Below are 61,442 nucleotides of genomic sequence, written 5' to 3'. Positions count from 1 at the left end.
TGCAAGGAAAAATGAGAAAGAAAATATAAACATAACTCAACGGCCAGTATCGGACTTGTGGTCCTTCAGGGCGGCGGGGAACTATTGACCCGACGTCTATATTTAGTTGGGGGAGGGGGAGCGATAACCCCGAGAAAACCCACTTTTACTGGCTGGCGTCGAATAATTTCTAGACCAGTGTCCCAATATACTTGACTGACATTGAAGCCGGCTGTTGAGGAAGAAGGAAGGAGTGGTGTTAAACAAGCACTTGTTGGGTTGTATTCGAGATGGTCTGTTGTGAGGTGTATCTTCGTCTTTGCTGGTCGAGGGACTGCGGAAAAAAAAAGAAGTGGGTGCAAGAATCGTTTGTTTCGTCCTTTGGCAATGATTGAAAATCGACAGGAATGTCTATAAAGAGGGCGTTTGTAGAACTGGGTGATGGGTGTTCGAAGGAGCGGGACGGACTGGAAGGGCGGTGCCATTGAAGAAGGCTTGACGGCTTAGTTATGTCTATGGTGGTTTCAGTAGGCGGCATGGCTTTCTTTCTACTGTAGGGCTCGCTTTATACAGACTGGGTGGCTGTATCAGTTATGGTAGATGCATCACATGTTTTGGTCGAAGTGGACTCCGGATTTGAGGGGATAGCGGCGCTCCATCAAATAAACCTTACTCACCCCTCTCCAGTTTGAACTTGCCTTCTACACCTCTATTTTCATTAAATTTATAGGTTATTATTAGGCGTGAACATACTGTTGGTTCGATAGACAGAGGAACCACATCTGTTAGTCGTATTATTACATCGTTGCTAGTACAAATAATAAAAGTTGACTAACATATTAAGAAATTGTTTCACAACATTGTAAGGAGTTTACCTAGAGAAGCTTTATATCTCAATGTTCGTTGTAATAATTTCGCTTTCTCTTGTTAAGTGCAACTGATTTTTGTTGAACAGACAACAGTAAATGTTTGCCCTCACATCACAGGAAATAATTTTGTAACTTTGTAAAATGTAATAATACCTTTAGCTGACTAGATGAAGCTTTTAACGTAATGGGAAATAGACCTAGGAAGGCATTCGGTTTCCATGGAAACATCATTTGTGATAAAACGGGTGTGTACATTATGCGATTTTCACTTCTAGTAATGACATTTTCTCCCTTTAGTCACGGAACGTTAAAAGAACGTTGGGAAGAGTGCACGATATGAAATGTGTTACCTTTGAAGTATTAAAGTTAAACACTGAAAGAAACAGTTATAACTGTTTTCGTAGAATGTCGGGTGTATAGATTTAGTAGTTGGAGACTTGTAACAAAATAGTCTTAAAAAGACACCTTTAATAAACGTCGATTCTTTTAAAACTTGAAACCGATGTTGGTACTTTACTTTAATATCAAACTTTCAATATACTCCTAAGCGGATTGTCCCCCAGTGGCTCAGCGGTATGTTTGCGGACGTACAACGCTAAAAACCGGGTTTCAATACCCGTGCTGAGCAGAGCACAGATAGCCCATTGTGTAGCTTTGTGCTTAATTCAAAACAACAACAACCTAAGCGGATCTGTGAAAAAACAACATTTTATGACTTTTTTGTTATCTGCCATAGTTATTGGATCTTATTCAAGCGAAGTATTGAAAATAAATAGTATAGTGGTCATTGTTTTTGCCTACTGTCTAACACTAGTGTTTACATTAACCTTCGCAATACAAAAAGTGATGGAAATAAGTGTTTTTAGTGTCCTTAACCAGGGGCTGATTAGGAACTGATAACAGCCACGAAAGAGTATGAAAGTGAGGTTAAGAGAGGGAAAGAAGATTTCTGGTGAACTAAGTGTTATGATTAATGTAACATAATTTATAATATATATTAGTACTACTTTTACAGTTCACAAGTGAAGCCAAAATACTTTGAGCACATTTCTTTTAATTTATAATTCATCATTTATTACATTTTTACCCGTCTTTCTTAAGTAGATTTACATGGCCGTAAAATTATATAAGCAGAAACGAATTCACATAAATAAATTAAAAGGGTTGTGTTTATCTTTCCTCCAATTAAACAAGATTTAAAGTGTTTATAAAAAAATACAATTTTTCTTTTGATGGATCGACGGCCCTATCTGCCCCTGATTTTATTTAACCTTTGAACTTTTACTGCATATCAATAAGATTATCTTCAACTGACCCCTGAGCCACTAGAGGAGGGAGGTGATATCGTTTAACTTTTCCATTTCATAGTTCATTGGAAACGTTTTGAAAGTATGCTTAGATTTTGTAGACAACACGTGTAAAAACTTATTATATATGGATTCAAATCTTTGTTGTAATATTACTAAAAACCTACCAACCCTCGTCAGTCTTACATTGGAATTTTAAGGACTTTTACCGCTAGAAATCGGGTACATCTCCAGTGGCACAGTGGTATGTCTGCGGACTTACAACGCTAGAAACCGGGTTTCGATACTCGAGATAGCACAGATAGCCCATTGTATAACTTTGTGCTTAATTGCAAACAAACTAGAAACCGTATTACCATACTTTTGGTGTGCAGAGAACAGTTAGACCGTTCTGTAGTTTTGCACTTGACCATAACCAAGCAAACAAACAATTCAAAACCTAGCGGGAAAAGATGTAACTACTTTGTGTAAAACAGTTATTTTTCTTTTACATCTCAAGGCTCAGAATGATATGGAACTGGACTGTTGTACTTAGTGTTTATAATATTTTGTGCGTGTTTCCAATAAACAATAAAAATTACAAGTGAGATAATTTCCACACAGAATGCTAGCTTGTATTTATGAAACTTGGAACAAGCGATCATAAACTTACATTTCAGTTAAAATCAAGGTAGCTTAATCAACAAGGTGTAAATACTTGTACGATATTTGTGAATTTTAGTTTATTGTAATATTAACTATATATCTTATTATGTTTTATTTTAGCGACTTCGTGTTTAACAAATGTAATTTTTCAGACAAAATACTTGTATGAAAACTTGCATTGTTAAACACACAGTCGCAAAAAAACATATTAAGTGTTTGTATAAAGTAATTACTCGGAGAATTGTACAGAATAAAGTAAAAAATAACCCTACAATTAATTATTATTTTTATTCGGAGATAAAACACACTTAGCTTTCAAATTTTTGATATATATATATATACATATATATACAAATAAACTTTTTATTGATGTCTCGATTTATCTTACAGCGAATGTAGAGAATGATGTACCTCATTAACTATAGTCTTGAAATAAGAGTATCAAATAGAAATATGTTAGCTCAGTGGACCTTTCTTCAGCAGAACTAAAGTGGACACTTGAGGTTCGTTATTCTGTCGTTATTAACGTTTGGGAGCGTTAGTCTCACGCCAAAGAACCATTATCTGCTTTAGAACTTTCCTTAGTTCGTCTTGCCTCCGTTGTTTAATCGATTTGTAAAGGTAATAAAGGCCTAAGAAAATAGACATTTATACCGTTAAGAAAATAAACAAGTCCACGACGACGTTATTGTATGGTGCAGAGAAATAGATGACTTTGCTATGATATTAATTTCCTAGGCCTGGCATGGCCTAGTGCGTTAAGGCGTGCGCTTTGTAATCTGAGGGTCGCGGGTTCGCGCCCGAATCGCGCCAAACATGCTCGCCCTCCCAGCCGTGGGAGCGTTATAATGTGACGGTCAATCCCACTTTTCGTTGGTAAAGAATAGCCAAAGAGTTGGCGGCGGGTGGTGATGACTAGCTGCCTTCCCTCTAGTCTTACACTGCTAAATTAGGGACGGCTAGCACAGATAGCCCTCGAGTAGCTTTGTGCGAAATTCCAAAACAAACAAACAATTAATTTCCTACGCAATTTTGTGCCTAAAACGCTCACTAGTGCAAGTAATAATTCATTTTTGTTCGTACCATGCTGAACTGCAAAATTTTATGGTAATGTTTATAAATGGATATTTTGAAGGAAGTGTAGGATTTTACTAAAATTAATCCATAATTACGATAGCTTTCTGGTATTCTCGCTTTTCTTGAACCGTAAGCTTTATGAGTATAAATTTGAATTTTTTATTGATTCATTGATAATATTCTTGTGATATTGGTTAGAAAAAGTTCTCTTCACAGATATATGTCGAAATACTGAGGTTTTGTTTAAACTCACTATTTTTATTTACGACATTACATCAGCATAAGAAAGAACATGGGTTAACGAATGGCGCGTCATCTGCCAATAAAACAGTTTCTTTTCTGCTGAAAGCCTTGTATTAGCGTTTTATTTATGTGAACCTCGTTTGGAGTTATGTTGTTCATGCGTTGAAATATAAGTTAATCTCTTTAGGATACGCAAGTTTTATTCTTGGTGGATTAAAATTGTCATATATTAGTGAGTTGTAAAATTTTAAAAAAGAGCTAGTCGTTTGTAAGCGGCTGAATAAATACACGAAAATCATCATCTCTTCAGTTACGTTTTATGAAGAATTGATCTTGTCGAAAGTAAACAAAATAAATAAAACGTAGATAGATTATAATCTTCCACAAATGATCGATGTTTAAAAGATATGTTGAACATAAAAGCTTTTAGTGTGGTTGACCTATCGTTATAATTGCAAGTAGGCTACAGTTTTGATATCAAGCTTTTTGATAAACATGAATCAGCGCGTTCTGCACATTCAGACTTGGTACTTTCCATTTAATCAAGTAATTAATGTTTGTACTTTTATTTTTTCACAAATTAGTTTTTCTCCCATTACTACTACTTTTTATGTACAATGTAAACAAATATGATAATTATTTTTGTAAAAACTGATACTTCTTTCTTATCTTTACATTGACAACGCTATCTGATGAAGTCTGAGTTCACAAGGCAGAGTTGTACAATTATAGAAGTTGAGTACATTATATTAAAACGATTTTGAAGCCTCAACACGTCATTATCGTTACGGTCTATGTCGCCATGTCCGGTCTTGCACTACTAACGGCTGTGCACTTTGGCAGTAGTCCTACAAATAATATTTTGTTGTAGTAAGAATTTGTTCACAGAATACCATGTCAAAAGTGCACTAATGCTCCTTCGTACTTTCCATAATCCATGTAGTGTACGAGTATGACGGTTTTCGAGCGATCGTTTTAATAGGTTGATCGCACAAAAATTTATAGGTGTTGCTTCTAGTGACTCGACCAGTATATTTCGTAAGAAATTGCATGAACACCTATTTCATACTCTAGTTGCTCAATTGAAGAATATGATGGTTAATCGAACAGATATATTGTGGAAGCAACTTTTGTAAATGATACTTGTGTCGCTTTTCCAGATGTAGGTCCTTCATGAATGTATTACATATGGTTGTCTGGGTCACGTGGATGGCTTTAGCCACTGATCTTTCTGTTCGTAGATTCTAACTTGTTACAAGAACGCCGCACTTTGCTTACCACGACTAGTATATGGTATCTTGTATGTCTTTTTCTACATTGTCTTGGTGCGCAAAGTTGATTCATGTTTTTCTGTTGTTTTCTCCAACAGTATTAATTACAAATGATATCCTCATTTCAAAAATTTTAAATCTCCGATATGAGCATATCGTTATGATAAGTGTATGAATACTTTGCTTCGGATAAAGCTGTTGTATTCATATCCTAAAAGTTCTCAATTTTAAGTGAATCATTTCCTTATCCAAAATCGGTTTAACATTACGTACTCAACCATTTATATTCTTTTACTATTTTACATGTTTATATTTTATATTTTCATTGTAAGAGGTGAGAGAATGTGAATGAGAATGAGAGAATTCTGAACCTCGGTTGCATTTTTGAAAAGAAAAGAAAATAGGGTAATGTTTATTTTGTATATATGTTTATAATCATTGATTTACTGAACAGAAAGGATTGAACAGTCAATGTTAATGACATAAAACTTCATAGTTTTATTCTAATTTATTTGTAGTTTAAGCCCAAAGTTACACAATGGGCTATCTGCGCTTTGCCTACCACGGGTATCCAAACCTCGTTTTTAGTGTTGCAGCTCCACAAACATACTGTACCACTGTATATTTTTTATTGCTAGAACTCACTCATTATTTATTTTTTTTTTGATATTTGGAAGTGTCATTTATACTTAACAGTGCGCTAAACCTGTGGAGTTTTTTTATATATCTAGAAACTTTTTATATGCACTATTCATATAGAAACGCCTCATCCTCAAAACATTTGATGTCTATATTCTGTTCGTTTTTGTTTCTTTAGTACTGAATGTAATCCTTATCTTCCACAGGAAATAATCAATCATTCTGTGGTAGAAAACAAAGGAAAGTTTTAGTCTTTCATGGTGTGGGCGTGGCCCAGTAGCCCACAAACCCATCTGTCTGGCTAATAATTTGCTTACCACATAACCTGTACTTGTTCTTTACTAATTGTTTACCTGAATATCTGTGTTTACCTCAGTATCTACTTGTACTTGCCCGTTTACTTATTTCGTAACATAAATATTAACAAGCTTACTTCAAAATCTACTTCTTTCTCTGATGTCTCCTGCTGGTACAGCGGTAATTATACGGATTTACAAAGCTAAAATCAGCGGTTCGTTTCCTTTTAGTGGACTCAGCTGATAGCTCGATGTGGCTTTGCTATAAGAAAAACACACATGCACGCACATACTTTGTCTGACTGTCTAGATACTTTCTTCATGGGTTTGTCAGAAGTGTTAGGGTTTCATCTTTCTTTTAAAATTTGTTTTACTTTTACGCTTGTTTACGCACTTTTTTTCTGTTTAAATAAATAGTCCAATACTTATATTTTGAATAAAGAGCCATGGAATAAAAAAAACGATTTTTGGTTGCATTGTCTGTGCAATTCTATACGTGTTGTATTATGAATTAAATCAAAATGTATATTGTTTTACCTTTTCTCTATATTTTGTTTCAACTAACAGTTCCTTCTTATTTTCGCTCTCTCGCTCAGACGCGCTCGAACACATACATGAATCTTTCACGAATACAACAAACAACGTAAAACACGACTGTAGATATTCACACGATATATTTTTCGGTGGGATGAACTTAGAACCTTAGTAGTAAACCAGTTCTCTCTCACTCTTTTTCTGTAATGCATACCATCTCTCTTTCTAGGACACATGAATATAGACTGATATCGTATGTGTTCTTTCGTGAATTCATCTTATAGACTAGCGTAAGGATGATTAAATTATTAGGAAAGCTGTACACGATGTCATTATTAATATATATTTATATGTGTACGTGTTGGGCACGTGCGCGACGCACCCTTAAAGTGCATTCATGTATGTATAAAATATTCAAAAGGTAGTAGCGAATCAAAGAATATATTAGGCCTCTAAGCCATCTTTTTCTCTTTCGAAATTCACGTTTTGGTGACGAAATACAATCACAACTAAATATTCAAACAGTTTAAAAAGAGCTTCAGATACCAACAAAATGTGCCATTTGCAATGAACGTTTGATATATTGTAAAAGTGGACATGCTCTCTGATCCTCTCACGCCCTGCACTATAGCTTCGCCATTCATATAATTTTTACTCCAAAAGTAGAACTCCTATATAGATATCTACTTCCCTTATATACGCTCTGTTTGTTTGTTTTTGAATTTCGCGCAAAGCTACACGAGAGCTATCTGCGCTAGCCGTCCCTAATTTTGCAGTGTAAGACGAGAGGGAAGCAGCTAGTAATCACCACCCACCGCCAACTCTTGGGCTATTCTTTTACCAGCGAATAATGAGATTGACCGTCACATTATAACGCCCCTACGACTGAAAGGGCGAATATGTTTGGTGTGAAGGGGATTCGAACCAGCGAGCCTCAGATTACTATTCTAGCGCCTTAATAACTTGACCACGTCGGGCCATATACGCTCTGCCCATTGTATGTTAACGTCGTAAAGTCTCAGTCTTACCTCTGAGCCCTTTAGAAAGGGAGGCTTTTAATATGAATTTAATCCTGCCCTTTAATAAGAACGCTTTAATACATCAACCTTATCCAGTCAGGTATGTGGGTAATGGTGTTACGCACTGGGGCATTCAAACATCGAAACCCCAACTCTATTTTAGGAGGGCAGGAGGGGAAGCGTTTACCTGGAAAAGAAATTAAAAGAAAGAGAACAAGATTATGTAATATGGTGCATCATGAAAATAAAATTACTATCATAATTTGTTCATGAATCGTTGTTTTCTTTAATAACCAGCTTAAATTGGCAATGATCCTTCGTGACCGTTCTCAAATGTAGCCACAGATAATTAATGTCAAACTCAGCATCGTGAATTTTTCTAGCCATATTATTGGTTGAAATCACTCGATACTTACTGAATATAGTCTGTTTTCAATAAATAATAATAATAATAATAAATAATACGATAAATTTTACAAAAATATTCAATAAGTAAAGACTTTTGAGTCATCGGAATATTTTGCTGTCGTTTACTGTACTCGCTAAACCTAACTAATCTTACCTGACCTCATGTCATAGGAGAAACCTTCTGTAGCTTTCCTTATAGACATAAGTTATTGTGATATGTTTATAAATATACTGTGGGCTGTATTTTTCATTTTTCTCTTTCAGCCGTAGGGGCGTTATGACGTTCGGTCAATCCCACTATTCGTTGTTAAAAAAAGTGTTCCAAGAGTTGGCAGTGGTGGTGACTAGCTGTCTTACCTGTAGCCTTTAACTACAGAATTAGGGACAGTCGGCAGAGATAGCTCTCGTATAGCTTTACGCGAAATTAAAACCAAACGAAACTTTTTTATTACAAGGACATTTCAAAGCTTACAGTTTTACACCAAACGTTATCGTCTAGAAATAAAACTCAAATTGAAAAAAAAACAACTAGAGGTAAGGATTGGGGGGGGGGAAATCCCCGTATCCTATAGAAAGAGAACCCCTACCAGTGAAATGTTTCTCGGGTTACATATAATGAAGAACATCATTAACCAAGGCGCTAGAATGATGAAATTGTATCTCTAAATGTATTTGGTTTATATCACAACACGTGTTTTTATCAAACTTATTCTCAATGTTACGACTAGTCTTTCACACAATACTGTATTCACTTCTTAATTTTCAGTAACATGTGTCTTGGTAATTTACCATAGTCACTGTTACGGTGTCGTTTAATGGACTTGTTCTCAGTCACAAGAGTTAGGAGTGTTGTACAAAGTTTTAAGTATACTATTATTATGTTTTTTCAAGGAACATTGAACCTTCAATAGCGCATGTAGAAAAACACCGGTATTTATGTCAGTTATACTCTACTGTTTCGGTAATGTACTTTTATTACAAATAGTGGTTGGAGTGTTTAAAATATATATATATTCATTTATTTATTAGTTTTAATTTATTATTATTATATATGTTTATCGTAATGATTATTTTGCATTGTTTGATTGGTTTATTTGTAGATCAAAGTCACATTGGGTTATCTGTTGTGTTCACCGCGAGGAAACGAGCCCCGGATTTTAGCGTTGAAGTTACGTAAACATACTTTAATTGCTAGCTTAGTGCATGAATTTGAGGCTAAACTGAACCTAAGCTGGTCGAATCTCGTGAGATATTAATAGTAAGACCAAAAACATCGTTAGTGAAAGTACCTAAATGATGAAATTATGCATCCTAACCTGTATGAGAAAGAATATAGATCAATATATTTAGTTAGCTATACCCATCAATAGGTTGATTTTCAGTTCTGCTCTATATAAAATGCATGTCTTGATCAGAAAATGATATTAATTTGGTGTTATTCAGAAATGGTTAAAGTTTTTCCAAACGGTAGTTGTTATATATCTGATCAGTCATAACAGTAAGTTAAAATTAAATACTTTTCGAATTTTCCTTTAAGTTAAAATTAGAAAGAAATGAGAAATTAACTTTGAATGTTATTTTGTTGATTAGCAACTGTTAAGTGGTTCAAACAACTGAACTGTTCTTCATCAGTTAAACTCATTTATTCATTCTACAACTGCTTTACAGTTTTTGGATATTCACTAATGACTTACTTTAAAAGCATTACGTGGTTTCGTTAAAGTTTCGGTGCAAGTTAATTAGGTCTACTTGAGTGTTAAGTATGCTTCGTTACATTTCAGAAAGTATTCTATCATGTTTTATTCGGTACCCCGTGTATCTTTTCAACAGTTTTAATGCGCTTTTAATGAAATAAAAATAAATGATGTAAAAATTTGTCACTTATTGGCCACAGTTTGTAAGTTAATCTTTCCTTTGTCAAGATACAAAATGAAAATAAAAAATACTATGACATGCGGCTGTTAACAACCACTTGGTAGAAGAGTGTGTATAATAAAGTGGTGTTTAACAATGAAATTGAAATGCCTGTTATTAAGCGTAAAGTTCCACATTGGGCACAACGTTAACCGCAGGAATCGAACTCCGTATTTTAGTGTAATAATCCGCACATACTTGCAATTAAGCCACCGGGGTATGAAATGTAGTTTAATCACTAAGTGATCAAAAAAGTGATTGTTGATATTATAAAGACAAAGGGTTGAAGATCTTATTCCAACAAAAGTAAAATAATACATTGGTTTAAATTTCGCAAAGCAACACGAGATCTAACTGCGCTGGTCCTCCCTAACGTAGCAGTGTAAGACTAGAGGAAAGGCAACTATAGTGCAACTAGTCATCACCACCAACTGTTGAGCTACTCTTTTACCAACGAAAAATGGGATTGACTGTGACATTATAACGTCCTCATGGCTGAAAGGGTGAGCATGTTTGGTGTGACGGGGATTACAACAAGCGAGTACCTTAACCGTCGGGCCAATAAAATGTTGAGTTTAGTTTAAATAGAAGTGCTTTGATATTTAAGTTAACATGGTTATTTGGTAGTATGCGTACATAGTTTTTAATCATTTTGATTCCTTTGACGATTTTTGCTTATAGTCTTTATAAACCATTCAGTTCAATATTTAGTTTCTAACTTGATTTGTTTTGGAGCTGCAACATTCGCGACTTTCGGGCTTGGATTATGTATTCATCTTTATTAAGTTTCTGCCTTGGACGATATTACCAGGCTTGTTATATCATACTCAGGTACCCGTTGTTCATGTTCCCTTTTTGGACTGATTGGTTAACAATTCAGCGTCTTTGGCTGATCAATAACTATTTCATTTTCAATAACCTAAATTTGCTTTTATCAACTATCGGCTGAAAAATCTGAAAATATTTGGAACGTGAAGTTTTGTACTTTCCTTTGTACAGACTAGTAGCACAAGGGAACACTTCGTGTACTGCTTTCTAATGGAAAGTTACTGATTCTACAAAAAACAAAAACAAAAAACATCCAGAAGCTTAAATTATCAAAGTTTTAGCGTCTACAGTTCTTAGTGTTATATCTTGTTTTTAAATTACTGTAGCTTTAACAAAATGTTGTACTTTCAGGGTACATTTAAATAGATACACAGTGTAGTAAACTAGCAAGTTTATTGTATTTATGACAAAGTGAAATGATATTTTAGGAGTTCATTTTGGCCCTGCAGTAGCCATCATAACAATGGATCGTACAGAAATTGTTTTTGGTTTTACTAGGTCTGAGATTCATAGAGTTCTCGTAAGTTTCACTTATTTGAAAAAGTTGTAGTTAATTGGTCATAAATCTTTATCTCAGGTGATGAATCGTAACTTTACATTTGTAACTTTTAGTCTAATAATACACTTTTTGGGCCACCTTTTGAATATCATGTAATGAAGGTAAATTTTTTTGCAACATAATATAAAAGGTTTTTAAAAAAATACAAAAAAAAAAGACTTCACTAATCTAAGTTTAGATTTAGAATCTTTGACATAATCGGTTTACTTTCACTTCTACATCAGTGTTGTAGTCAGTGAACACATAGAATTATTAGCTTCTAATTACCGCAGAAACTTTCATTTTTCTACTTAAAATTTGTTATTAATATTGTCATGTAACTTGTAGACATCATTCTAATGGTAAGTTTCATAAGAAAGGATATTCATTGATATTGTCATGTAGATTGTAGTCACTATCCTAACGGAAAGTTTCATAAGAAAGAATATTCATTAATATTGTCATGTAGCTTGTAAACACCATCCTAATGGAACGTTTCATAAGAAAGGATATTCTTTGATATTGTCATGTAGATTGTAGTCACTATCCTAACGGAAAGTTTCATAAGAAAGAATATTCATTAATATTGTCATGTAGCTTGTAAACACCATCCTAATGGAACGTTTCATAAGAAAGGATATTCTTTGATATTGTCATGTAGATTGTAGTCACTATCCTAACGGAAAGTTTCATAAGAAAGAATATTCATTAATATTGTCATGTAACTTGTAGACACTATTCTGACGGAAAGTTTCATAATGAAGGATATTTATGTAGTTTGTAGACACTATCATAATGGAAAGTTTCATAAGAAAGGATATTCATTGATATTGTCATGTAGATTGTAGTCACTATCCTAACGGAAAGTTTCATAAGAAAGAATATTCATTAATATTGTCATGTAGCTTGTAAACACCATCCTAATGGAACGTTTCATAAGAAAGGATATTCTTTGATATTGTCATGTAGATTGTAGTCACTATCCTAACGGAAAGTTTCATAAGAAAGAATATTCATTAATATTGTCATGTAGCTTGTAGACACCATCCTAATGGAACGTTTCATAAGAAAGGATATTCTTTGATATTGTCATGTAGATTGTAGTCACTATCCTAACGGAAAGTTTCATAAGAAAGAATATTCATTAATATTGTCATGTAACTTGTAGACACTATTCTGACGGAAAGTTTCATAATGAAGGATATTTATGTAGTTTGTAGACACTATCATAATGGAAAGTTTCATAAGAAAGGATATTCATTGATGTTGTTATGTAGATTGTAGACACTATCCTTACGGAAGGTTTCATAAGAAAGAATATTCATTAATATTGTTATGTAATTTGTAGGCACCGTAGTAACGGAAAGTTTTATAAGAAAGGATATTCATTAATATTGTCATGTAGCTTGTAGACACCGTCCTAATGGAAAGTTTCATAAGAAAGGATATTTATAAATATTGTCTTGTAGCTTGTAGACACCATTATAATGGAAAGTTTCATAAGAAAGCATATTCATTGATGTTGTCATGTAGAGTGTAGACACTATCCTTACGGAAGGTTTCATAAGAAAAGATATTCATTAATATTGTCATGTAGCCTGTAGACACCATCATGATGAAAAGTTTCATAAGAAAGCATATTCATTAATATTGTCATGTAGCTTGTAGACACCATCAGAATGGAAAGTTTCATAAGAAAAGATATTCATTAATATTGTCATGTAGCTTGTAGACACCATCATAATGGAAAGTTTCATAAGAAAGCATATTCATTAATATTTTCATATAGCTTGTAGATACCATCGTAATGTAAAGTTTCATAAGAAAAGATATTCATTAATGTTGTCATGTAGCTTGTAGACACCATCATGATGAAAAGTTTTATAAGAAAAGATATTCATTAATATTGTCATGTAGCTTGTAGACACCATCATAATGGAAAGTTTCATAAGAAAGCATATTCATTAATATTGTCATGTAGCTTGTAGACACCATCATAATGGAAAGTTTCATAAGAAAAGATATTCATTAATATTGTCATGTAGCTTGTAGACACCATCATAATGGAAAGTTTCATAAGAAAAGATATTCATTAATATTGTCATGTAGCTTGTAGACACCATCATAATGGAAAGTTTCATAAGAAAAGATATTCATTAATATTGTCATGTAGCTTGTAGACACCATCATAATGGAAAGTTTCATAATAAAAGATATTCTTAAGGCTAATAAGTAACTGTTTGTGCTCCATTCTCACCCCGAGTGTCCAGACATGGAACAGAATACTCGGCCAATTTTGTGAGTTATTTGCGTATTTAAAGCTGAAAAATGAATTTTATTATATATTCGTGAAATTGAATGTTCATTTTTACAGGTTACAGTTGATTAAAGTGGAATAAATGAATGGAAGAGAAAGGAATAGTATGAAATATATGTGACATATTTCTTTTTAACAACTGATCACAAATCCTTTCGTATTTTATCATTTCTACAAAGTTATCGAATATTATTAACATTATGTATTTAAAATCGGCTTTGATCAACATAAGAAAATACGTTTTAATGAATTTAATTTCTTGAAGTTTGTGAACAATGCGCATGTCTAAATTTTAAAGCAAAACAAGAATACATATTTGATAAAATGGGTTTTAAATAATTTGTTCATGAGAAACAACTCGGAAATAAATATTGTTTACAGTGACAACTGTATTATTATTTCAGTTCTGTAATACTGTTCCTGTTTAAAGTTAGTAAAATGTGAAGCACAGACATATTGTCACAGATTAAATCTCAGAGTAGAAAAAAATACATGGATATGGATATTCATATTATTAGTAGTATTCCTAACCAGAAATTAATATAAAAATGCATGTGATCCGAAATCAACCACTACGTACTCTATAACTGCATAGGGTGCTTTTGCTGTTGTATGGATGAGTGATGTAGGGTTAATTCTTGTCTCTATAAAGTCATGTATAAACTGCATTGAGACAGTCGTAAAGTAAAAGCTTGGATCTCTGTGTGTAATACTGTTATTTATTTTTACTTTGGGTAATATGATTGTTTATTTTCATCCTAAAAACTGAGATTTGGATGTAACTTTCCATTATATTCAAAGCTTTCACAAAGGACCACCAGATCGGCAAGATTAACTCGCTTACGGTTATAATATTATTAGTTTACGATCCATGACTTAGCTTACTTCACAAACTATATAGTATCTCTGTTAATTCACTTATATTTTATTTTAATAGATACTATTAGTGTCTCAGAATGAGAATTGTCTTTGGATTTAATCGTAATAAAGTGAAAGTTTCTGGCTCAAAAAAACGTAAAAATTATTTTACTGTTGAGCATTCATGAACTTTCACTGTACACACGTTTTAAAGTTGATCATTCCAAACTGTAGACAGAGTTTGTTGTTGGATGTTTAACACCTGATACAAAATGAAATATTAACGTTTAGTATTGAACTAACTTGTCAGAGAAAGTGTTGGAATTATAATCCTCGCATGTGCATTATTAACAGTTATAATAAATAGTGTTATGACAATATTATTTAAATGTTATTTGTATTTACTGGGTTTGCTGTTGGCATCAAGTTAATTTCTTCTCATATTCAAATACATGTACAGTCATGTGAAAAAGTTAGGACACCCTATGAAAGTCTGTGCATTTTTGTATCATTTTTGGATGTATAGATATTTAGTCTCAATTTTAATAATACTGAGAGATTATAGGAAAATAACTAAACAATTAAAACTGAAGAAAAGACTTTTCAAGATCTTTTCTAAATGTAATTCTACAAAAATGCATATTCTAACCGAGGAAAAAAGTGAGGACATTCCCACATTTATTCCCACTTAAAATGGCTCAACTCACACACAGGTTATCACACCAGGTGCACATGATTAGAAGATCATTACTCAGCATTCTGAATGAGGCTTGCCCTATTTAAACCTCAGACATTTAGTTTGGTGTACTCCTGACTGTTGAAGTGAGAGTGAGCACCATGGTGAGAGCAAAAGAGCTGTCTGAGGCCTTCAGAAAGAAAATTGTAGCAGCTTATGAGTCTGGTAAGGGATTTAAAAAAGATCCCAATAGATTTTGAAATCAGCCATTCCACTGTCTGGAAAATAGTCAACAAGTGGAGGGCTTTCAAAACAACTGCCAACATGCCCAGGTCTGGTCGTCCAAGCAAGTTCATCCTGAGAGCATACCGCAAGATGCTAAAAGAGGTCTCCAAACACCCTAACATGTCATCACGTGACCTACAGCAGGCTCTGGCTACTGTTGATGTGAAAGTGCATGCTCTACAATCATAAAGAGACTGCACAAGTTTAACTTGCATGTGGGGTGTGCAAGAAGGAAACCTTTGCTCTCTAAGAGAAACATCAAGGCCAGACTGAAGTTTGCCAGAGAGAATGTAGACAAAGACCAGGACTTCTAGAATAATCTTCTTTGAACAGATGAGTCCAAAATTGAATTATTCAGACATCAGAACAGAGGACATACTTGGCGTAAACCAAATATAGCATTCCAGGAAAAGAACATCATACCAACTGTGAAGCATGGAGGCGGAAGTGTCATGGTTTGGGGATGCTTTGCTGCAGCAGGACCTGGACAGCTGACAATCATAAAATCCACCATGAATTCTACTATGTACCAGAGAGTGCTTGAGGATCATGTGAGACCATCTGTACGAAAATTAAAGCTGAAGCGGAACTGGACCCTGCAACACGACAGTGACCCAAAACATACCAGTAAATCTACCAAGAACTGGCTGAAAACTAAGAAATGAAGAGTCCTGGAATGGCCGAGTCAAAGCCCAGATCTTAATCCTATTGAGATGCTGTGGGGTGACTTGAAACAGGCTGTACATGCAAGAAACCCCTCAAACACCTGACAGCTGAAAGAATCCTGCATTGAGGAGTGGAGCAAACTTTCTTCAGACTGATGTCAGAGACTTGTAGATGGCTACAAGAAGTGTCTCACTGCAGTTATTTCAGCCAAAGGTGGTAATACTAGCTTTTAAGGGGTAGGGTGTCCTTACTTTTTCCTCAGTTAGAATATGCATTTGTGTTGAATTACATTTACAGAAGATCTTGAAAAGTCTTTTCTTCAGTTTTAATTGCTTAGTTATATTCGTATAATCTCTCACTATTGTTGAAATTGAGATTAAATATCTATATATCCAAAAATGTTACAAAAATACACAGGCTTTCATAGGGGTCCCTAACTTTTTCACATGACTGTATATGATGCATAACCCGTGGACATTTGTTCGTAGCTATATTGAATAGCCGCGCTTAAAGCCTAGCTAAGTGTTATTGTTGTTTGAAATAAGCACAAAGCTTCACAATGGGCTATTTGTACTCTGCCCACCAAGGGTATCGAAACCCGGTTTCCAGCATTCTAAGTCCATAGACGTACCGCTGCGCCACGGAGGGACACTTGGATGACCGAGATGACTTTATATAATCAAGAAGGCTCCATAGATGGAAACAGCTACTTTCTTCCTGATGAGGAATTTGTCAATAACAGATCGGACGAAAAAATAATTTTGTGTAGTAAGTAACTATTTCGGTCTTGTTCCTTTCTTTGTTTTATTCAGTCGAAATATTGAATTTTAATGATAAAATTGTGCAGAAGGAAATGATAAAACAAAAATATGTTTTTATCGAAATATCGCTTTTTATAACTTAACTACAAACAGTATTTGACAGCTGGAATAAGATTTGTTTTTTTATATGCTTACAAAAAACTTGAAACATCACGTTATGGTTGAGCTAAACATTTATAACAACAAAGCCCTAGTTTAGATGTATTAAAAGGTAACGCGGTCTACAAATGTTTATTTTTAATAGGTTTTAGGTAATAAAAGCAGCAAAATAACTTTAAAAAATAACACGTTAGGGTCAGCTAGTTAAAACTGATTTGTTATAGATGTAAAAATATTTTTCGAGAGTTATTAAAATATGAAATACAGATTAAAATTAAAATTCCTACCGCAAGAACATCTTCCGAACTTGTAAGATGTAAAAAATTTGTTCTCTTAATTTCATACCTGATATCATATGTTTGAAGTCAATGTAGAAATAGTTAAAAATTGATGGATTTTTCTAGAAAAAGAAGTGACTGCAATATCCACTCTTATTAGTCATTAGTTTAAATTTTTTCCAGAAATAAGGGCAGATAATTTTCGTAACAATTAGTCAAGGGTTAATTGGTCATTAGAACCAGAATTGTTAAGAGCAACAGTGGAGACGCCAGGCTAAGAGCAAGAGGAACGCTATTACACGCATCGTCGAAGCAGCTCTGAAGACAACCACTGACGTAACGCTCATCGAAGTAGAAGCCCCCACAGTGACTCATCCTCACTATTTCGGTATCAATTGTCAGAGTTCCACTATCCAGTGCACACCCACGCACGATCATCGAGTTTCCCGTGTCTTCTGTGAAAGAAAAACAACAACTTTTCAATTGTATTTTACTCGCTACAAGAAACCTATATTTATAGAGCATATGAATATTACGTAATATTTATAGTACTAACTTGTTCATTAGAACTATTTCATTTGTTTAGTTTTTTAAGTACACAGCTACACTGCTCTGCCCACCACAGGTATCGAAACTTGGGTTTTTAGTGTTATATGGCCACACCTTACCTTTGAGCCACCAGACCGGAAAGAGGAACGGGCACATCTGAATTATTCAGTTCACAAGCTGTTTCAACACACTAAAAATAAATAAGGATCGCAGTCTACCTACAACAAGCGAGATCGTATGTTTCGATTTGGCCATGCTCAGCTTAACTGATGAGGGATCGAATTACGGTAAAATTAAGTGACAAATGGTAAATATAAATGAAAGATTGAGCTTCATGTTTAGCTTCTTTTCTGAGTAACTCAGGAGAATAAGTTCGTCGCATCATTTCAATGCTACTTATTCGTCAAACCCGATATAAAAATAGGTCCACTGTGGTGATTAAAAAAACTAAAAACATCGTACTATGTAACACACAGTTCATCACAAGAAAACCTATAGTATTGTTTTTTTTTTATTATTTGCTTTTGTTCAAAATTACTAATGAGGAATGAAATATCCTGAAACCGGCGTAATTCAGTGAGAAGGGGTACATCGAATGATAAACTGGGATTCATATTTGTTTTTGATAAATAATATACAGATCATTAGGACAAAATTGTTGAAAGGGACCGTGGAAGAAAAGGTCGACATGTAAGTTAACCTTTCAAAACAGCTCTAAGTAAGATAATAGCGGAAAGCAATTTATTTGGATTAAATGAATAAACAAAAAACGACCTTTACGCTCCAGGTAAATATAAAATAATATATTTTTATTTAGACCAACGTTTCGCCTTTGCAGCTTCTTCAAACATAACTGTTTTATGTTAAATATTTGTTAAGTTATTTATCTGGAGTGTAAAGGTCGTTTTTTCTTAACTTTTATCAAAATGTGTAAATCCTTCCAGTATGCACTACGATTTTGGAAAGACATCAAAAACCACGATTTTCACCACTTTCATTGTTCTGTTGGTAATGGCCCCCATGAAGGTCCGGCTTTGCCAGGTGGGTTAAGGCGTTCGACTGGTAATCTGAGGGTCGCAGGTTCGAATCCCCCGTCGCACCAAATATGCTCGCCCTTTCAGCCGTGGGGACGTTATAATGTTCTGGTAAATCCCACTATTCGTTGGTAAAAGAGTAGCCCAAGAGTTGGCGGTGGGTGGTGATGACTAGCTGCCTTCCCTCTAGTCTTACACTGCTAAATTAGGGACAACTAGCGCAGATGGCTCACTTGTATCTTTGCGCGAAATTGAAAAAACAAACAAACAATGGTCCCCTAGTGAGACAGCTGTAAATCTTTTGATTTGCAACGCTAAAATTAGAGGTCAGTTCCCCTCATTGGACACAGTACATAGCCTGATGTGTCTTTGCGAAAGGAAAATGCTATAAATGGTCACAAATGCAACCGTTTAATGTTATGTAGAATAGCAGGGAATTCATTCCTGAAGAAGAAGGTCCACCATCCGTTAGCATTGTTGGGCTTATTATTTAGCTTTAGTTGTCTTAAACTGTTTTATGAAATAAATACATAAACAGTATCAGAATGTCTAACGTTTTAACGAAATTTGTTTTCTTTTTTTACATCTTACAGTTATGATAGGTACGTGATAATTTTATCGATCAGTTAGTAACAATACTTTTAATTTTTGTTTTTTGTTTTTGAATTTCACGCAAAGCTATCGGTGGCTACATGCAATATTCGTTACTTAATTAGTAGCGATAGACTACAAGAATGTACCCTCCTTCAACTCTAGGTCTACTCTATTTCACTAACAAATAGCGAGATTAACCGTGCATTATATCTCCATTGGCTGAAAGGGCGTACATGTTTGGTGAAGAGAATTCGAACTCACGACCCGCAGATTGCGAGCCAAGTGCTTTAATTACCAGGCCAACGCTATTCTTAACTAATTGTTCTGAACACGTTATCCTGTTTAGAACAGCCATGTTAATACAATAGTAGCGCTTTCGTCTAATCTTGTGATGTCTCACAGCTGCCATCGAGCTTTTGTTGATTTCAGTAAAATATATTAACATTAATAAGAGTTACAAGACATGGAGTTGGTAGTTGTGTGTGTGATTCAATGTGTATTTGACCGAACGAAACAAGGAAATGTGAACAACAGATGCACCCATTATGGCCGAGGTCCTGCCTCTCCACCACACTTTCGCTTTATATGTCCCTGATTTTATTGTAATTTGGTCTATATTGTATTACAATTACTAGCGCATTTACCCATGCGATATATTGTGAAAAGTTCAAGAAATTGTTTTCTCTCTAAATACGCTAGTGACAATACAAAGATTAAAAGCACATAAGAATAAAATTACTCAAGCCAACTGCGCTTGACCATTTAAGTAACATATTATTCGCTATTTTAAGTGTTTTCTTTATTAAAAAAACAACAAAAACAATAAGTCGCATGGCTTCCAAAATAAAATCCTTCATATAGTTGATGGTATTTGGAAACGAAATGCAATTTTAGGATTAATGTTTTATCAGTTATAAATACAGATAATGTTTCTGTTTTTGTCCTAAGTATGCCAGTAATGACAGAAAGTATGTAGGAGTATGCATATCTCATATTATGAAAGAGGAAACTGGGAGAAAAAGCCACTTTTGTAGTTTTGGGTATAACAAACAAATAGTTCCCTAGTGGCTACCTTACTGACTGATCCTATATATAGTCTCCTCCATTGGGACATAAGTATGTCTGCGGACTTACGCTGCTGGTTTATACTCGTAGTGGGCAGAGCAAAGATAGCCCACTGAGTAGCTTAGCTTTGTGCTTAATTCCAAATTATTAATTAATCAAATAATTAACTATATGTAGTCAGCTATAACAACTTTTTCAATTAAATGTATAAATTTTTCTTGACACATCTCGAATCATTCTTAGTTGATTAAAACACATTCGACAGATGTGGCATGACTTCTCTAAAGTTATACTAGCAGTTTCTGAAAGTTTTACAGCCGTCCCTAATTTTGAACTAATGAATTAGAGAAGAAGCAACCGTTTGACAACATCTGCTCTTGAGCGAACTAATTTTTGCTTAACCGCAAAATTGAATTTAACTGTTACCGTTATGTGGACCGAAGTGTCAAAAGTGTTTTAGCGACAACGGGATGTGTATCATAAGCCTTCAATCTACAACCTTTATGCGTTAATCACTAGGCTAGGTCTTGGTTAAAACTTTTAAAATAATGTTTATAAGTTCAAACCGAACGATCCCCAGTGGGTGAGCGGCAAGTTTGAGGATTTACAACGCTTAAATCCGGGATTCGAGTTCAAGTGGTTGGCAAAGCATAGAAAGTTCGTTATGTAGACGATGCGCTAAGAACAACATACGAATTCAACCGAACAAATATAGGTAATTCAATTTGTCATTTTTGTAAAACTGTGTTTTACTTCCATCATATTAATGATATATTGTGCAAATTATGGCTGTGTTTGACTTCCCGTTATATTAATAATCTTTTAGGCAATTTATAGCATACTCACCATATTTTCCAGATAGTTTGATGCAGGCTGTGGCAGGGAAAAGCCCATTTCTATGTTTCCGACCTGCCCAGCAAGGGGACTCGAGCACGTCTGTTGTATAATTATTATGGAAGGGATCTTCACAGGCCGGATTGTCGCCCTCTATTGATACACACTTGAAACAGTCCAAGGCTTTAACCCCTGTAATTTCAAAAAATCCTGAATTATAAGATTATATGATTTCTATATACTTTTATGCAAATACAAATGGTAAATTTCCATGACCTAATTAATAATTGGTAACAATAAATGATGCGATCACCCACATTTTAAAGATATGTGTACGATACAGTACGAGTTATTAACAATTCTAAAATTTACCCGTGGCATTAACTGTATTCTTCAAGAGTTTTTATGGCCCTCCCGAATTCTATTGCATTAGAGGATATTGCGTAAACGATGCTTATTAAGATAAAGATACAATGCATTCGATCATATTATTGTAATTACAATTAGCAAGGTTTAAAACAGTTGGGTGTCCGAGTATAGAATTTATTATTGACTTCAAAGTTACCTGGATGCACGCTTATAGTGTACCATATAGTCTCTGAATAATGATTATATAAACCAAATAAGAGTAACCTGCCTGTAGTCTCCTTCTACTACTTATCTGATCACTGAGAGACGCCACATAAGCCCCATGATAGTCATAAACGAAACTGTTTAAAAGATCATCCGAGAAGCATTATCGGGTGTTTGGTCAGAATAAATTAATACATTAGTTATACTGCAGAAGAAACAAATTCAAAACTCATAGTATTGTAAACAAACAACTAAAATTGATTAAATATTAAAGTAAGTGCTTGTTACTTTCAAACTAGAATTCCAGGATGAGTTAGATATAAAAGGGGCATTTTAAATTAATTGCTGTATTCCAAATTGCGTGCTGGAATTGAAATTGTTTACAGCAGTTTCTTGGCTTTTCGCGAATTTTTCCTTTTCTTTTTCCAGTTCAGCATTTCATATTCGATGGATTATTTTCGCAGAATCTTGTCTTATAAGATATACCCTTGGCGAGTGTAGTAGCTTCTCCCAAAACTCGACCTTGCTTGAAATGACATTATCACTGAAATTAGCTTATTTCCATTGTCACGTCTTATTAAAGACGTCGGAAGAAAGGGCAGCTTAGTAAAACCATGAAATATACGCCTGTCATTCTCAAACTCTTCCATGGACCTTCCCAAACTTTTTTGATTTTCGTTTTGTTAAAGGTAATCTGCACTATATCTGCACTATAAAAGGTGGAATGTATACCCTTAAGTCTTATCTTCTGATGATTATAAATCTATTGTATTTCTACGATGCTTAAACGAAGTGAAAATATGATGGAAAATAAAGTTAACTTATGCAGTATTTATGGAATAAAAAAGCCAGAAAATTTTTATATTTACTTCGGTGGAACCAATGAAATGTAGAAAAAATTTTTTAGACTAGCAGGTGCCCACTGAAACAATTCAACAGTATTTTGTTTTTATAAAAATAGTGACGAATAAATATGAATGTGCAGTTAACCAAATCCCCTGGATCAGAGCGTATATGAAATATGATTATCCAGTGGGTCATTTACAACTGTCTTTTGTTATTCCATGTGTTATTTCAGTTAGGATAATTCAATTGCATTTGTTTTTTAAGCAAAGGAAACGGTTAGGAAAAATGTTTGGGTATTGATGCAATGGATGTATCGATCAGAATAGAACGTTTAAGTTCACTAAGTAGCTGCAGGGATTTTATCTGTTGGGTGCTACTGTTCTTTGTCGTATTACTGAGTACAAGAAAAGACCGCTACCAAAGTGAGCACTTTTGACAGTTTTCATTTTCATAAGAAGTGTTAAAGGTGAAATGTTCAGCTCAATTCAATTCCAAACAATTTATTCGATATGGTACAACAAAACTATGCAATTATATAATACCAACATAAAAATAATATATGTATACAACATCGTATATGCACTCAAACATAACCCTCTTATAAATTTTTTTCTGTTCATGCTCCTATCTTCGAAATATTTCTTCCAATCAATCGATGGAGAAATTTCTTTTTTTCATGAAATTCCCTCACAAAAATACATTGATAAGTGTAAGCATGAGAAATAAAAAGTGAAGTGTTATTATACAATGGTTTAACTTAATCATAGAGTAATATTTAAAATTATTATGTTCACGTTATTCAGGCATCTCAAATACAGCCTTTTATTCAACGTGTAATTCAATAAGGAGCACAGGTGTTTGTTAAACAAATAATATTGGCATTCTTTCTAGGTCACAGGCGCTGTCAACGTTATCAAGGGCCACTCTCTCTTCAGTCTAAGCCTATTATAAGAAACTAGCCGATTACTGATGGCGCCGGTGCTCACTTGGAAATCCAGCAATTGGTATGGATGATATTAAATCGTGGCTCTGTTGAATTCATTTTTTTCTTCTCCAAAGACAAAAGACATTTACTTAGCTAATTAATGGTAATACTTGCCTAGAGCCTCAAGAGTTTGCACCTTACCTTATCATACATCATTCATTTGGTGTTCACTTTTTCTTTTCTTTTTTTGAAGTTCTGAAAAATACATTTTTCCGGAATACGATTTTTCTCAAGGAAGGATATAAGTTGGAAGGGTACAATATATATCACATAAAAATGAAAACAACATAAACTCAATAAATAAATTAAAGAATACCCAAAATGCTAATTATTTCATATTGTTTGTTTTACCTCTCACTTAATGTTACTTAACAATGATTTGATTGGCAGGAAGGGAGTTGCTTATCCTTCATACCAATATATTAATGACATTATCTGGCCTTGTAACCAGCTGTCGCGAATTTCCCTTCTGCTCTGCCACACATGTCGGTAAATTAACTTTTATGTTTCACCAACAATGACATTCATCATGTATTTTATAATCACCAACAATGACACTGATACAATACAATTTTATCAGTTACCGTATCATTAGAATACTTTCAATATTTTTTTTCAAATTCCCAAAAGCGATGCGTATATAAAATATAGCAATACTACACAAATAAAAGCAAACTACACAATATATAAACGAAATTACAAACTACTAATTCCGTCTACGAACTAAATACATGTGAATAAATATATCGGGTTGAGTGTTTGAGAAAAATCGTATTCATTAGAATGTAAAATTCATCCATTTTCTTCAAATCTCAAAATGCACCACCAAAGAACCGGAAATTACATTTATGATGTCATACACGTTTGTAAACTCCAAGAGCATTTATCCACTTTTTTCTCAATTTTTGGTCGCGAATAACAGTTTTTCACTTGAAAAATGGGTAGATACTTGAAAAATTGATAGTACAAAACTGTTTCTGACACTGTTCATCTCTCTTTAACTCTGTAATTCGAGAAAAACAATTAGATCAGCTTGTGACGTATTCATAACGTCATATCTACACACTGCGCGTTTGTAAACAAATATCACCGCTTTGAGAACATTTTTTCCAAGCTTTTCTCAATTTGTGACCACAAATGATAGTTTTTCGCTTGAATACTCTGTATATACGTGAAAAACTGATAATAAAGAACTGTTTCTGACGATATTCATCACTTTATAACACAGTAAACGTGGAAACTGCGCGTGACCTCTTCACCTTCGTTTTGTTTTAAAACGTGCAGCAAATTCAACTGTCCAATTTTTTTCTGTACATTCAAATAGAGAAAGATAAAGATTTCCGTGACGGAAAACGGAGGCGAAACGGAAAAATCGTGACTCCTATTGCAAATCTACATGCACACAGAATAAAAATTTTGCGTATCATACATATAAGCAAAAGTTTCATTATTGTATGATGTTATATCTTTGTGATTCATCCGCCTGTAAGTGGAAAAGATCACTGTCAGTTTGTATACCGTGTGGTAGGCGTTACACCTACCTCTCTCTTGAGAATGTACATGTGACACCTTTGTCGGCTGACCTAGTTCTTTCAGTAACTAGGGTGAGAGGAATTTGATGACTCCTCTGACCAAAGTCTGTATTATTAAAAACAAAATACTCAGTATAAACTAAAACTTTAAAAAATACATACGTATGTCAGTTACAAGGCTAAAAACACATGTTAAGCCTGCATACCAAACATCTTATCTTCCTTTTACCTCAGCCATTCCATATATTTTTACAGACGTTTCAGCACATCTGCTCTAGGGGAGTGAGACCATACATCGCTTCCACAGGAAGAAATATTTCCTGATTAAACATGAGTGAGTTCAGCAAACATTCAGCTGATTTTTGTTCTCTGGCATGATATGCAAAACATACAAATGATAATTTGTACTTACCATTATGCTATACTATCAGGTTGGAGTTGATAAAGTGGAATGTATATATTCACTACACCCAACATTTTGCACAGTTCAGAAAATGTCTGGCTACTGAAATGGAGAAAAACGTTTTAATTAATGTGAATATCTTTAGATATACAGGAGAGAAATAGTCTGCTTCATTACCAACTCATCAACTATCTGTTGAAGTATTGGCTAATTTATAAGCCTCTGTTCTCTTAGGCAAGTAATAGATAATAATAAGCATAATGATTACCTTGTTCAGTTTATAGAAGAGGACCTTCAATACCCAGGGCTATTCTCTCTGAATATTTACCCTGTGTACTCCAGGTCTTTTCTCCGAACAGTACACATTACAAACCATGGATTACCACAGCTCCACTTAATGTCTTGACCAGTATATGAAGCCAATAAAACTGCCTTTGCACTTTAGCACAAGTATGTGTAATAAGTGCATTGTGGCAACTCTAAAGAGTTTAACCATTTCAGAATTATGGGGATTACTAGCTGCAACATAGGTTGAGAATCACGTCACAGTGGTTGATAACAATGGCATAGCAAGCCTTCCCTCATTTGTAGCTGTTTGTTCAAGTACCAGAAATTACTTGTTTTCATGTGATATTCTCCAGTCTCCACTGGTCATGTTTAATATTGATGCATAACAAGTATCCATGCTAGTTCATTATCCTCTAGTTTCTCTTCGCAGAGCTCCTGGGATACAACCATTGTAGTATACAACCATATATGAAATTGCCTACCATATGGACTGACTTCAGGCAGAAATAGCTTTAACTTCCACATGATTTCCATGGTCAGGGCATTCAAAGAAAAGACAGAGCCTTGCCTTACACTTTGACTATCTGTTAGTGTTTCCATGTAGTGAGCATAGATAAAACCATATGCTCAAATCAGATTCCTCTAATAATGTGAATTAATGTGTTGTCATCCATTCCAAAATTTTCTAGTTCATAAACCACTTAGAGTGAACTTTCTGTCACACTGGTAGTGTCAGTAGTGTTTGACAAAAAATAAAGATGCAAGCAGTTCTCTTTTTATCATGCAGTATCAACATTTAGGAGCTGTGAGCTTACAAGTAACATATGCTCTTACATGTTGTGCTCTATCTTGTGATGCTATAACACTGCCTCATTTCCATTATCAGTATCCCACAAAAACTCACAATACTCTCGTATACATATCAGGAGTTTCTAATAAAGGGCTGTACAGAGCAGATGGGCAAGATATCTATGGTAACCTACTATTCTGTGAATTAAGGGCAGAAACCTAACACGCATTTGAGTTTAGGGATCCCAGCACCTGTCTACTACTGGGTATTTATGATGTTTCAACCTGGTGTTGGTCGAGAGTCCATAGGTGAAAGGCTTATGTCAAAACCACAGGTAACTGTAATATAGTCAAACTAGATCTCCCATGTTTAATGGTGCAGCAAAAGGACTTGGACCATTTATTGAAATGGCTGTATTTGGGAACAGTTTGGATAATCCACGGAAACTTGAACGAGGTAAAGCTCTAAGACTGTAATACAATTATAACAAAGTCTTTATGATGTTTTTACTCACTGGAGAACCAAGCTGTCCACCTAGTCAAGTTCAAAACTGCAAAGAGAGATCACCTCGAGAACTTGGATAACTATGCCAATGAGCTGCGTCAGTTGCATGGGAAGACATACCATGTAACAACGTTTTTTATAGCAAAACTACTTCTTTTTGTACAACTTCCTTTCACTAGAGCTTGATTTTCATTTCAGCCTTTGTTTTAAAAATCATAAATAATATAGAATTCAAACTCTTAATTTTTGAGAAGTTAACATTACATTCTCCAGTAAAAGCGTGACATTTTAAACTCGTTTTTAACGTTGATTGATGTTAAAATATTTGATTGTGTGCAACTCTTGTCCAATCTGTTTCTTTGTGCCAAATTCTATCGAATTAAAATAATATCAGATTTCTGCTCTACAATACATTTTATGGCTAGCCTTCAGTTATCCTTAGGTTCATACTTAGTTACTGGATGGAAATTCATTGAAACTGAGAATGCCACAACGTATGCCATAAACACGGATTTTTTATTTGATTTTTTTGTTATTGAAAGTAAAACAAGTTTTGTCAAGACTGTTATTAAATAAGAGCCACGATCTTTAGCTTGTTATTAGGTTAAAACGTGCATTGCTGTTGTCAAGACTATTATTAAATATATATTATATGTTGTATTTATAATGTGTGTGTTTAAACGATGTTTTTCTGTACTATTTTTTATGCTAATGAAACAGTAACTCGATTCGACTGCTTGACATTACGTTTAAAGCTTATGAACTACAATCAGAAGTTCGTTGAAATATTGTGGTGAGTATCGTTCTGTTCGTAATATCGCTTCAAGAATTAGATTATCTGCATATAAGTTCAGCATTAGAGCTTTTATCAAGGGTTCTATCAACAAAAATAACATTTTCTCGTACCATTCTAGAAGACCACTCATTACGCGTTATTGATTCACTTTTAAAATATTTTACTTTATTTCTATAGCTCCTTCACGACGTAAAACGCCCCATGAAATATGAAAGACAAAAGTTAAAAGCTATTTATTATTATTTTGCTGTGGTAATGGATTTAGAAAAAAAAATGCAGATCCAGTAAATTGACTTTCGAATGATAATGAGGCGATTTAAACGGAAAAAGAGAGAACACTTAAAAAAAAGAAAAATATATTTTACTATAGACTATAAGGACGATTGTCTCAGCTCTATGAAAGCCAGTGTGTGTCGCTTCACGCCATGCTTGACTTCTCTTGATTTCTCGTAATTGTGAAAGTAAAAAAAAGCCAAAGTACATTTATCCAGATAGAATGGTTCTATTACTGTCTGTCAAGTACAATTTTAGTGACGGGAGTCAAGGGGCCGTAAAGGGGGATGCTGTGAAACTTAGCCTAAAGCCTAGTGCATAAAATTTATCATGAAAGTGAAAATATATCGATTTTATTTTAAACTTTAGTTTTTTTCTGTTATATCACCAACGTTTTAAATAAAAATAAAACTTATTTAATCAACGGAGACTCTAACTGAATAAATCAACAAATAGTTTTACATTTTTGTCGTCTATACATCAGGACTCACAGTAGTGTATCGTGTAGCCAAACAACTTCGTGCAGGACATACGGTGTTATTTATTAACAGGAGTGATAGTTTAACAGTTTTCTAATTTGTATATCTAGAGCTGTGATAATGCAAACTAATATATATTATCAGTGGATATAACATCTCCAATTTTGATTGAGTTTCTCCTTTCTTTTTTTCTCAACAAAAGTACAAAAATGTTATTTGATAGAAAAACATGCTTAAATTTTATGGATTTTTTCAAGTTTGGTACACTGATAGATCTTTTCAACTTACAATTAAGAGTTTCATTTAGTGATTCGAGTTATTAAAAAAAAATCTCTCAAATTTGAACAAACTCTTTGCGAACACCAACGCAAAAAGTCATATAAGCTTTTGATCTAACATATTTACTCTAGCTTCACCTGAGAGTAAAAGTGAAGAGTTTTTAGTTTCTGTCAGACGACTGACTTAGAGCACCAAAACTATACGGTGAAAGGATCTGCAGATACATAAGTACTGGTTAGGCTAAGCAAACTAGATTAACACTTTCTAACTCAGGTTTTCAAAATAATCTTACAGGTGAACAGCTATTATTGTTATTATTGACTATTCATTGCCAACTTTTAGCACACATTTGCTAAATTTTATGAAATTATTCTAATTAAAAGGCGTTTAACATCATGTGATATTAGCTTAAGCAATTAGTATAGATAATGATGATCGATACTGATATACCGATTGCATGGAGAAAGGGTGATTACAAGAAACTGTTAACATAAATTCCATGGCGTTATAATAACGAAAGCTATTAACACTGTTTTAGAGAGGAAAACTACTACTAAATATTTTAAAGAATCTGGTAGGTTCTATAAACGGCTGTTTCGAATAACAGAGTTGCTATCCTCAACTTAATGTGGGTTACTATTGGGTGTCACTTTCTTACTGGTTTGTTGGTGTGTATTGACAAAAAGTCATGAAGTCTAATCAAAAGCACCTTAAGTGTGAAAAAAGTTCTGCCAAAGAAGGAGTGAGTGTGTGACTTAAGGATATGAAATAAAAATTGGTCATTTACTTGTTAGCTACACTTGTAGCATTGATTAGAATTTTACAGCAAACATTCATTCATTAATTAACCAGTTCGTGTATTTTGTTTAACTTGGGGCATGTTAGTGGGTAAAATGGATGGACTGTACTACAACACGTATATTTATATGATATGTCCATCAGTCTCCAGATGAGGTTTAGGTCGTAACAGTGTGGATGGATTGTACTACAATACGTTTATTTATATGATTGGTCATTATTCCATTTGAGGGCAACAATTGATGATTAAAACAGTTTTTTGTTTTTTTTTGTGGTAAAGCTATTAAGACTATTTGCTGCCGTCCCTAATTTTAAACTGCTGGCCCAAGTGAAGGCAGCACCCATCACCAACTGTTGGGCTACTCTTTTACCAAGAGTAGTGAGACTTGCTGACGCATAATAACGCCTGTGTGGCTTGATTGTTATTGTATTTCGTTCCTGTGATGAGAGTGTGAGACATGATTAGAACATCAGTAAGGGCACTGTTTAAAATTAATATTTTTCTTAATTTAAACGCGCGGTAGCTTTCAAGCAACTTTATGGTTTGTTTGTTTGAATTTCACGCAAAGCTACTCGAGGGCTATCTGCGCTAGCCGTCCCTAATTTGGCAGTGTAAGACTAGAGGGAAGGCAACTAGTCATCACCACCCACCGCCAACTCTTGAGGTAATCTTTTACCAACGAATAGTGGGATTGACTGTCACATTATAATGCCCCCACGGCTGAAAGGGGCGACAATGTTTGGTGTGACGAGGATTCAAATCCTCGACCCTCATATTACGAGTAAAACGCCTTAACCCATCTGGACATGTCAGACTATGAAGTGGTCATACTCATTGTTACTGTCATTTGTCAAGTTAACGTACACATATTCCTTTTCTTACAGAGTAATATGTACTTATTCTATTACCCCTATTCTCTGTCTTCAACCTGCTGCGGAAACAAAGTTTATCAATATGTTCTGAGACGTGGAGAACCTACTGATTTGTCTGCTTAACTCTTAATTGAAACCTTTTTTGAGATGGCGTTTCCACTTTGTATAGGTTTTTGCAGAGTCTGGGCAACTATAAAACTATTTAATTTATATTCAAAGGGAGTATTGGTTTATTTTGAATTTCGCGCAAAGCTACACGAGAGCTATCTACGCTAGCCGTCCCTAATTTAGTAGTGTACGACTAGAGGAAAGGCAACTAGTCATCACCGTCCATCGCCAATCTTTGGGCCACTCTTTTACCGACGAATTGTGGGATTGACCGTCAGGTTATAACACCCCCATGGCTGAAAGGGCGAGCATGTTTGGTGCGACGGAGATTCGAACCCGCAACTCTCGGATTATAGTCGAATGCCTTAACCACCTGGTCATGCCGGGCCTTATTGGGAGTAGAAACTTGTATCAAAAGTACTGCTGGGGATTTTAGGTTAATTGAAAAGTTTCCCATGCTGTGCGGCATTCTGTTATAAACATTTAGCTCACGTGAAACTTATAAAAGAAAAAAGCTGTTTATAGAAATCAACTCAAGGTTATTTGACAGCATTTTTTTATTTTTAAGTAAACTCAGACTAAATCTTCTCTTAAAGTAAATTTTCAGTTATCTGCTCTAGTATTGTGGTTCCAAATTTTAAAATTGCATTCGATTTTAATTTTTTTTATGCGCAATGGGCTTTCAGCGACTTTCTCAGTGTAGGACTCGAATTCTGAACTTTAGTGTTTAATCCTTCAAACTTACTGCTGTATAGGGGATGGGTGAGCTAGATGTCATGCTTTTACAAGCAAATAGTTGGAAGAAAATTATTTTATTTCCACTTATCATAATTTTCTAATATGTTAAAACATAATGCTTTAACATTAAAATTGTTCACAATATTAATGTACATCAGTACCAATATCGTAACTGAAAGGCCGAACTGATCGTTTGCTAGTTTTGCAAAAAGGTCTGTCTATGCTCTGCCCACCGCAGGTATCGCAACCCAGTTTCTAACAGTATAAGTCCGCAGATATACCACTGTGCAACGTGGAGTTAGGCCAAACTCATCTAACAAATTTAAAAGTAAAGCGATACAGAAATAAAGATATTTTCTATTTCGGTTTCACACTTCATAAAGCAAACACAATAACTAAGTAGTTGTCAGGAAGGAAAGAGTTTGCAATCCAGGAACTAACGTTATTACTTCAGTTTTAATTTTCAATCCAGTTGCGTGTCATTACCATAGAAACAAGAAAGCCAGAAGAGACGGTATAATGAACCAGTACCCTAGTAGTAATTATGTTGGTACAAGTTTTATAAAGAAACGGGTTTTGTTTCAGACACTAGAAAAATAAACAAAGTCCATGCAAATATCATTGTTTTTCGCGTTGTTCCATGCATTGTATTCGAATCCCTCGAGATTATGTTCCTTGAATTCTGAATTTCCAATTTATATTTATTCTTTAGGTATTATAAGGTTAGTTGAAAAGTATAATGCAAATTACAGACCTTAATTTGAATAACTTTTCGTAATCATGTGTATAAATAGAATGCAATCGACTTTTCGTATTTACATTAGTACCATTTATCTGAGAGATAACAATAGTAACCGCAGTAGCTAGAAGAATAGTGCAAGATATTATACAGAGTTAAATATGAATGTTTGACTTTATTCAGTTGAAACAAAAATTAAAATTAAAAGAAAAGTAATATTTATTCACTTACAACTCAAGTTCAATCTGATAGCACGAGGCACACTCGATAGTTCTACTATGGAAATGTCACTGGGAGGAATTCTGAATATGAGAATAATAAGGTTAACCACTATAAAGAAACTACGTTAGGGTAAACTTTCCCAGAATGCAATGATCACCCACGACACTCGGTCAACACAAAAGCAAAAAATAGTTAGAACTTTTAACTCCAGGTATTTCTAAATGTACGCAGAGTGATGAGTTTCAGATCACAAATACAAGTTCAAAATATTTCTCTAGTGAGAAAGTCTAAAATTACCAGAGTAAGGCATACATCTCGAGCGTGTATAATTAGCACAGGCAGTGACGTCCAAACAAACAGTAAACGATTTGACTTTATTTTACATATTTTGTATTATTTTAAAGTACTAAAATATTGTAAAAATAAATATATCTTTAGAACGGAATTATTTTGCAATAGCTTGATTGTTTTCAGAACAGTATTTCATGTTGATTTTTAGTTTTAACAAACTGGAAAGGCGTCAAATCACAATAGTTTGAGAACTACTAGTCTAAAACATTTAGACTTCTTCAAAACATGATATAACATTTTTTGGATGTTAAAAGTCTCGTATTTTGCCTGCTAAAAACGTTTCTGTTTAGCTGAAAATGACGACTATTCTTCAGAACAAAAAACAAGTTACAAAGTAAATGTAACTGATACACAGTATGTGCAATACGAACATCTATGTTAGAGATCCCTATAATGCAGGTATAACATTCTATAATTTTGATCAACTAATCAGAGGGAGGGTAGCCAATCAGCAGTACCCGCCGCCGCAAGGATCTTATAGGATTCTTTGATCGACTCTCATTTTTATAACTTGTCTACATCTGAAAGTGGATAGTGGTAATACGTTCCGAGCCAACACGCCAACCATTAAACAATGACCAGCCGGACGAAGACCAATTCAAACCGCATCAGCATTTTATTAATTCATTAGAATATAAACGTAATTACAATACGCGTTAAACAAACAAACAAAAAAACAACAACTTGAGGTTCGAATATCAGTGATAAACTCGTGGATCATTTTCTGGAACCACTTACTAAAGAAAAATTTATTCAGAACTTATCGAGAAGTTAATCATGTTTTTTAAAAGGAAAGTGTTCTGTTGAAATATGGCGATTGACTAATGCACAAAAATAAATTAGGAACGAGCTTTAGGTCGTCACAGCGTGAATGTTTATTTATATGATTTGTCAGACAGTCTCCAGAACGAGCTTTTCGACAGTTCATACAAGAACAAACTGATAAGAAAATGAAAAGAAAAGCTTCAGTCGAGTAAATTACAACAGATAAGAAGATCATTTCTGGAGAAAATTTCACAAAGATATCTCTGAACTAGACATGAGAACACGTCATATGATAACCTTCCTACTTTTGCAGGACTGGTGCTTACTGCACATGGCCACTGTGACAGGCAGCTTATCGTCCTCACCGTTCATCAAATGAACTCTCACGGGAGTAGTGTATATGTATCTATACCCATATCAAACACATACTGAGCTTCAAGGGCTATGCGCTCTGTCGATTCAAACTTTTCTGAGTACCAGAGAACAATTTGAAAACGTTCTTGTACTGTCAATGTTTTAGACTCAAGGTGGTTTGTATTCTTTATGCATAATACATTTTAACATATTACATTTGATTAATGTTGTTACGTCTCTGTCTTAACGCAGTGCCATGAGCAATTGTAAATGATTTTTAACTTGTTATTAACGCTTAGTTACCCTTTAAAGAGCATTTATGAAAGTAAAAAGAAATAAATAAATTTAATCTACATATGAAATGGCTGCTTCACCCCAGCCTCGATCCCTTCTTCGAATCACACCTGCACCTACTCAAGACCGTCTAGCTGATCTAGCAAGAAAAACACCTGCACCTCTTTCGTGTCTCTTCGAGCCTTCCGTAAAAACATTTGTACAGACAATTTTGTTTAGCAATTCGTTTTAACAAATATGTTATTTAAAGGATTATTTGGGAAACAGACGCCATTTAGAAAATCATTAAAACCAGCGCTGAGTCCATTCCTTTCCACCTGGTGTGTGAAACTAAGGAAAATGAATTAAAATTCAACAAAATAAAAAAATAATTTGGGATTTTTCGCACAGGGGTAATTCCGTCTTTACACCCCTTGAATTCAACATCAGTTAAAACAGATAAGGTACTGCAGTAACTCACTGGGACAGAACAATTATATGTAACCTGTCGTTATGTCGTTTTAAAATTCATGCTCAAGTATTTAGGAAATTATTAGAATACAAAAGTGCTTGTTTCTGGCATACACCAACATTCTCCAAACTTTTGTCATCCTCTTTAATAAATGTAGTTTCTTGCGCGCTCCTGTCTCTCTTTTTTTTTTTTTAGCCCGGCATGGCCAGGTGGTTAAGGCACTCGACTCGTAATCCGAGGGTCGTGGGTTCGAATCCCCATCCCACCAAACATGCTAGCCCTTTCAACCGTGGGGGCGTTATAATGTGACGGTCAGCCCCACTATTCGTTGATAATAGAGTAGCCCAAGAGTTGGCGGTGGGTGGTGATGACTAGCAAAATTAAGGACGGCTAGTGCAGATATTCCTCGTTTAACTTCGCGTGAAATTCGAAAAAATTGTTTGTTTGTTTTTTATTTTCGCGCAAATCCGTCCCTAATTCAGCAGTGTAAAACTAGAGGGGCTAATATTTTACCAATGAATAGTAGGACTGACCGTACCATTATAACGCTCCCACGGATAAAAGGGTGAGCATGTTTGGTGGGACGGGGAGTTGAACCCGCGACCCTCAGATTACGAGTAGAGTGCCTTAACCACCTGGCTATGCAATAATTAATTGTAACAAACGTTAGTGTAATAATCTGTTGTAATATAAACGTTACTGTAGTAAATCGTCGTGATACAACTGTCATTTCAAAACCCTCTGTGAAACAGGAGTATTGAAGAGATGATTTCTCATGTCGCAGACATTATGTTAATGTAATAATTTAAAATCAGATATAAAATTGTAATCAGTTGACAAGTAAATTACTAAAACGCACACAGAGCCTGAGATTATTTCTGTTTTACAGTGACTACAGTATGTCTTGTTCTTATTCTCGCACTAGTTACGCATTATCATAGATACTTTTACTGTGGTGTCACTGAACTTTCCCGTGGAAGATGTCTATGGAGTGTTCGCTGCTTTCATATTAGTGTATTATCTGGTAATATAGGGGAATGTAGGAATCAGGAATACCAAAAGGAGTACGGATTCTGGAATATTTTGAGGCAGTGTTCTCCCTTTTTTAACTTATTGGACGACTGTTTGACATGAGTGGCCAGTGTACTCTGGAAAACTTGACCCTACAGAAAAAGTATAGAATGGTGGGCTCACTCAAGTTTATCGAGATCTTTCTCTCATATAAAAGTTTTTTTCATTTAAAGTTCAGTGCCATTTGGTATTTTTGTACACTTGTTCTGCAGTGAATTGTATATATTTGTCTATAGATAAATATTGATTTTACACTTTCTCTTATACTGTGTTTTACTTCTTTCTTTATCAGGTTAGAAGCTCACAATAACTTCTCTTTACATTTTTTCTGCATCTCTGTACTAATGAGAAATCAATAAACCTGAGTATACAACATATACAGCCTTACAAAAACCTTGTGATAATAAATGGAAATTTCAAATCAAACAGGTAAAATTTAAGAGATAGTTCTTTTTGTAAATAACCAGGTCACCTGAAAACACATCCGAATTTATATAAGAGACTTTTGTTTAATATAATTATAATTAGAGCATTGACTTCAAAATAAAATGTTATATTAGAAGCTAATGAAGTCAAGTGCATCGAATTGTGATCCGCAAGGAACCAAAATAGTATTTTCTCAGTCACTAAATGAATAAAAACATCAAAGTTTATATTTTTAAGTATTTAGTTTCCAAACAAAATTCCCAAACACATTCCTATCGTGCGTGTGTTTTTAATGGAGCTATGATAGAAACTATAGCGTTATCTCCAAAGTCATGTCAAGAAAAGCTATTATTATTGCAGGCCGTATCTATTGATGTGCTATATGAGAACTAGAATGGTATTAAAGCTATAACAGGAAGAGCCGAGTTATTAAATGTCTCCACACGGGAACTCTATATCGCATGAAGCAATCTTCTTTTTTAGATTATTAATGCGATCCCTAGAGTAAAGTGTTAAAAGACTGGTGGTACATGAGTGGAATTTTCATCAGGGACTGTGTAAGCAGGAAACAAGAACTGTCTTTCAAAGAACTGGGGACGGTCTGATAACTTGTTTTTTTTTTTTTACTAGCGTGCCTACGTATGAAAATGATCATCCATGGTTTGCGTCCCGTTGTTACAGAATCGCGTTCGGTGCTTTTGGCTGTGAGAGTGTTATATGAGTGGCTACCAATTTCCGAAAAGTATCCAAAGGTTTCATGCCAGTTGTATTTCCTATATCGGTTCAAAAGTAGGAACTGCTAGTACAGATAGCTCTCATATAGCTTCGTAATTTACTAAATGAAATATAAAAAAAAAAACTATTTTGAATATGTTCTCATTTTATCTCTAATACCCGTAATCGTAATAACGTTTCTATGATGTTTTATTTGAGAGAGCAAAAGAGAGGCAAGAGTTAGTTGGGGCAGAAGGGGTTCAGATGTTATTAAATACAAAATACATAAGCTTTGTTTACCTTTAAGAAGTGTCTTTTTGTCGTTTTTAATTATCAAAAAACCCGAAATTACCTCAGGTTTTCTTTGCACAGTTTATGATGGTCTGATGCTGTTTTAAACTGCCGTTAACTTCCCAAGTTTCATCTCATTGAAGACACTTCTTCTGATTCAAATTATATAAAATGACTACCCCGCTCGTCCTCCCCTGGGCAGCTGCTGAAGAAGTAACGTTTTATTGTTTGTTTGTTTTTGAATTTCTTGCAAAACTACACGGGGGCTATCTGTGCTAGCGGTCCCTAATTTAGCACTGTAAGACTACAGAGAAGACAGCTAGTCATCACCACCCACCGCCAACTCTTGGGCTATTCTTTTATTAACGAATAGTGAGATTGATCGTAAATTATAACGCCCCCATGGGTGAAAGGGCGAGCATGTTTGGTGTGACAGGAATTCGAACACGCGACCTTCGGATTACGAGTCGAATGCTCTAACCACCCGGCCATGCTGGGCCGTAACGTTTTCTAATGGTAGATTCCGCCACCCTCTCACGTTACTCCGATGGACACACCACTGTATACCCTTTACGTATATACAATCCTATAATACGTCCAGAAACTGGAAGTTGTCCGAGTTGGATCCGCGAATGTTTGTAGTAAATCTGCGGTCATCTGTTTGTCTTGTAGAGTTCGAACGTTAATACTGAAAGAATAAACATGAGTAACATAATGCGGCTGCACTTTAAAGATGTTGAAAGTATAAAAAGAAAATATTTTATTCACGACCTTATTGAATGTTCCGATTATTGAAACGTGTATGTACTAGATTATTATGTCTTGTCTGTCTTAGATTATCACGATGTATGTGTATACTTCCCGAGTAGGCGGGTGATGTCAAGTTATTGTCTTCCCTCTCTCTTAGTTACAAATTATGGACGGTTAATGCAAACAGTTCTTGAGAAGCTTTCCATGAGTATCCGTAAAATAAACAATCTTAAAGACTAAATATTCTGTGGATTGTTTGCAGTGTGTGTATACTGGATTGACTAGAATTTGTGTGGCCAGAATTGCCTGCAACCTTTGAAAGAAATATTGTTTACAACTACACATAACTCAAATTATACTTATAAATATTACATCATTTGCAATTTGTATACATTGAATTACTCGGAACATTGAATACAACTTAATGATACAATTTGTACACTGAATCGTTTAAAACACTATTACACTGAACTTTTTGTAGCTTAACTGTCGAAAATGTTTACTGATGTACGTAGTTCGAGTTTTTTGTAATCTTTCAAACACATTAAATTTCTTACAACTTAAGTATAAACTGTTAATATGTCTCCATACTGGGCTTTTTAAGTTAATAATACTTGATTATTGATGTTTTACCTCTGTATAACAATTTTTTGCCAATGTGTTTATCAAACTGTTTGTTATTCATGTACACTTTTAATTGTTTGTATGTATCACTTATGCAGGCACCTGTTTTTCTATATTTTCCTACATTTTTAGCAGCGTGCATTGCTTTAGTAAATGACAACTACATGGTGTATAACAGATAATGGGTTTCGTCCATGAACCGTCACCGAAGACAACGTACTAGTTTAACTTGACATTTTAGTAAGGACAAAGTAATTTCTGTCGGAATAGGGTAATGACGTGTTCACAACTAAGTGGCACCGCTTTTACTCAGACAGTTATCGACATGCAGTGTAACGCTTACATTTTTATCCACACAAATATCGGATCCATAATAATATGCTGATTGACAGGCAATGAGTATCTAGGCGACTCAAACAGGACGGTGTAATAACAGTAATAAGTTCTAGGCAACAAATATTTTCTAGTATATTTAACTACACAGAAAGTCAAAGCATACATTACCTTACCTAATATATTTAAGAACAAAATTATCAAGACAACGTAACTGTGACTTTGTTGGCCCGGCATGGCGACAACCATTCTTATCTGAAAAAAAAAGAAGAAAAAAATGTTAAATTTATATTTACAAAAAAAAAAAATAGGCCCGGCATGGCCTAGCGCGTAAGACGTGCGACTCGTAATCCGAGGGTCGCGGGTTCGCGCCCGCGTCGCGCTAAACATGCTCGCCCTCCCAGCCGTAGGAGCGTTATAATGTGACGGTCAATCCCACTATTCGTTGGTAAAAGAGTAGCCCAAGAGTTGGCGGTGGGTGGTGATGACTAGCTGCCTTCCCTCTAGTCTTACACTGCTAAATTAGGGATGGCTAGCACAGATAGCCCTCGAGTAGCTTTGTGCGAAATTCCAAAACAAACAAACAAATTTACAAAAAACAAATCTTGATAAAAGGTTTGTATTTAATCAAGTTTTGAATAAAAGATCTGTTAAGTACATTGTATATTTTACCATTACTAGCAATCCTTTTTGGTTTCATTAACCAGGTGGGATCAGGAAATAATTGTCTTAAGGAAGAGGTGATTATTTGACGTTAGTAAATTTGTTTAGTGAACTATGCTGAGAAAAAAAGAACAATCATAAATTATAGCAGTGAAACAAAATCAGTTGTAATGTCAGTCACTAACTTTGAACTAATTGTTCAGTAAATTACACATCTGATTTGCCAGTTGTGAACTCTAAATTGTAAATGATTGGTTACTTAACCTACGTTATATGTATATATACATATATATATAATCATGCGGTACCATTTCAACCGTTCAACCGTTCTAATTGTAATTTACACTCACCTATTTAACGTAAATAAACATAATATTTCAGCTAAAATTGAAACAGGTGTAATACGTGTGCTTAAACATTATGATAAAGTCATTGTAAATATATGCTTAGATACTTGTGTTTATACACTTCTTGGCCACCAGTGACACAGCAGCACGTCTGTGGAATTATACTATTAGGAATCTAATACATCAGTAACCAACAACAATATTATGTGTTACGCCGTTTCTTTTCTAAAATTAACCTTTGATTTTTCTCTATACGAGACCAGCTGATCCAAAGAATAATGTATATACACTTGTTATGACGTTATCGGAAACAGTGCTGGAAGTCTTCAACGGTTATGCGACTTACGTTCTGCTTTCACATTATTATGGATGGTGAAATGTCATCAAATATCTTTCTTTTCAACTTAATTTTGATTTTTGGGAACAGAAAAAAATCACACGGTACAAGATGGGGAGAACATTGGGAATGTGGTATCACAGGAATGATTTTTTTCTGTCAAAAATTCTTGAACAGACACAGCAGTGTGTGAAGACACGTTGTCATGGTGAAGAAACCAGTGACTATCCTACTACAGCTCGCGGCGGTTTCTTCTAACTTTCTCTCTCAAGCGAATTAAGACCTTTTTTATGAAAGGCCAGGTTAACTGTCTGACCATGAGGCACGAAGTTATGATGAACAATACCTCGAACATAAAAAAACACGATCAACATTGTCTTCACATTTGATCAAGACTGTCGTGCCTTTTTCGGATGTGGTGATGATGGAAACTTCCATTGGGACGACTGAAGTTTCGTTTAAGGGCCATTACTGTATACCAATGACTCATCACCAGTAATAATGACGTTGATGAAATTAGAATCACGTTCTAGCCTTCTTTTCAGGTCCTCGCAAAATTGTAGACGGTGAAACTTTTGGCCATCCGTCAACAGCCCTAGAACAAATTTTGCTGACACTCGATGCATACAAAGTTTTTCAGTTAAAATTACCTGACACGATCCAAACGAGATGACCAGTTCATCAGCAATTTCGCGGATAGTTAATCCTCAATCACTTCGAATTTTTCTTTCACCTTAGTGACAGTTTCATCAGTGGACGATGTTGACGGTCGCCCAGAACGTGGGTCATGTTTGAAGCGTTTTATCCACTGATAAACTACAGCACTACTTAAGCAGTCATTACCAAAGGCAGTTCTTAACATTTCGAGGATTTCCGTTCCTTCTTTACCATTTATCACTTGATGCAAACACGTTGCTGCTCTTTTCTGTCCATTTTTATTAAGACAGGGGCAAGAGATTTGTCTATCTTTGAACACATTTTTCGCAACACGGGTACAAGATCTGGAGAAATAGCTTGTTCATGGGGGCATAGGGTATATCACTATTTGTACTTTGTACACACCTCAGTGAAGCTCACTGCCTATGTGCAACAGAAGAAGTCTTCGAACTTCTTGATCAGACCTCGTACATGAAGAATGAATCAATTGTTTTAGTAAAACGTATAATATAGTAATCTACTTGTTTTCATATACATATACTAGGCTTTTGAGAAATTATTATTTTTATATTGTACAACTATTAATACACTGTATATACACATGTTTTTGGGTGGACATCAACAGGTTCGAAATATCATTTGTTATTATTTAGATGCTGGATTACGGTTTGGTTTGTGTGTTGTTGTTTTTTTCGTGCAAAGCTATTCAAGGGCTATCTGCGTTAGCCGTTCCTAATTTAGCAGTGTAAGACTAGAGGGAAGGCAGCTAGTCATTACCACCCACCGCCAATTCTTGGGCTACTCTTTTACCAACGAATAGTAGGATTGACCGTCACATTATAACGCCCCCAAGGCTGAAAGGGCGAGTATATTTAGTGTGACAGTGATTCAAACCCGCAACCCTCGGATTAAGAATCGAGTGCTTTAACCATGCCGGGCCTTATGATTTGGTGTTAATGCTTTCGTAGTTTTCACACTGCTCTTCAGTAACCATAATTAAAATATTCTAAAAGTCAATGTAAATAATAATTATGTATTGCATAAAATTTATAACAATTAAAGTTTGTAAATAAGATAATATGAATTATAAAATTAAATATTTACAAACTAGTTAAACGACATTCAAAGTATTTCCGATTTTTCAAAAAGAAAATAACTTTCATTGAATGATCCTTTTTATAAATCATCAACAAACCAAAATGGAAAATGACAACAAAAGATTAGATCATGGGTTTTTAAGATAGAATTGTAAAATTGATCAGAGCACCTTAATGGGTCCTGACTTGAATTTATAACATGAAACTTAATTTGTGTGTTTGGTTAACGCGGCCGGGTATAGCCAGGTGGATTAAGGCGTGAGACTCGTAATTTTCGTTCGTAAAAAAGTAGCCCAAGAGTTGGCGGTGGGTGGTGATGACTAGCTGCCTTCCCTCTAGTCTTACACTGCTAAATTAGGGACAGCTAGCGCAGATAGGGCGCGAGTAGCTTTGCGCGAAATTAAAAAAAAAATAAAGTAACGTATTATTCATTATTGCATATATTCACGGTTTTTAGAACAGCAAGAGAACGATCTTTTAATTTTAAGTGTAATAGTTTAATCTTTATTTTGGTTAAATATATATAGCAATGTCAGGTAACACTTCCTGCTGAAATTTTAGCTTTTGAATCATAGAATTTGGTGCGAAATTACCTTTTAGATTATTTGTATTTATTAAAAACATACATATTTACTCCTGATGAAGAAAAGTTCGTCTTTTGAAAACGTCGGGTTATTATAGGCTCGTATTTTTGTCTTTAATTGAATCTACGTGTTTTCTGAACATCACGAGTGAATATCCACGTGAAGAACATGGACCAAATTCAAGTATGTATACCTTTAATTTCGTAACATAGGTATTTTACGTAACTATGCTCACTTATTACTTTTTAATGGACACCCGATGTTAGAATAAATTAAGCCACGCTACAGCTACGGCTATTCCTGTTCCTGAATGTACCCGATTTTTGATGATTCATTTTGGCGTTAATTATCTGGAGCAGAGAGACCAGTTTGTTGAAAATTATTCTTCAGGACTCGAAAACACAGACCACACATATGTAAATAGGCACCTTCCATCTGATGTTTTCAATATGCAAAGCACACTCATCGCACAACTCAGTAATAAAATTTGACATTTTAACGAAGTTACTCGAAACTATTGGAAATCATCCTTCAACTTGCCTTTATTAACTACATAAACTTAACTCCATTCATCAAATTTTTCGTATGTGATTGAGTTTCCCTCAACTTATCTGGCACTTCTACCTTGACTTCAAATTTCATACACTTTATTTTTCGCCGTAGTTTCCCATTCCTTTTGTTCACTTTGTCTTTTTCCCCATGTTACCCTTACTTTCCAGTTATTAACAGTTCTTCTATTCTTCCCGATTCAAGTTCCCTTGCAACATGACTGTTTCCAATGTTTCATAGTTTGGTTTATCTACTGTTCAATCTTCCCATCTAACAATTTCTCCACCATCTTACAGAAGCAGCAATCATCCGAGTACTTCTGATTCTGCTAACAAATCCAACTCAAATCACATTTTCCATTAACATCTAGTTGAACAACTAACAACAGCCATACTTATGACTTTGTTTCCGTTCTTTCCTATTCAAAACCGTTTCAACATCCACGTTTTTATCTTTGAAGTTATCACAAATCAATGCCATTGTAATTACTGAATTCTGTACACAACAGTCTTCACCACTTATTTCTGTTACTCCTTCAGAGCTCCCTTCGTTAAAACACCTTCGTTTGTATTCTACTAGTATCAACTATCTTAATAATCTTGGTATTTCGCCATGCTAGTGCCATTCTCACCCACTGTTTCACAACACTAAGTGTATATACCATATGTATATACCAGGCTACTGGTATGATCTGGAAAATATATGTTCCGTAAAAAAATTAAGTTTAAATAGAAAAAAAATAAGTAATGCGTTATTTACTTTGGAATATTTACCATAAAACAGTTTTTGATATTTTCGGAAGAACATGAAAGTAAACCAAAGGAGTAACAGTTTCATCAAGTAAAAATCGTGGGAGGTAATTTTTATAGTAACTACTTCATAAATAGCAATTATAAACATAGTAAGAAAACATAAACGATAAAAAATAGATCAATCTTAATATAAAAAACCTGATTACCAAAGTCTTTTTGGTGTCTAGTATTATGATTATATTATTATTGAATTTGTCTTAAATGTCGTCTTCTCATACTTTTAACGGCCCGGCATGACCAGGTGGTTAGAGGCGCTCGACTCGCAATCTGAGGGTCGCGGGTTCGAATCCCTATCATACCAAACATGCTCGCCCTTTTAGCCGTGGGGACGTATACTGTGACAGTCAATCCCACTGTGCGTTGGTATTAGGGTAGCCCAAGAATTGTCAGTGGGTGGTGATGTCTAGCTGCTTTCTCTCTAGTCTTACACTACTATATTAGGGACGGCTATCGTAGATAGCCCTCGTGAAGTGGGCCCGGCATGGTCAAGCGTGTTAAGGCGTTCGACTCGTAATCCGAGGGTTGCGGGTTCAAATCCCGGTTGCACCAAACATGCTCGCCCTTTCAGCCGTGGGGGCGTTATAATGTGACGGTCATTCCCACTATTCGTTGGTAAAATAGTAGCCCAAGAGGTGGCGGTGGGTGGTGATGACTAGCTGCCTTCCCTTTAGTCTTACACTGCTAAATTAGGGACGGCTAGTGCAGAGAGACCTTGAGTAGCTTTGCGCGAAATTATAAAACAAACAAACATAAACAAACTTTTTAAGAAAGAACATTGGCCGTTATTAAGGCTTTTGGTTTAGGTTTTAAATGCTAATATATAAAGGTTAACGTCAAATATTCAGAATTCTGCAACTCGTAATTAATAGTTAAAACATTCACGTTTGTTGACATTTGTCGTTAATGTAATATATCTCGTTAATGTACTACTTTATCCTAGAGGTGCTGTACATTTTAGATGTTGCTATCCTCCTATCTAAGACCCGTTTTTAATATAATTGTAGTTTGATTAATCATGCCAAGCGAATGTCTTAAGATTTTTAGATGTTATTCATTATTCTTCATTTGGTAGGGTTATATGAACTAACTGGAGTTTAACTGCCAATACACAAGCTTCAGCTACTTATGGTTGTCTTAAACTATTGAATAAAAAATGTAAGCTCCCTAAAACTCATATACAAATGTTTTAATTAAAGAGACAGCGTCAATAATAAGCATTTACTTCTAGGCTTACCCTAATAACCAGTGTGTCGAAGTTATAAATTTGGCTGTAAGGTTCTGTACTAATTACTTCGCGTTATTAGACAGCCAGTATCTGTTATTAGTGAACGTCTAATATATCACATTAGTGAACGGAAGCATGGGAGATCTGTGCAAGATGTGATACAGTGGTTAGATAGAACCTTGGAAAGTGACTAGCACGTTATTAATGAAGTATATATGACGTTAAATTACCACATCGTGGATAACGTTCTGATTTTCTCTTATTCAAGTTCTGTAGCTTTAATTCAAAAGTTGCCCGATTATGACTTATTTCTACAAGTATGGAGAAACATATAATGCGTGTTGGAAATCAAATAAATAATATCCGTGTAAAGTGTAACATCTAACTTAATATGTTTTAAAATAAAATGATAAAATGGAAACCTTCGACTACTTTTTTTAGTTAATCATGGATTTTTATTCACAATTTCACTATTCATTAAAGTTGTTTTAAAATATTATTCAATGTGTCAAAAGAAATAAAACTACAATATATGTATGTAATTCAATACATTATCAATTATAACATTTTATTTTATTTTATATGCACACATATTTTAAGTTACCTTAAACTATTACATGAAATTATACATTTTGGGTTTCCAGTTTTAAAACATTATACATATTTTTTCTTTATTTAGAGCAGTATAAATAGAAGTAATGTGTTAGTCTTTTATCATTGTTTTGTGAGTTCTTGAAAAACGTAACTAAATAAAATCATTCGAAGAGAATTCGCATTTTGTTTCATCTTACCGCAACAGGGACACTCTTCAGTTTCCAAGCTGAATTTGACAGTTTCGTCATACACGTAAGATTATATATTTTCACTGTGCTCTGTTTGATGAATAAAGAACGACTTTCGGAGACGTGGTGTTTGGTAAACGGAACTCGTTTTTGAACCACTTCCATCCGTTTATTTTGTATAATGTTTTTTGCTTGTTTCGTATTAAGCACAAAACTACACAACGGATTATCCGTAATCTGCTCAATGAGGAAACCAAGACTTGAATTTTATCGTCATAAGCCCTGAGACTTATTTGGTATCCGTGAGGCAAAAACTAGTATCTTATTAAAAATATATCATATCACGTTTCACTTAAACTATATACAAATTAATATTATAATGTATAAAACAAGACACCTAGGAAACAAATACAAACCTTTCAGTTGCAATAGACGATATGTGTGTTGTACGAACTGAGTGTTAGAAGCGTTAAAACTAACATTTATTACGCATTAATCTTGTTTTAATAGTGGTATGTCTGCGGGCTTATACAATTAGAAACCGGCTTTCAAAACTCGTGGTGGGCAGAGTACAGATGGCCCTTTGTGTAGCTTTGTGCTACAACAACAACAATGCAATTAATATCGACGAGAAAGAATAAAATACCATAAGTGTAAACAATAAGTGTTTACCAGGAGTCTGTAAGTAATTTATTTAGGGCAATAAGCTTCAGGACCTATAGTGATAAAATTCCAAACTCGATCCCTTCGGTAGGTAAAAGCGTAGATAATCTATTATGTAGGTTTGTTCTTAATTCTGACAGAGACTTAAATAGCACTCTTGAGCCTTTTCACTGTATTCTAGAGCATGTTTGGTGTTTTAGACCTGTGGAGAATTCACACCCAAACAAAAAAAAAACAAAACATTCTGGAGCCTTAATAAAAAAAAACACTAAAAATAGAAACAATCGGTCACTAGCACCAGATAAAGTTTACATCAAGCTTTTAGAATATAAATGTATTTAAAATATCAATATTTAAAGAAAAATTTTACTTTTATTTGCTCAAAAAGTTCTGCTAGCAAAATTTATATCAGTAAAAGTACAGTGTACTTATTTATTACTGGCTCGGCTGGGCTTGCTTTTGTTCACAAAGTAGTTCAATATTTGGAGTTATGGCTGTTACCTGTAAGCGAAAATCATCTTCAATATTTAGCCTGTTTATAAATTTGGTCTTTGTAGTCGTATACAATGAAAATGTATGCTCACAAAGATACATTGTTGGAAAACGCATCAAAATTTTCAAAGCTCTGTTACTTATTTCCGGATATTCCGTGGCCATTTGAATCCAACATTGTGTAATTTCTTCCTGCTGAATATTTGATTTTAGGTTGTAATAAGTTGAATTTTCTATAAGATGTTCTTTTTCTTTCAAAGGCAAATCGTTGATATTTGCAGAGTCAACAAAGGGATTTTGAATCCATAGTGATTTTTTCCTAAACGAGAAAGGAAGTACTCCATAGTAGTTGTACACAAATCAGATATGTGCTGCAAGACTGACACTGTTTCATCTTAAGGAACTTTCATTCATAAGTAAAACACCACTCAGATTTTCGAAGCAATCAAGTTCTTCTATAAGTTTAGATTCACCCCAAGTTCTACCTTACGTTGAAACGCTTCCATTTTGGTCTGAGCTTTGAAGTTCGTTATCCTGGTACCTTACATTGTAGCATTCACTTCATTTAGACAGGCAAAGAGGTCCGAAAGGTAAGCCACTTTCTGTATCCGTCATTTGTTCCTTAATTTGTATAAAAGTTCAAAATGGTATTCAGATAAAAAAGAAACCTATCTTCTCACGCAGTTCGTAAATCCAAGCAAGCACTTTTCCCCGAGAAAGCCATTGGACTTTAGTGTGAAGCAACATATTTTTATGCAAACTTCCCATATCCTCACAGAGTAAACTGAAGATTCTCGCATCGAGTGGTCTTGATTTTATAAAACTAACTATTTTTATGACATCATTCAATACCTCTTTTAAGTCTTCTGACATTCGTTTCACTGCAAGTGCATGACGATGAAGACAGCAGTGGATACTCTCGATGTCCAAGTTTTTCTTTTTTATGCGTACCACTGCGCCTGAACATTTTCCAATCATAGCTGCAGCCCCATCAGTGCAAATACTTGAGCAAAGCTGCCATTGGATCTCATGCTCTTCTATAAATAAATCGATCAGTTTAAATATTTCTTCGCTTGTTGTTTGAGTAGGCAAAGGTTTGGAAATTAGCATGTCTTCTTCAAACCTAGTTTCGTGAATATAGCGAACAAACAGAAGCAACATCACGTAACCTGCGAGATCTGTTGTTTCATTCATCTGAAGCGAAAAAGTTGAACTCTTACTCGTCTTATTAACTCCATTAAGCAATTTGTCAGAAAGGGGCACAGAGTTCATGTTTTAAAGAAATTTCTCAATGAACAAATGATTAATTTGTCTAAAACGTATTCTTATATCTTTGGCACTTCAAAAAGTATTTTCACGGACACAAAATAACTTTTTAATGAAAGCTCGTTCAAGCATTTGAGTTTTATCATCATACAATGACATGCTGACCTGAGATCAGTGTTGCCATAACGAAGTCAAAAACAAAGATTTCTGGACAAAAGACTAGGCCACTAGAATAATATAATTTTCTAAAGGTAAAGGGTAACCTATTTTTTTTACATTTTTTAAAAAAATGTAACAGAAAATTTAAAGCCAAATAATAAAGTAGTAAGCCGGATCTGAGATGCGTCTAAATCTCGAACGAAATGAACATGATGTCATGCGGGTGTATGACGTCATAAAGTTCATTGGTACCACGTTTTTTAAAAGACAGTTGGGTATGTGTGTTTTCATATAACAAAGCCACATCGGGCTATCTGCTGAGTCCACCGAGAGGAATCGAACCCCTGATTTTAGCATTGTAAATCTGAAGACTTACCGCTGTACCAGCGGGGCACAAAAGACAGTTGAGATCACTACCTAAGGTTGACCGATGTTTCATACGAAAATTACTAAGCTATCTTGCATCTCTAATGACGCATGCGATCTTGAGATAGTACCATGTCTACTGGCAACCAGTAGCGCAACGGTCGAAGTTAATTGAGATTGTATTAACACTTTCACCGCGAGAGCGCTAAATAAAATCGTCTGGCGTTAGGCAGAATAAAATATTAAAAAGCCCAGTTTGTAACAAACGTGTTATATTAAAGACATTTTGCTTTTTTTTGTACAGCGTATTCTGATTCAATTTTACAGTTTTAGGAAAAAATATTAACATTATAAAATTTCCTCACTGAACTCCAGATAACTATGATGCAGCCCAAGGGTTCCGCAGAGCATAGTTTGAAAAACCATGTTCTAGAGTCTAGACCATCAAGTGAAAAACATAATGCGGACATTTTGACATAAAGTTTCAACTCTTCCGACTGTACAAAGGATAAAAGATATTTGGTGGTAATCAACGTTTAATTTTCGTTGTATTTTTAACGCCAAGTAGTTAATATATGCGTTAAAATGCCAAAAGAATATTTATTAAAAAACATTTGTTCACCACTTAAAACTTTTTAAACACCGACTCAACAACATTACGAGTACCTTATTTTTTTTATTTCAATTAATTATTTACTCGGGAGAGCAGTCATCTTCCCATAACTGTCTGCAGGCAATGAAGGGTGATATAGATGTGGGACGTTGTGGGCTTGAGCACCCATATCGCGCTCTCATAATTTTTATATCAATTTGTTATTTCTAATTCCATATCTATTGCTACTCTTTATTTCTTATGAGAGACTGGCGAATGGAGGTTAAGACTGATAAATGGTGTATCCTCACTGCTATGTGGGTCCTTCTTCCACAGTCACCTCCAAAACCTAGGGTGCATTTTATAATCCAACATTGTAGCTTGTATCCTGGGATTTTTTTCAGTTGATGCAGCGTTTTTTGTTTAATTTGTTTTTATTTCGACTTGCTTTTAAGTTAAAATAATAAATTATATATATATATATATAGAGACTTGTTCACAACCTCAGCTGTATTCAGTTATAAGTACAATGCTCATTTCTTGCCTGTTTTTCTCAATCTCGAAAAACCACGATTTTTGATGTATTTATATAATGGTTCCATTCAGTATTGATTTTCAATTCCTTATCATTATATCTAAACTCTTTATCATCTACCACAATTATGAAATCGTCTTGAATCTTCCTAATACTGTTATTATTATTTTCCACTTTCCACATTTTTTTTTAAATATTTGAATATTTTCTATTTGAATTATAAATATTATTGGATTTAATGAACATCCTTGTTTGCTGTATTTTGTATTTAAGTATCTTCTAAATCTTCTATATTTAAGTTCTTCTAAACTTAAAGTTAGGTTTATATTCCTCGTACATTGCTTGTATCAGTATTATTTAGTCTAACATGGCTTGCTGTTTCAGGCCTTCAACTTGCAACCTATAGGTCGCAGGGTCGAATTCAATCCCCGAACACGTTCGTTAACTATGGGGGAGTTATAGTATGACTGTCAATCCCACTATTCTTTGGGAAAAAATAGCCCACGAGTTGGCGGCTGGCGATGTCAACCAACTACCTTCCCTATAGCCTATGATCTTAAAATTAGGGACGGGTGAGACAGGTAGCTACGATTTTCGTGAAATTCAATAAATAAAAAGGAAAAGGAATCACGCATATCCCTACTTCTTCAAGTTTTACATATAATCTTATTTTATATTTATCCAATATTATTTTCAAATAACAAAAATGAAATTGAGTCCATATTTTATATTATTACCTATTTTCATTTCATGATTTTAAAATGACTATAAACCGCCCACTGTTTCTACACTTCTCTAAGTCCAACTTAGCTCTTCTCAGCTTACTAATTTTTTCTGGCTTCTTTTTTTCTATCTATTTTTCCATTATTGTTATTAGAATTTTATAACTAACGTTAAATAATGACGCTACACTATAATCATTTGATAACTCTTTAGGTTTTTTTTCAATTCTTTTTCATTTACTGTTATTAGAATTTTATAATTAAAGTTAAGTTAGCGGCGATATTCTATAATTATTTCGTAACTCTTTCCGTCTGCCTCCTTAAATTAAGAGAAATGTTTCCTTTTTTTCATATTCTACACGTACTGTTGCTTCCCATGTCTTATTAAATATTTCCAAAATCTTCTTCATACTGTCTATTGCCACTTTGTAAAATTATTTATGTTCTCGATCTTCACCTTTACATATTTGCTTGTTTAAGCGCACTTTCCAATTAATGTAGTGACCACTTCTCATCTAACGCTACAACGCAAATACCATTTTCTTACACTCTCTGAGTTTTGATTGGCTGGCCTTCCTCCTATGCTTTTAAAAACTGAAATAAATGCTCCTTCCATTCTCCGTAATCCGAGGGTCGCGTGTTCGAATCTCCATCGCACCAAATATGCTCGTCCTTTTAGCCGTGGGGCGTTATAATGTTACGGTCAATTCCACTATTCGTTGGCAAAATAGTAGCCAAAGAGGTGGCGGTGGTTGGTGATGGCTAGCTGCCTTCCCTTTAGTCTTACACTGCTAAATTAAAGACGGATAGCGCAGATAGCCCTTGTGTAACTTTGCGCGAAATTCAAGAACAAAACAAACAGAAAACCTTTAGTAAGAAAATAAAATAAGAGAATAGCTCAAGAGTTAGTGGCGAGTGGTGATGACTTTCTGCCTCCCCTTTTAATCTTACGCTCCTAAATTAAGGACGGCTAGCACAGATAATTTTTGTGTAGCATTGCGCGAAATTCAAAAACAGACAAACAAACTTTTTGCCTAAGTTCAAAGCTTTTTTCTGCCACTTGAATAACCTTTCTTTTTACTTCAACATATGATTATTTTAATCTTCCTTCTTGTTTTTTACTAGTAAATTTTATTTTATATTCCTATTTCCTAACTCATTAATCTTCCTCTGGCAGATTTCCACCTAAATTTTAACACTTCAATCTAACCTTGAAACTAGTTCCTCTCTTGCTTCCCTTCAGTACTTTACTGCTCCTTTATTTTTTGCAATTTCTCAAGTTATTTTCTATTTCCAACATTTTCCTTCTTATTCCAAAGAGTTATCTCATCTAGCTGAGCCCATAACGTATCATTACCTTCTCTTTCGATTGTGTCCTCTCTTTTCTATCTTCTGCTTCTCCTATATTGCTCCACTTTTCTCGTTTAGATATGGTATATTGTCTTTCTCTTTAACCTCAAACTTGTACTTGCCCAACTTAGATAGATGTTCATTTCTTGTTCTTCATTTTTTTTTTTTTATTAACTACAAGGAATTTTGCTTTTACTGACTAGGTAGTTTACTGATATTATTTAATATAGCTCTTCACTGACGTGGACGTTAAATCTTTTGTACTGTTTGCTTTAAATCTTTACTAATGTTCTATTTAAATATTTTGTATTTTTAAGTAAATCACTTCTGTTATCTAACTTCATTTTACAGTTTTTATGATACTTAATTTTTCTCTGTAATATTAAGTTTACTCCAATTTTTTCTACTGTCTCCTTCCCTCGGCAACTCTCAGGTCTTATAATGCTACAAAACGAGTTTTAACACAAAAGCGACGAGCAGAGCAAAGATAATCCATTTTATACTTTTTTCTCAGCAATAAACAAATAAAAGCTTTCCTTTCACGAGTCCTGTCTTACTCGAAACATTAATGTATGATCACCTTCGATTGATATAACACAAATGGCTTCGAATAGCTGCACTAAATCTGTCTCTTCCTATTTCCGCACAATCAAAGTCACTTTCTTTTGGTGTAAATAGTACTAGGTCTATATTATTATCCTTTCAAAAAAGTCAAATGATAGTTTAGATGTGATCATTTTAATTCTAATGTTTTAAATAAAACAATTGTAATTTCCAAATAGTCACTTTAATGCCCCTCTCTTGCTGCTCAGTGATTGGTCTGAAAGCTTATAACCTAAAAATCAGGTTTTGTACCCGCGGTGGACACAGCAAAGATAGCTTTTTGCTCAATAACAAACAACATAGAATATCTTATATTGTTTATTCAGTTAGCTTTTGGACAGCTTTTCGTATTTGTTTGTTTCTGGAATTTCGCAAAAAGCTACTCGAGGGCTATCTGTGCTAGCCGTCCCTAAATTAGCAGTGTAAGACTAGAGGGAAGGCAGCTGGTCATCACCACCCACTGCCAACTCTTGGGCTACTCTTTTACCAACGGATAGCGGGATTGACCGTCACATTATAACGCCCCCACGGCTGAAAGGGCGATCATGTTTGGCGCGACGGGGATGCGAACCCGCGACCCTCAGATTATGAGTCGCACGCCTTAACACGCTTGGCCATGCCGGGCCTTTTCGTATTTGTATCTATAAATATATTATGCTAGTGTATCACTCTTCCCTAAATAAAGGTTAATTAATGTATTTATAGATAATTAACAAGGATTACTTAAAGCTATTTTAAAGCCCTTGAATTAATCTGTTTTAATTTTAGCAAAGGTTTCGGATTATTCCTGAAACCTTATGGTTGCCTGAAATTAAGCACAAAGTTACATCACTCTGTGTTTTACCCACCACGGGTATCGAAAGACAGTTTCTAGCAATACAAGTCCGCAGACATGCCACTGAGCTAGTCTGATTTATCAAAGAAAAAGATAACTTTTATGCAGAACATTTCGTATGTATTTTAAATATTTTTGACACTTTATACCTTTCGACTTTAACAATTAAGTGTAATATAATTCCAGCGAAATTTAATTAACTAACTCAACAAAAGCCAAAATGTAACTCAACTCTTGTGTAAAACTGGATTAAAACTAATATTTTGAAACTATAACTTAATTATATCGATGTGTTAAAATTATTTTTTCAAGCGAATATTTCTTTACGGACGTAACCAAGTTTTGTAAGGTATATACGTTGGATGCTAACATATTGGTGACTAACTTTTATTTTGCTTTGTATTTTTCAGCTATTATTAAAGTATGACGTAAAGATACATAGAAAGAAGATAAAGCCCATGTGTTTAATTCTGGTGTAACATTGTAAAATGAGTATACAAAAAGTTAATGCATATTAAAGTTTGTCATTTATATACCACACTTCAGTACAGATGATCTCGTTTTAGTTCATTAACCCTTTAATAACATGTGTGTAAATTTTAAAAGACTCAATTAAAATAATTCAAATTATAATAATCTTGACAACATTATGTCTTTTGTTTTGGAGAAAAACACTACAACACCGACAAATTATTGAATGAGTAAATACTGTCCCATAAAATGTAGTTAATGTTATAGCATCTTGAGCAATATTATCCATAATTTATAAGAATTATGAACGGAATAATGTATGATTTTCCTTAAGTTCTTGTCACAAATACACTTACAGAGGAAAGCAAGCTACTAAGAGTTTGCGAATAAATAACATTATTTTCACTATCCCGTCCTTACTGGTGTATGTGCTTTGTTTTACTGAGAAATAAGTAAAACAAGTGAGAGTTCTGTCAATTCTAAGGAACAGCTGGGCTTCGTCTTCACCATTCTTCTTTATTTTGCCTCGAGTCTGAATCTGATGTTTAGTTTCATGTAACTCGTCGCTCGTAAGAGGTCACTTATTATACTGTTTAAAAGAAAGCGCTATTCCTGCTGAAATAACACAAATATCGACGAAGAATGCAGTTAAGAACAAATTATGTTATTGTTTCTACACGAGCAAGTTTTCTGTCTTCTTAATAGAGATATATATCAACAAAAACAAATAACAACAAACAGTGCAAATAAATTACGATTTTTTACACTGATAAACACTCATTATACACACATATATATGCTCATTTCTGATAGAGTTGAACTTTGTCTTTAACATAATATTACAAAGTTATTTTCAATTAGTTTTATCAGTCTCAGTCAAACCATTCACGTGCCCCAGGCAACAATATCGAATTTAATCAGGAAGTATCTTTGTCTGAAACGAAGCCAACAATATGTTTGTTCATCAGAATAAGGTTTTTATTCTTACCTCTTGTTCAACAGTCCCATACTTCAAACAACTAGAGAATGAAACGAGTGCTCATGCTATATCATACGAAGATATATCGGTCAAGTCACCCGACATATCATTTATGGATTTATTTACGTTCGGAGAGTTGAAACAGGCACTGTGAACCGTAATTCTCGTACACTAGATGGAATACAGAAAGCTCTCAAAATAAAGATCTGTGCAAGGGAAACTACGCCGGAGGGCTATTGTCAAGATGCACGATCGTCAGGTAGAGCATGACCGAACGTGGCAACATGGAAGGTAATGACATGGTGAAGTTTCAAAATGTTTATATACAGCATAATAATCCTCATCATATATCATTTTAACGCTGTAATTCATCACATCTTTAATGCTTTAGAATTATAATTAGCTAACGTGTAGTAGTTAGCCTATTCTTACGAGCTATGACAACGCTTTATCTAACAACTGTAATCAATTCAATTGACACCATCATTTGTTCTATATCGCATAGAATTTACCTGATAAAGTAATGCAAACATTTTTTGTTTGTTTCAGTCAGCTAAATAACATATTTTAGAAGTCTACTATCACGTTAAAACAATGAATTGTTTTATAAAAGTGTATGAATATTTTTTAAATTTTCAGTATTAATCAAATCCATTATCTTTAAAACCTGGAGCAAGTTATATCTAGGAGCTTATCTCATGCTGTGACTGAAGGTCGTTTAAATCACGCCCCTCAGTGGTTCAGCGGTATGTCTGCGGATTAACAACGCTAAAAACCGGGTTTCGATACCCGTGGTGGGCAGAGCACAGATATCCCATTGTGTAGCTTTGTGCTTAATTCAAAAAACAAAAACAAACAAAGGTTTAAATCATATTAATAATTATAGCAACGATGTGTTTTCACATTTCTACTTTGAGGTTTGACTATCAGCTTAAATATTGAAGCCAATACATTAAACTTTGCTTCTCATAAACTTACTTGGCCAATTTACACTTTCATTATGATGTTTTAGTATACAGATAAGATTACATAAGCTATCTCCGACAAGTTCGTGATTTTTAACAGATCAAATGTAAAAAAAGCAGTTAACACAATGTCACGATTTTTTTATAATATAAGGATTTGTATTACACGTAGAGCACACTTGTAAAACTAGCCTGATAAACGTTAATTTATCGCTTTATTAGTGAATTTCAAATGCAAGAAGTATATAGAACTTTAGTAAGACTTTAACATTGAACGAACGGAACGCATAAAAGCCAATAATAAAACAAATAAAGTCTTAACTTAGGTTAAACCTCGTTAAGAGTAGGTCGAGTTATCTTGCATGGTTTATCTTCCTGGAAAAAGTCATACTGAGCTATACAATAGAGAGTTTTGAACTGCAACCATAGACAAATACGTCAGTATAAGAAATACAGTTACACCATAGATAGGTTAATTTTTGGAAAAACAACAACAACTGTTGTTTTCATTTTTAAAAGTTGACACTTTTTTGTTTGTTTGTATTTGAATTTCTTACAAAGCTACTTTAGGTCAAGAGGGAAGGCAACCAGTCGACACCATTCACCGCTAACTCTTGGTCTAGGCTTAGAAATTTAATAGATACAGAGCGTCGTTTTATTTAAATAAAAGACTTCATAATAATACCTAGTAGAAAGGTTAGATTCTCTGCGGGCAGCAGTTGGGGCAAACGAATTCTACAAAATAAACAAAGTTTCACTGTTAATAGACAATTCCGGAATTATTAATGATGGTGCTTTTGAATGTAATCAAAATGCAAGCTTTATACAGTTAGAGTTACGAGTGTGAGTTTTTAACTGATCTATATAATTGTAGTTTTTTTTTAATTTTTGTTTGTTTTGGAATTTCGCACAAAGCTACTCGAGGGCTATCTGTGCTAGCCGTCCCTAATTTAGCAGTGTAAGACTAGAGGGAAGGCAGCTAGTCATCACCACCCACCGCCAACTCTTGGGCTACTCTTGTACCAACGAATAGTGGGATTGACCGTCATATTATACACCCCCACGGGTGGGAGGGCGAGCATGTTTAGCGCGACGCGGGCGCGAACCCGCGACCCTCGGATTACGAGTCGCACGCCTTACGCGCTTGGCCATGCCAGGCCTTTTTTCTTTTCTTTTTTTAAAGAAATACTTTTACAGATCTTGTTAATATTATCATCCAGTGGTGATGAAAAAGACGCAAACTTCATGAACTTCGATTCACAGTCTGGCACATTAAGTTTAATTAAATCTTATTAGTTGTTATGGAAATCCGCTATTATCCTCTTAACTAGGTCATAAGTAAAGGATAATAATATTTATTAGACTGTAGTATAATACTAGTTGAACGATTGTGAGGTTATTTTGTAACGTTGGCCTAGTTTATGCCTTTGGTACTTAGTTCAAACTTCTATGATGGCTGAATTTCTTAAGATATTACTGGAATTATTAGTGAAAATATTGTTAACAGCAAGTGTAACTAGCTGATGATCCAGTACAATCTAATCATATCTTTAGTTTACTTTTACAATGTTTTAGAATATACCTAGCTTATTTTTGATAAGAAGTTCTTAATAGAAACATAAAATTTGTCTTTTTCCCAGCTGGTCTAATCCTTATTTATAACGCGTCTACAATGAATTACCAGTGAATACTGAATTTTGTTAGTTTTATGTGCTAATGGGGGAGGGGGGTACCTGTGCGGTCCCCTCAAGTTGACTGCTGAGCTACTGGAGCTTATTAATAGATTTGCCGAAATGCAGTTAGTTTGAATGAAAATTAAGCTACTCGTAGCGGGTTGCGCCTTTAATTTAACGTTTCTGTGTTATTTCTTGTATAGCAAAAGAGGAGGTAAACGACATTCGAACTAAGCTTCTAATTAATAAACGAAAGTAAAACTATTTTGATAAATGTAAGTATTTGTAAACACTTGATAAAATTATTTGATACAAATAAGTATTTTTAAAGAAGATATCTGATATCTATGTTTAGAAATGTTTATTTTTTTCTTGAAGTAATAATTGTCTCCCATGGTAAATTTAAGGACTTGCAACGCTGAAATTCCTCGTTCGATTCTCCGAGGTGTACAGAACGCAAATAGCCCATTGTGTGCCTTTCGTTTTAACAATAACAATTTGTAACCCCATGGACCAACTGTACGTTTACAGACTTACAATGTTGAAACATGGGGTTTTATTTCCCGCAGAAGACAGAATACAGATAGCTTATTGTCTCCAGTGGGTCAGTGTTAAATTCACGGACTTAAGATATTAAACTCCTGGGTTCGATTACCTGTAGTAGACAGAGCACAAATAGCTCATTTTGCAGCTTTGTACTAAAAAAAGTTGAAACAGAACAAAGTAATATTTTTTATACATTTTAATATTTACATGTGGAGTGGTAGTGTTAAATATGACAACACCAAATTGCAGTATTTGTTATAGATAATGTAGGAATGATTTGTTTGATTGTTTTTGAATTTCGCGCAAAGCTACACGAGAGCTATATCTGTGCTAGCCGTTCCTAATTTAGTAATGTAATGCTAGAGGGAAGGCAGCTAGTCATCACCATCCACCGCCAACTCTTAGGCTACTCTTTTATCAATGAATAGCGGGATAGACTGTAACATTAAAAAACGCCCCCACGGATGAAAGGGCAAGCATGTTTGATGTGACAGAGAATCAAACCCACGACCCTTGGATTGCGAGTCGAGTGCCCTAACTACTTGGCCATGTCGGACGTATAGGAATGATAGGCATTTACGTTGTTTCACACATAAACAAATGACATTAGGAGTGAAGGGCATTTACACTGTGTCACTTACAAACAAATGACACTAAGAATGAGGGGATTTACGTTGTGTGACACATAAACAAATGACACTGGGAATGAGTGGCACTTACGTTGTGTCACACAAACAAATGACACTGGGAATGAGTGGCACTTACGTTGTGTCACACACAAACAAATGACACTGGGAATGAGTGGCACTTACGTTGTGTCACACACAAACAAATGACATTATCTGCTAGATGGAGATATGTTATCAGATGTTGCTTAGCCAGATCATAAATGAAGGATTACAGTACTTGTTAGATTGTAGTAGAACAAGGTATCGCCCAGTTGGACGAAAACGCTTCACATTGCATAATTTGGGGTGAAATTAATTGTTGTTTAGTTACATCAAACAATGACTGTAGATAATGTTTTCTAGATATCTCTTAAATGGATACCACAATGATTGATGATATCTTCTAGATGCCATTAGCACAAGGTATCGTTTATTTAGACTACACAATGACAAATTAAACCGTTTACTAGATGGTGGTGTGTGATTAACGTCGATTAAGTGACTCATCAAAAGATAGGTAACAACATCTATTTGATGGAATAATGATAAGGTGTTGTATAATACGGTGTTAGATAACATAATGATAAAATGTCGTTCAGTTGTGTTACAGAGTGTTAAAAACATGATAATATTTATTAGACGAAGTTAAGAAGTCGTACTGTATACAATGTTAGATAACATTTATTCTCTTTGTTTTCGTAAAGGTTTGGTGTTTATTAATTGTCAAAGTGATAAAATATTATTGATAGTACAAAATAATAGAAATAAGTTACTTAGCTGTCACTTATAACATATAAGATAATTTAATACCCTGTTTCACCTAGAAGAGACATAAGAAAAAAGAACGTCTTCTTTTCAGAGTTTTTGGTATCAAATAAAATTGTTAGAAAGTGGATTAAAGGATGTACTTACACTTTATTTTACAATCAGCAGTTGCGTGGACGACTTCCGTTTTAATTAGCTCAAAGAACCATTTCTAGAAATGTTCCATAGAAAGTTTACTATAACAAGCGTTTTAATTTCTCAAATTATAAGGATAACGGAAACGACTTATTCAGGGCAAAAATTTTCTATCACTACTTTCCTTGTTTCAACGTGCATTGCATACTGTCAAATATCGATCGATACAATTTATCTCACGTGAACACATGAGCCTATACAAAGAGTAAGAAGCGCCCTCTGCCCTCTTTATTCGATTTTCTTGTGCTCGTTTTCTACTTCGTAACAAATTCAAAGTACACCAACAAGATGCTTCTGATAAATGAAGTATCTTTATTCTTAACTGCAAATAACATTAGCATTCACCACAAATACGTAATCAAGATGATTTTGATAAAGGAAGAAAAGTATAATAATTATTAGCATAAACACTTATTAAGACTGTAAGGTATAACAGCTCATCCAGAAAATAATGATAGATTTGTGTAAACAAACAATATGTCTTCTTCCCCGCCCTTGTAGATACATTACCTTTATGTCACATTACAAGATCTTTAATGTTGTTTTCTAAATCTGAGCACGTTGTCCAAAAGCATGTTCATATTCTTAACACGTATAACGAAACAAATGAAATTCCTATCAAAGTATATTACTCTCAAATGTTCTAAGCAGACGATTTATACCCCTCCACCTCTCATATATTCACCTGTTTATTTCAAAATATACAACGAAATTAGTTCCATAATTTTGAATGCTTGATGTTTCTTCTTTATTTTAAACATGTGGAAATTTAAACACAAAGTTGGTAAAACACAGTCTAAGTACTCAGCATTTTGAATGAGGCTTGCCATGTTTAAACCTCAGACAATTAGTTTGGTGTGCTCCTGACTGTTGAAGTGAGAGTGAGCATCATGGTGAGAGCAAAAAAGCTGTCTGAGACCTTCAGAAAGAAAATTGTAGCACCTTATGAGTCTGGTAAGAGATTTAAAAAAATCCCAAAAGATTTTGAAATCAGCCTTTCCACTGTCCGTAAAATAGTCAACAAGTGGAGGGCTTTCAAAACAACTGCCAACATGCCCAGGTCTGGTCGGTCAAGCAAGTTCACCCCGAGAGCAGACCGCAAGATGCTAAAATAGGTCTCCAAACACCCTAACATCTAATCACGGAACCTACAGTAGGCTACGGCTACAAATCAGCCATTCCACTGTTCGGAAATAGTCAACAAGTGGAGGGCTTTCAAAACAACTGCCAACGTGCCCAGGTCTGGTCGTC

General features: G+C 34.6%; 1 protein-coding gene across 2 annotated transcripts; it reads right to left on the bottom strand.

Moving 5' to 3' along the window:
• Window positions 1-17,236: 17,236 nt before the first annotated feature.
• LOC143251656 (uncharacterized) lies at window positions 17,237-60,337 on the bottom strand. Of its 2 annotated transcripts, none has more exons than XM_076502982.1 (4): window positions 60,144-60,337; window positions 39,470-39,548; window positions 21,656-21,835; window positions 17,237-18,019 (listed from the first exon to the last, which is right to left on the bottom strand). In XM_076502982.1, the coding sequence occupies exons 2-4, from the start codon at window positions 39,540-39,542 to the stop codon at window positions 17,790-17,792; spliced, it is 483 nt and encodes a 160-aa protein (XP_076359097.1). In that variant the 5' UTR covers window positions 39,543-39,548; window positions 60,144-60,337; the 3' UTR covers window positions 17,237-17,789. The 2 variants fall into 2 exon arrangements, with proteins under 2 accessions (XP_076359097.1, XP_076359049.1); XM_076502934.1 differs by having other exon boundaries at window positions 17,240-18,022.
• Between the last annotated feature and the right edge of the window lie 1,105 nt (window positions 60,338-61,442).

This window comes from Tachypleus tridentatus, chromosome 1, assembly GCF_004210375.1.
Source record: "Tachypleus tridentatus isolate NWPU-2018 chromosome 1, ASM421037v1, whole genome shotgun sequence".
In the NCBI taxonomy this organism is placed as follows: domain Eukaryota; kingdom Metazoa; phylum Arthropoda; class Merostomata; order Xiphosura; family Limulidae; genus Tachypleus; species Tachypleus tridentatus.
This window is presented reverse-complemented; position numbering and strand designations above follow the sequence as displayed.

Excerpts from the sequence above, each read along its gene's own strand:
- LOC143251656 (XM_076502934.1), bottom strand. The coding sequence starts at position 39,542 with ATGGTTGTCGCCATGCCGGGCCAACAAAGTCACAGTTACGTTGTCTTG. Across the intron at positions 21,836-39,469 it reads TTTGTTCTTAAATATATTAG|GGGTTAAAGCCTTGGACTGT; the intron begins GTAAGGTAATGT and ends TTGAAATTACAG. Across the intron at positions 18,023-21,655 it reads CAAACTATCTGGAAAATATG|AAGACACGGGAAACTCGATG; the intron begins GTGAGTATGCTA and ends TTTCTTTCACAG.